The sequence below is a fragment of the Papio anubis genome, unplaced genomic scaffold (genome assembly GCF_008728515.1).
Source record: "Papio anubis isolate 15944 unplaced genomic scaffold, Panubis1.0 scaffold214, whole genome shotgun sequence".
Lineage (NCBI taxonomy): Eukaryota > Metazoa > Chordata > Mammalia > Primates > Cercopithecidae > Papio > Papio anubis.
The window spans coordinates 26,353-97,711 of record NW_022162176.1 but is presented as its reverse complement, the minus strand read 5'-3'; the positions used below and the strand labels follow the sequence as shown (position 1 = coordinate 97,711).

General features: G+C 48.6%; 2 protein-coding genes across 4 annotated transcripts; both read left to right on the top strand.

Annotated features, from left to right (window-relative positions):
- The first annotated feature begins 9,456 nt into the window (after positions 1 to 9,456).
- On the top strand, positions 9,457 to 13,715 carry GPR148 (G protein-coupled receptor 148). Its single transcript, XM_021923426.2, has one exon. It carries the CDS (start codon positions 11,104 to 11,106, stop codon positions 12,145 to 12,147), a length of 1,044 nt encoding a protein of 347 aa, XP_021779118.2. The 5' UTR covers positions 9,457 to 11,103; the 3' UTR covers positions 12,148 to 13,715.
- A 28,283-nt stretch (positions 13,716 to 41,998) lies between these two features.
- AMER3 (APC membrane recruitment protein 3) lies at positions 41,999 to 52,850 on the top strand. 3 transcript variants are annotated; one of them, XM_003909290.3, is made up of 2 exons: positions 41,999 to 42,237; positions 48,488 to 52,850. In XM_003909290.3, exon 2 carries the CDS (start codon positions 48,507 to 48,509, stop codon positions 51,090 to 51,092), a length of 2,586 nt encoding a protein of 861 aa, XP_003909339.2. In that variant the 5' UTR covers positions 41,999 to 42,237; positions 48,488 to 48,506; the 3' UTR covers positions 51,093 to 52,850. The 3 variants fall into 3 exon arrangements, with proteins under 3 accessions (XP_003909339.2, XP_003909340.2, XP_021779117.2); XM_003909291.5 differs by lacking the exon at positions 41,999 to 42,237 and adding an exon at positions 42,825 to 42,915; XM_021923425.2 differs by lacking the exon at positions 41,999 to 42,237 and adding an exon at positions 44,877 to 47,617.
- Positions 52,851 to 71,359: the final 18,509 nt, after the last annotated feature.

Genomic DNA, 71,359 nt, shown 5'->3' with positions numbered 1-71,359 from the left:
CAGCGGGGAAATAAGTGGTGAGGTGCCCAGAGAAGGGAACGCTGCAGAGCATTTTCGTAGAATGAACTAGGCCTGTGAATGGCAACAACATTGGCCCAGAAGGTAGGATGTTGAGTGGCAAACGCCAGCAGTAGAATGAAGCAACCATACCAAATACAGAATAAATGCTATGTATAGTTCAGGGACTGTGTATTTGCAGCAAAATTCAAAAACATGGGCAGGAGGAAGATATGGTAACTCCAGGGTGGATACTGCACAGGGAGGGAGAGAATAGGCCAGAGGATGGGGACAAAGGGGTCTGTAACTGTATGTGAGAAGCTTTGCTATGTTAAAAAATGTATACAGTATGTAATATATGTTTACATGTAAATATATTTATATCTAGTTATATGTAACATAAAACGTTATATAAAAATAATTGGAAGCTCGCCAGACACAGTGGCTCACACCTGTAATATCAGCACTTTGGGAGGCCGAGGCAGGTGGATCACTTGAGGTCAGGAGTTCAAGACCAGCTTGGCTAACATGGCGAAACACTGTTTCTACTAAAAATAAAAAAATTAGCCGGGCATGGTGGCACACACCTGTAATCCCAGCTACTTGGGAGGCTGAGGCAGGAGAATTGCTTGAACACGGGAGGTGGAGCTTGCAGTGAGCCGAGAGTGTACCACTGCCCTCCAGCCTGGGCGACAGAGTGAGACTCCGTCTCAAATAAGAATAATAATAATTGGAAGCAAATATGGCAAAATGTGAACATTTGCTAATCCTGGATAGTGGGTCCATGAGTGTCTGCTAATCCTAGTCTGCATCTCTCAGTGTATTTCAAATACTTCACAGTGCTAATAAAAGAACAAAGTGTTTGCTATAATTTTTTTTTTTTTTTTTGAGAGGGAGTCTCAAGGCTGTCACTTCCCAGGCTGGAGTGCAGTGGCCGGATTCTCGGCTCACTGCAGTTCACCTCGGTTTGCCACGCATTCTCCTGCCTCAGCCTCCCAAGTAGCTGGGACTACAGGCGCCCTCACACCTCACCTCGCTATTTTGTATTTTTAGTAGAGACGGGTTTCACTGTGTTAGCCAGGATGGTCTTGATCTCCTGACCTCGTGATCTGCCCGTCTCGGCCTCCCAAAGTGCTGGGATTACAGGCTTGAGCCACCGGGCCCGGCCAAAAATTTTGTTTTCTAGAGATGGAGTCTCACTCTGTCACCCAGGCTGGAGATAACCCCAACTTCCTGGGCTCAAGCAATCCTCCTGCCTCAGCTTCCCAAGCAGCTGGGACTACAGGCATGCATCACCAGGTGTGGCTAAGTTTTTAATTTTTAATTTTTATTTTTGGAGAGACAGAATCTCATTATGTTGTCCAGGCTATTCTCAGACTCATAACCTCAAACTTCTGGCCTCAAGTGATCCTCCTGCCTCGGGCTTCCAAAGTGCTGGGATTACAGGGGTGAGCCACCATGCCCAGCCTTTTCAGTATATTTGAAATAAATAGGACACAGTGCTAATAAAAGAGTGCTTACAAAGCGTTTGCTGTAAATTAATCTTTTTTTTTTTTTTTTTTAAGACGAGTCTCACTCTGTTGCCAGGCTGGAGTACAGTGGCGCTATCTCGGCTCACTGCAACCTTCAACTCCCTGGTTCAAGTGATTCTTCTGCCTCAGCGTCCCTAGTAGCTGGGATTACAGGCACACACCACCACATCCGGCTAATTTTTGTATTTTTAGTAGAGATGGGGTTTCACCATTTGGTTAGGATGGTCTCAATCTCCTGACCTTGTGATCCACCCGCCTCGGCCTCCCAAAGTGCTGGGATTACAGGCATGAACCACCGCGCCCTGCCAATTAATCTTTAAAGTTAAATGAACACAACAGGCTGGGACCTGCATGGTAGGAGTGCTCCAGGCAAAGGGGCAGTGCGTAGGTGGACTCTGGGCTGGGCATGGGCGGGGTATGCTGAGCAGAGGACAGCGGGTGGGGGAGCTGCCGCCCTGCAGGGAGGGTAGCCACAGGGCTTGACAGCAGACCAGGACAGTTGGGATGACTTTAATTATCATCCAGACTCTATGGACCTTCGGGAGGCTTCAGTGGGGGTGGACATGGTGGTCAGAAGAGAAATATGGTCATCGACTAAAAAGGCTTTTCGTTTTCTTTTTTTTTTTGAGACAGAGTCTCACTCTGTTGCCCAGGCTGGAGTGCAGTGGTGCGATCGCGGCTCACTGCAAGCACCGCCTCTCAGGTTCACGCCATTCTCCTGCCTCAGCCTCCCAAGTAGCTGGGACTACAGGTGCTGCCACCACGCCCAGCTAATTTTTTGTATTTTTAGTGGAGATGGGGTTTCACCGTGTTAGCCAGGATGGTCTCGATCTCCTGACCTCGTGATTAGCCCGCCTTGGCCTCCCAAAGTGCTGGGATTACAGGCATGAGCCACCGCGCCCGGCCTGAAGAGGCTTTTCAAAGGCTTCACATGTGTGCTAAAATCCAATAAAATAAACTCCACCACTCAAGTCAATGGATAAATAAAAAGTCGCTCTGCCATGAGGAGAAGGGTGATAGAGGAGCTAGTGTGTGGAGGAGCAGAGCCCACGCACACTAGGAGGAGTGGGAGGCGGGCCAGTTGCATGTCGGGAAGAAGGACCAAATGCCATTATCATCCTTGCCAGCGCCCCCAGGTGCATACAGTCATTATATTTATCCTTCCCAGAACTGACTGGGCACCGCTCTGAGCCAGCAGTCACCATGTGAAGTGGGATTGGGGCATGGGGCCAAAGAGACCCAGCCCGGCCAGGAGCTCAGTGTGGTAGAGGGGGTCAGGCCAGAAATTGAAATGGGGGGGGGAAATACTGGGGGGCTCTGGCAGCTGTCAGAATTAGTTTATCTTAAGCAGTACATATTACTTATTTTTTAAAATCCAGGTTTAACCAAGAGATGCAGCAACATTCCAATATCCTTTGATACGGATTGGAAATCTCATTGTAAAGATGTCAATATGCTCGAGATCTCTCAGATCTCCAGGAACGTTCCAGAAAAGCGTCATACCTCTGACACTCCTGATCAATTTAGAACCGGGCTTTGGAGGAGCACTCCTCTTCTCTACCTCTGGCCCATCACAAGGACACCTCCCTCTGCTTCCAGGACTCCTCCAGCCCATCGTCTACCTGGATGTTCACTCTATCCTTGCAGATGCTGCGTTTAGTCTTGTTGCTTGGCAGTTTAAGTTGCTTCTTTCCACCTTCCTGTCACAGCCAAGGAAGCCCATGTGAAATGCCGTGGCACGGCCCTGGCCTCTGCTCAAACTGAGTCTTTGGCCTCAGATTTCCCTCTCACCTTTTCCCCCAATTTAAACCCGCTGGTCTTAAAGATAAGCCATTTTAATCTTCGGTCTGGCATCTACCTCTCTGCACAATAGGCACTGAGGGTGCGCTGGTGGGCAGGACACACACAGCCCCTGCCTTCATGGAGCTGGTCCTGATAGCAAGCTTAGGCATAAACCACACATTAAACATTAAGAAACATTGTAGTAAATGGTGTAAGAGGAATAAAGGGCAATATATGAGTACAGGCATACCTTAGTGCACACAAGGTATGTACCGTAATAACTGATGAAGGCGGCTACACTAAACAACAAATTTTCCATGTAGATGAAACAGCTTTCTGTTGAAAGAAGATGCCGCCAGCCTGAGTAACATGGAGAAACTCCTTCCCTACTAAAATACAGAAAACAAAACCAGGCCGTGTGTGGTGTCTCACGCCTGTAATCCCTGCACTTTGGGAGGCTGAGGCGGGCGGATCACGAGGTCAGGCGATTGAGACCATCCTGGCTAACACGGTGAAACCCTGTCTCTACTAAAAATATAAAAAATTAGCTGGGCATGGTGGCGGTGCCTGTAGTCCCAGCTACTCGGGAGGCTGAGGCAGGAGAATGGTGTGAACCCGGGAGGCAAAGCTTGCAGTGAGTGGAGATCGCACCACTGCACTCCAGCCTGGGCGACAGAGTGAGACTCCGTTTAAAAAAAAAAAACCCAGCGAGGCATGATGATGCATGCCTGTAGTCCCAGCTACTAGGGAGGCTGAGGTGGGAGAATCACCTGAGCCTGGGAAGTCAAGGCTGCAGTGAGCTGTGATTACACCACTGCACTCCAGCCTGCATGACGGAAGTGAGACTCTGTCAAAAAAAAACAAAAACAAAAAACAAGAAAGAAGATGCCATCTAGGGCTTCCATAGCCAGAGAGAAGTCAATGCCTGGCTTCAAAGTTTCAAAATAACAGACTGACTCTCTTGTTAGGAGTTAGTGCAGCTGGTGACGTTAAGTTGAAGCCAGTGCTTATTTACCCTTCTGAAAATCAGAGGGCCCTTAAGAATTACACTAAATCTACTCTGCCTGTGCTCTATCAATGCAGCAACAAAGCCTGGGTGACAGCACATCGGTTTACAGAATGGTTTACTGAATATTTTAAGCCTGCTGTTGAGACCTACTGCTCAGAAAAAAAGATTCCTTTCAAAATATTACTGCTCATTGACAAGGTGCCTAAGAGCTCTGGTGGAGGTGTATATAAGGAGGTTAAGGTTTATGTGCTTTCTAACACAACATTCATTTTTCAGCCCATGGATCAAGAAGTAATTTCAACTTTTGCCTTACTATTTAAGAAATACATTTCATAAGGCTGTAGCTGCCATAAATAGTGATTCCTTTGATGGAACTGGGCAAAATAAACTGAAAACTTTCTGGAAAGAATTTACCATGTTAAATGCCAATAGGAACATTCATTATTCATGGTAGGAATTCAAAATGTCAACATTAACAGGTGTTTGGAAGAAGTTGTTTTCCACCCCCATGGATAACTTTGAGAGGTTCAAGACTTTGGTGGGGGAAGTAACTGCAGATGTGGTGGAAATAGCAAGAGAGCTAGAATTAGAAGTGGAGTCTGAAGATGTGACTGAATTGTTGGAATCTCATGATCAAACTGTAAGAGATGAGGAGTTGCTTCTTATGAATGAGGAAAGAAAGTGGTTTAATGAGAAATGAATCTACTCTTGGTGAAGATACTGTGAATATTATTGAAATATTACATCAATTTCTTCGATAAGGCAGCAGTAGAACTTGAGAGGATTGACTCCAGATTTGGAAGAATTTCTGTTTACTGTAGGTAAAATGCTATCAAACAGCACTGCATGCCATGGAGAAATCTTTCATGAAAAGAAGAGTCAATCAATGCAGCAAATCTCATTGTCGTGTTTTCAGAAATTGCCACAGCCACCCCAGCCTTCAGCAGTCACCACCCTGATCAGTCAGCAGTCGTCAACATCGAGGCAAGGCTCTCCACCAGCAAAAAGATGATCACTTGCTGAAGCCTCAGATGATTGTTAGCATTTTTTAGCAAGAAAGTGTTTGAAAATTAGGGTGTGTACATTGTTTTTTTAAGACATAGTGCTATTGCACACTTACTAGACTACATTATAGTATAGACATAACTTTTATATGGACTGAGAAACTAAAAAAATCATGTGACTTGCCTTCTTCTGATATTCACTTTATCGTGCTGGTATGGAACCAAACCTGCACTATCTCTGAGGTATGCCTGTATAAAGCAGGGAGTCAAGGTCCATTCTAAGCATCAGGAGACATTTTCCAGAACAGTCATTCAAACTGAGATCTGGCTGAGCAGAAGTGAAACGTGCAAAGAGGGTAGCAGTGTCACCAGATAACAAAGATTGTGCATTCTTTTTTTTTTCTTTTTTCTTTTTCTTTTCTTTTTTTTTTTTTTTTTTTGAGACTGAGTATCCCTCTGTTGCCCAGGCTGGAGTGCTGTGACACGATCTTGGCTCACTGCAAGCTCTGCCTCCTGGGTTCACGCCATTCTCCTGCCTCAGCCTCCCAAGTAGCTGGGACTACAGGTGCCCACCACTGGGCCCGGCTAATTTTTTGTATTTTTAGTAGAGATGGGGTTTCACCATGGTCTCGATCGCCTGACCTCATGATCGGCCGGCCTCGGCCTCCCAAAGTGTTGGGATTACAGGCATGAGCCATGGCGCCCGGCCTAGGTTGTGCATTCGTTAAGGAGTAGAAGGGATGCAAGAGAGCTGGAGTACAGAGGATTGATGTGGGAGGGACAAGGGATAGTGATATAGTTTGGATGTTTGTCCCATCCAAATCTCATGTTGAAATGTGATTCCAAATGTTGAAGGTGGGGCCTGGGGGAGGTAATTGGATCCTGGGGCAGATCCCATTATTTGGCACCATCCTTTTAGTGATAAGCGAGTTCTCACCCAGTTAATTCATGTGAGATTTGGTTGTTTAAAAGTCTAGGACCTCCCCCCACACCTTGCTTCCACTCTCGCCATGTGACACGCCTTCTCCCCCTTTGCCTTCCACCATGATTATAAGCATCCTGAGGCCCTCACCAGAAGTGGACGCTGGTACCACACTTCCTGTGGCACACAACATGATATGATGGTGGTGATGATGATGGTGATGATGATAATGATGGTGATGATCGTGCTGACAGTGATGATGGTGCTGATGATAGTGATGGTGATGATGATAATGATGGGGTGGTGTTGCTGATGACAGTGATGATGGTAATGATGGTAATGAAGTGCTAATGATAGTGATGATGATGATGATGATGATGATGACAGTGATGATGGTGCTGATGATAGTGATGATGATAACAGTGATGGATGGTGCTGATGATAGTGATGGTGATGATGATAATGATGGTGGTGGTGGTGGTGCTGATGATAGTGATGATGGTGTTGATGATGATAATGATGGTGGTGGTGGTGCTAATGATAGTGATGATGGTGCTGATGATAGTGATGATGATAATAGTGATGGGTGGTGCTGATGAAGATAGTGATGATAATGATGGTGGTAATAACAATGGTAGTGGTGATGATATGGCTGCTACCGTTTGAATGTGTTTCTTAAACTTCATGTGTTGGAAACTTAATCCCTAATGCAACAGTGTTCAGAGGTGGGGCCTCTAAGAGGTGATTAGGTAATGAGGGCTCTGCCCTCATGAATGAATTAATGGTGTTATAATGGAAGTGAAAGTGGGTTAGTTATCTTGGGAGGGAGTTCTTGATAAAAGGATGAGTTTGGCCTCCTTCCCTTCTCTTTCTCACGTGTGCTGTCTTGCCCTTCCACCTTCCATCACGGCATGACGAGCAAGAAGGCCCTGGCAAGAGGCTGGCACCTTGACCTTGAACTTCACAGCCTCAGAAACTATAAGAAATAAATCTGTTTTTTATAAATTACCCAGTCTCAGGTATTCTGTTATAGTAGCGTTAAACAGATTATGACAATGGTGATGGTGGTAATGTGATGATGGTGATGATGACGACGATGAGATAAGGATGAGGGTGATGGTGATAGTGATGAAGACGTGAAGATAATAAAGATGTGTTGACTGATATTGATGGAGATTATGATAATGATGAAGAGTCCAGTACCAATGCCAGCCAGGAAGGTAGAGGTAGAAAGATCATCCAGGAAACAGATGGAGTGAGGACGGAAATAACACAGGATTTGGAGTGAGACATGCCTATTCTCCACCACTTGTTTGTTAGGTGGCCTTAGGAAAATTAATTGGCCTCATATTGAAGTCAATTTCCTGATCCTCGGCAGGGTTCTGGAGGGTGAAAGGAAATGTAAAATGGTACCCAGAATTTGCCAAGTCAGTTCTTTGTGCATTACCTCTGCTACACATGTATGTACCCAGGTGCAATGATGAGGGCCCGGGGGTGGAGATGTTCTCTGCTCCTGCAGCTAGGTCAGGTGACATGGCCAGTTGCTGAGGGACACTGTATTGCTGCCAGGAAACCAAGAACCCCTGTTTAGATAATCCTTTTCAACCTGGTAGTCCTGGCTGCCAGCTGCCTGTAGGAGCTGCTGTGTGATAGGGGGCCCAGCTGGGAGTCTCAGTCACCTCTGCCAGTGCCCAGTGCCTACACTCTGACTGCCCGAGCCTCGACCTGGCACCACGGTGAGTAACTCCTGTCCTGCTGCCACCACTAGGGGACATAGCAACAGGGTCTGCATGTCTCAGGAAAGATGGCTTTTTTTTTTTTGAGATGGAGTTTCGCTCTTGCTGTCCAGACTGGAGTGCAATGGCTTGATCTCAGCTCACTGTAACCTCCACCTCCTGGATTCAAGAGATTCTCCTGCCTCAGGCTTCTGAGTAGCTGGGATTACAGGCATGTGCTACCATGCCCAGCTAATTTTTATATTTTTAGTAGAGACAGGGTTTCTCCATGTTGATCAGGCTGGTTTCAAACTCCTGACCTCAGGTGATCTGCCCGTCTCGGCCTCCGAAAGTGCAAAGTGCTGGGATTACGGGTGTGAGCCACCACACCCCGCCAAAAGATGGCTTCTTCATAACACAGAGGTGACCTTAGGCAAGGCACTTAACCTCCCTGGGCTTCAGTTTCCCACAGAGCAGCATGTCATTTCTGTGAGATGTGCTCAGTGCCTGCACAGAAGGTGTCCCACGGTGAGGCCGTGGGTGGTCACTATTACCTCACCTCAGCGGTAGGGCCCAGGAGCATGTCCGTTCTGTGGTTTAAACATGTTTGCATTAGGCACACCTACAGTCTCAGTTTACCTCCAGCTTCCTAGAGGGCAGGGACACTCCAGCATCCCCAGGCTCTTGAAGTGCTACGGATGGCTGAGATTCGACTTCCAAAGTTATGTTCAGATTCATTAGCCTGTGCTGCACACCCACCCTGCGTCTGCACCCAAGGCCAGCAGGCCGGTCCTGACTCATAATGACTACAGGAACGGGGGCAGAGGAGTTAAAGGCTGCAGGGTCCTAACCAGGGAGGCCAGCCCTGGGTGACCCCACATCTGGGGTCGATTACAGTGCAGAAACTAAGGGTGCTTCTGAGAAACCCCATCTTCCCTTCCGGAGGAACGGCGGTGCCATAGGGCGGACCCGCCTCCCTGTCCCCGCCCCTGGCCTGCACTCCCTAGGGGCTCGGTCTGCATTTTCCCAGGAGGGCAGCCCGCATAGGGGACCTCGGCAGGTGACAGCAAACTGATGTTCCCTTCGGGGCAGCACCTGCGCGGTGCTCTGAGATTGTTTTACGGGCTATTTAAGTCCTAAGATGATTCTCAGCAGGAGGCAGGCTCTGTAGCATCCTAGCGGCTCTTTCACCATGGGAGGTACGCGCTTTCCATTTCCATGACGTTGCTGCTTGTCACCTCGGCCACATTTTTACTGAGGGGTTGTCATTTAACGAGTTTCCCTCTCCTAGGGAATCTGCATTCTAAGACGCCAAAGGCCGGCGAGGGTCGTTCTGCTGGGCTGGACAGCACCGAGAGGCTTGGTCTTGGCCCTCAGCCCTGCAGCATACAGGACACTGGCGCAGAGAGTGTGGCCTGCGAAGGGCTTTGCGGCCTCTCCCGGCCTGGGGCCGATTAGACTGGTCAGGGCATCTGTAAAGTGCAAGGGACCCCTGGGGAGTGCAGGCCAGGGCAGCTGGGGCAGGGAGGCGGGGTCCGCCCTATGGCATAGCGGTTTCTCTGGAAGGGGAGACGGGCTTTCTCAGAACCACCCTTGGTTTCTGTACCGTGATCGGCCATAAGGGCGCAGGCGCTGCTGTTCCTGGCAGCTGCTGTGACAGACCCTATAGGAGGACGCGGTTCCGGGCTGCGGCGGGCGTGGTCCGGGACGGGTCTGGGCGTGGCCTTGGGCTGCGGAGGGCGTGGTCCCAGGGCTGCGATGGGCGTGGTCAGGGACGGGTCTGGGCGTGGTCTTCGGCTGTGACGGGCGCGGCCTTGGGCTGCGGAGGGCGTGGTCCCAGGGCTGCGATGGGCGTGGTCTGGGGCGGTTCTGGGCGTGGTCCCCGGGCTGCGGTGGACGTGGTCTCACCCCCACCGTCTGAAATTTCTGCCTCTTCCTGACCCTAAAAATATCCTGCCTGTTCCCACGCGGCTCCTGCCTTCTGGAGCAGTCTGCCAGGCCGGCGGTGGGTGTTGGGCAGGGGTCTCAGGCTGCCAGCAGTCAAGTGCAGCCCGTTCTGCAGTGATGACAGGGGATCTGTGGGCAGAGGGGACCGAGCCTCGGAGGATGCTGTAGGTGGGAGCGTTAACATTGACTCAGCACTTACCTCAGGCTACGCCCAGTGCTGAGTCCTTTACCTCTGGGCTTCCGCCACGTTTCCATGAGGTCAGTGTGGTTGGCATTCGTGTTTCACAGATAAGGAAACCGGAACAAAGCTTTTCAAGGCCACGCAGCCAGCACCTCGAGAGAGGGGGAGAGCTTGTTCATCTGAACGGGATCCCCAACCACCACCAGCCACCCTGGCCACTGGCCCTGACTGAGCTCACCCCACGCCCGACCAGCCAGGTGCCTGGGGAACCTGCCTTCCACTCCTCCCCACTAGCTCCTGTGAGGTCTCTGCCTGCCAGGCCTCCTTCTCCCCAGAGGAAGGGACATTTCCACCACACAGCGACCCCACAAGTCAGCTGAGGCTTTGGGGGCACGGAGCACTCACATGGAGCCCTGAGTGGAAGGCGTGTAGAAGACACTCACAGGCATGCACAGGGTCACCCTGAGCTGGAGACCACACCCAGGGCTCTGTGAGGAAATGTGAGTGTGCCTGGGCCCCTCCAGCCTGGTCCAATTTGCTGAGCCTCTAGCTGGACAGAGGTCAGACCAGGTCCATAGCCCGGAGATCCTAGTTCCAGACAACTGCTCCTTCCTTTCCTGGAGGGCAGGACTGATACTGAATATAATCCAGTGTGGTGAGAGTCCATTGCACACTCCCTGTGAACCAAGCGGACAGGTTTGGGGGCCACTGAGATAGAGGACACTTCTGGAGGGGTCAGTGACTGCAAAATGGTGGCAGTGGGATGATCTGTTATGTCTACCCACACACATGCAGCTGCACAGTAGCAGAGATGGGAATGCAAGAAGCCAGGTGTGAGTTTGAATTCACTTTTTTTTTTTTAATCTTTATTAAGCAGTCATTCCTAAGGCCTGCCAGAGCCCGGCATCTCTACAGAGGAGTGGCACCATCAGGACCCCTTTGGGGCAGATCAACACTCAGGGCAGATGCAGAATCAACAACCTGTGATAAAGCCAGCCATTCCTGCCAGGAAGCATGAGGGATGAGCTGGCGCCTTGCCCCGCAGGCACTACAGCTTGGCCGGCCGTGATCCAGCTCATTAGCAAGACACCCTGCATGCCCCAAGCAGCCAGCAACACCTCCTTGGGCCTGGGGGACCTCAGGATGCCCAGGTCCATGCTGTACTGGCTTTTCCTTCCCTCGAGCCTGCTGGCTGCAGCCACACTGGCTGTGAGCCCCCTGCTGCTGGTGACCATCCTGCGGAACCAACGGCTGCGACAGGAGCCCCACTACCTGCTCCTGGCCAACATCCTGCTCTCAGACCTGGCCTACGTTCTCCTCCACATGCTTATCTCCTCCAGCAGCCTGGGTGGCTGGGAGCTGGGCCGCATGGCCTGTGGCATTCTCACTGATGCTGTCTTTGCCGCCTGCACCAGCACCATCCTGTCCTTCACAGCTGCTGTGCTGCACACCTACCTGGCAGTCATCCATCCACTGCGCTACCTCTCCTTCATGCCCCATGGGGCTGCCTGGAAGGCAGTGGCCCTCATCTGGCTGGTGGCCTTCTGCTTCCCCACATTCCTTCTTTGGCTCAGCAAGTGGCAGGATGCCCAGCTGGAGGAGGAAGGAGCTTCATGCATCCTACCACTGAGCATGGGCACCCAGCAGGGATGCGGCCTCCTGGCCATTGTTACCTACACCTCCATTCTGTGCGTTCTGTTCCTCTGCATGGCTCTCATTGCCTACTGCTTCTGGAGGATCTATGCAGAGGCCAAGACTTCAGGCATCTGGGGGCAGGGCTACTCCCGGGCCAGGGGCACCCTGCTGATCCACTCAGTGCTGATCACATTGTATGTGAGCACAGGGGTGGTGTTCTCCCTGGACATGGTGCTAACCAGGTACCACCACATTGACTCTGGGACTCACAAATGGCTCCTGGCAGCTAACAGTGAGGTACTCATGATGCTTCCCCGTGCCATGCTCCCATACCTATACATGCTCCGCTACCGGCAGCTGTTGGGCACGGTCCGGGGCCACCTCCCATCCAGGAGGCACCAGGCCGTCTTTACCGTTTCCTAGAGTTCTTGAGTCCACAGTCTGGCAAGTTGAGGTTAAAAATCATATGTTGAATGCAGCAGCGTCCAGTTATGGCTAACTTCTTAGAACAGCACATTATAATAGTGGAATTGGGCCTTTCAGAGGACCTCAACTGATGTTTTTCACCATTTTGATAGTTTTTAAACAGAGAAAGCTCTTTTATGACACTGAAATCCTACTTGGAAATGGAAGCAAGTAAAGGCAATCACGCAGGGTCTAAGTGAAGCCTTGATCTGCATCCCTCCAGTGGCTTGCTGCACACCCTCCATGGCCACTGTGGATGCATCCTTGCTGACCAACACACAGAGGCCAAAATGTTGCTGACAGTGGGAACCAGGGAGGTGAGCAAGCAGAGCTGCTGAATCCTGGGACCATGAGCTCTATTTGGGCAGCCACTCAGGATGTCAGAGGGAGGAAAGGAAGCCAAGGATCCACAGCAGTGGAGAGTGTCATGGAGATACCACTATAAAGCTGGAGTGTGCAAGGGTTACACTCTCACAGTAAAGGTAAATGATAACCTAACCTTACAGAAGGGGGCAGCAAGGGAATTTGCCTGCCTTGACATTGGTGCTGTGTAGAAGAAGAAAATTCCTTGAGAATTCTTAAGCAGAAGCCACTCTTCAGTTTTAGAGCTAGGCTTCAAATCATGTTAGTGGTCAGAACACCTCAGTCTGTGGTTAGTGTGGTTCTCCCGGATGATCTGAGCTTCAGCTTAGGCTGCAGAGAATTTCCAGAGTCAAAGAACCTCAAATAATGGAGTTTCACATGGTCAAATCTCACAGAACCACACAGGGAGATAAGGCACCATGAATGAGAACAAGACGAAACAAGAAGACAGCAGCGTCATACCACAGCTCCTTGAATTACCAACACTGGGTTACTATAAAAATGTTCAAGATGTTTTAAGACATTAATAAGGACATGAAAATATGAGCAGGGATAATACTTTTTTTTTAAATAACCAAGGAAATTTGGAAAAGATTTAAATAGAACTTCTTGAAATAAAAATATTAGAATTATGAGTTAAATTTAATATGGATTAAAGAGTATGTTAGACACAACTGGAGAGGGACTCTGCAAATTGTAAGACAGCTCCAGATAAATTACCTAAAATGCAGCCCAGAGAGACAAAGAGACGACCGTGTAAAAGAGAGATTGAGACATTGAGGTTGGGATGGAAAAGACTAATACACATTTAATTTGGGAATATAATACAGAAAATGTAGCAGGGGAAATACTTGAAGAGATAACAGCTGAGGATTTTTTCAGATTTGTTGAACGATATCAAACCTCAGATCTAAGAAATCTAACCAATTACAAATAAGATAAACGACCAATAACCCACCACGAAGCACACCATGCGAAACTGCAAACAGCTAAATACAAAGACAAGATATTTAAAGCAGGCAGAGATAAAAGACAAAGGAACAGCAATTAAACTCACCTTGACTTCTCAAACAATGGAAGAGACCAGCCTGACCAACATGGTGAAACCCCGTCTCTCCTAAAAATACAAAAAAAAAATTAGCTGGGCATTGTGGCAGGCGCCTGTAGTCCCAGCTATTCGGGAGGCTGAGGCAGGAGAATGGCGTGAACCCGGGAGGCGTAGGTTGCAGTGAGCCGAGATCGCACCACTGCCCTCCAACTAGGGCGACAGAGTGAGATTCCATCTCAAAAACAAACAAAAATACAAAAAAAAAAAAAAAAAATTAACCAAGCGTGGTGGTACGTGCCTGTCAGCTACTCAGGAGGCTGAGACGGGAGGATCGCTTGAACCAGGGAGGCGGAGGTTGCAGTGAGCCGAGATCGCACCACTGCGCTCCAGCTTTGGCGACAGAGACCCCATCTCAAAAAACAAACAAACAAACAAACAAAAAACACGGAAGCCTGAGCGACTGGAATAATGTTGCCAATGTGCTGAGAAAAGAACTGTCTTCCTAGAATTTTATATACAGAAAAATGACCTTTCCAGACCTTGACAGAATACAGAAGCTAAAAGGCAGCATTCCTAGCAATACACATCAAGAAAATTTCAAGGGATGTATTTGTTGCAGAAGAAAAATTATTCCAGGTGGAAGGTTTGAGATGTATGGAGAAATAGAAAAATCACTGGAGACTATGCACATAAACAGGAATAGCCATTATCTAGTTGCCTACATAAAAGCAGTAAAAATGTCTAATTTCGGCCGGGCGTGGTGGCTCCATGCCTGTGATCCCAGTGCTTTGGGAGGCTGAGGCGGGTGGATCACCTGAGGTAGGGAGCTCAAGACCAGCCTGACCAACATGGAGAAACCCCGTTTCTACTAAAAATACAAAATTTTATATTGGCATGGTGGCACATGCCTGTCATCCCAACTACTCGGGAGGCTGAGGCAGGAGACTCACTTGAACCCAGAAGGTGGAGGCTGCGGTGAGCCAAGGTTGTGCCATTGCACTCCAGCCTGGGCAACAAAAGCTTAACTCAGTCTCAAAAAAAAAAAAAAAAAAAAGTCTAATTTGAGGGTTTAGGAAAAACGGAAAAAAAGGATTCTATAACAGTGGTATATGTGTTAGAAAGGTGTAGTTGTACTTCAAGCATTCTGAAGTCTAGCAGTCTTCAGGAGGAAGGTAGAAATATGAATCTAAGACTTTGTTAGGCATGCCAGTTAAAATGTCTGAGGTAACCACTAACGGACTAGACAAAACGAGGATCACTCTCTAAATAATCTAAGGAACAAATGAAATGAGTAAGAGAAAATATACCTCATCCAAAAGAAGGCAAGAAAAAATATATAGAAGTCAGGACAAATAGAAAACATAAAATAATATGATAGAATCCGAACAACTCATTTAGATTTACTAAAACAATAAATTTAAATGACTAAAATTTGATGGTGGGGAAACAGTATTGTCCATTTACTTTTAAATCAGATATATATTATTTATAAAAGATTATGCTAAACAAACAACAGAGCATGGGTGGAAGTAAAGCAATCAATTCGAAGTATAGAAAAAGATACAAAGCCTTTCCTGGATCCTCCAATCAAAACTTTACTCAGGCCAGGTGCAGAAGCTCAAGCCTGTAATCCCAGCACTTCGGGAGGCAGAGGCGAGAGGATTACCTGAGATTGGGAATTCAAAACCAGCCTGGCCAACATGGTGAGATCCCGTCTCTACTAAAAATAAAAAAATTAGCCGGGCATGGTAGAGGGCACCTGTAATCCCAGCTACTCAGGAGGCTGAGGTGGGAAAATCGCTTGAACCCAGAAGGTGGAGGTTGCAGTGAGCTGAGATCGTGCCGTTGCACTCCAGCCCAGGTGACAGAGTGAGACTCCATCTCAAAAAAAAAAAAAAAAAGATAGAAAGCAAATACTCGGCCGGGCGCGGTGGCTCAAGCCTGTAGTCCCAGCACTTTGGGAGGCCGAGGCGGGTGGATCACGAGGTCAGGAGATCAAGACCAGCCTGGCTAACACGGTGAAACCTCGTCTCTACTAAAAAATACAAAAAACTAGCCAAGCAAGGTGGCGGCGCCTGTAGTCCCAACTACTCCGGAGGCTGAGGCAGGAGAATGGTGTAAACCCGGAAGGTGGAGCTTGCAGTGAGCTGAGATCTGGCCACTGCACTCCAGCCTGAGCAACAGAGTGAGACTCTGTCTCAAAAAAAAAAAAAAAAAAAAGAAAGCAAATACTGACTAAATGAAAGCCAATAGAAGAGACAAAGCTGACTTTACAGCAAAATAGCCTTTCTAGAGTAAAGAGGGTGACTATATGGTAAGTTCCAATTTATCAAAGGAGATAAAAGTAACATATAATAAGAGAATGAAAATTTATAAAGCAAACATTGACAAAATGACAAAATTTTGAAGGGAAATTAGCAAACCAACCTTCAAAGCGAAGTTTAAGAGTGCTCTCTCTCTAACTGGTAGAGCAACCAGACAAAATAAATAAGGATATTGAATATTGAACAACACAATTGACAAGCTTGACCTAGCGAATAAATTTAAAATATGGCACTTGACAATTGGAAAATACATAATATATACAAGCATGCCTGGAATTATTAAGAAAATTGACCACATGCTACCCCCATAAGCAAATCTCAGTAATTTCAGAGACTTGATTCCTATGTAGATTGTATCATTTGGGTCCAGTGTAATTAAGTTAGAAATAAGTAGCAAAAAGATAATTGAATAAAATATGCTTGGAAATGTAAAAATCACATTCTAAGCAATTCATAGATCAAAGACTAATTAATTAAAAGCAGAAATCAGAAAATTATTTAGAACTGAGTGATAATAAAAATAGTACACTTCGAAATGTATGAGATGCAGCCAGCAACATTCAGAGGCAAATGTACTCTTACGTGTGTTCTACCCAAAATGAAAAAGGCTCAAGATTAATGAGCTAGCATCCAAATTAAGAAACTGGAAAAAGAACAGCAGATATGTGTGAGTTAGCTCTGACTGTGCCCCACAGGGGCTTTGCAGATATGACTGAGTGAAGGATCCTGAAAGGAGGGTTATCCTGGACTATCAGGTGAAAGGATGAAACCCCAAGGGCCCTTGCAAGGGAAAGAAGGAGGCAGGAGGGTGGGAGAGATATGTGATAATGATGGCAGCCAGGCTAGAGACCAGGAGAGATGGGAAGATGCCGCGCTGCTGGCTTTGAAGATGGAGAAGGAGCCACCACCCTAAGAATGTGAGCAGCCTCGAGAAAAGGCAAGGAGGTGGATTCTCCCTTTGAGCCTCTGGAAGGACACAGTCCTGCCTGCACTGATTTGAACTCAGTAAGACCCGTTTTTAACCTCTGATCTTTAGAACTGCAAGATAATACATCTGCATTGTTTCATACCATAGATTTTTGGTATTTTGTTACAGCGGCAACAAGAAACTCTTCCAGTGGCCTTGGCTTGGATGCTCTTCTCTGCTTCGCAGTGTTGCCACTGCCAGCAGGTTAACCCGAACTCATTCACAGGCTTTCTTTTTGAACGAGTCTTGCTGTGTCGACGTCGGTGGAGTGCAGTGGCCGGATCTCAGCTCACGCAAGCTCAGCCTCCAGGTTTTGCAGCCATTCTCCTGCCTCAGCCTCCCGGAGTAGCCGGGACTACAGGCATACCACCACCTCGCCAGCGGATTTTTGTATTTTTAGTAGAGGCGGGGTTTCACCGTGTTAGCCAGGATAGTCTCGGGAACTCCCTGACCTCGTGATCCGCCCGTCTCACGGCCTCCCAAATTGCTGGGATTACAGGCTTGAGCCACCGCGCCCGGCCTCATTCACAGGCTTTCAAGAGAGGTTCACAGGTTTCCACGAGAGCAGACGTGCCAGAAGCTGAGAAGCAGCAAGCCATGACTTTGCTGCACTCTGCTTGACAAAGCGCCACGCAGCACAGCACAGCAGCAGGCTCATGGAAGAAACAGTAGACTCTACCTCCCCATAAAAGGAGCTCCAAGCCCACACGGCAAGGGACAAGGATACAGGGAAGGGAAATACCAGGGCCATTGGCGTAATCTTCAACCACAAATACAGCAAAGTTGAGGATGTCCTTACTTCAGCAATTACATTCCCACATATATTCCCTAGATAAACACTCGTTCATGTACTCCATGTTCACAGAAGCACTATTAGCTAAAAATGAGAAACAACCCAAACAACCGTCAATTAAAGAATGGGTCAATGCCTATGGAAGAGTCATGCAATGGAATACTATACAGCACTGAAAAATAAATAGTTGTACACATCAGTATGGATGAATCTCATAAGTATATGGGTTTCAGATGAATCCCATAAGTATATGGTTTTTGGAAAAAGGCAAGTCCCAGAAGAATACATACTAATATGACTGTATTTGGAGATAAGGCCTGTAGGGAGTTAAGTAAGTTAAAAGAGGTCATGAGGGTGAGGTCCTAACCTGATAGGATTGGTGACCTTAAAAGAAGAGAGATATCTCTCCCTTCCTACAGTGAAAAGATAGCCACCTGCAAGCTGGGAAGAGAGGCCTTGCTGGGAACTAGTGCCGCCTGCACCTTGATCTCAGACTTCTGGAGCCTCCAGCACTTCGAGAAAGTATGCTTCTGTTGTTTAAGCCACCCAATGTGTGGTATTTTGTTACAGCAGCCTGAGCAGGCTAATACAGTGGGAAAGTATAAAAAAAAGATAATAACGAACACAAAATTCAGTAAAATGCCTATTGATATGTGGTGGGGAGGACGATGCAGAGTTCTAAACTGTGGTTCACATACTTCTTCAGCAGGGTGATGGGCATACAGCGTCTGTTCCTTTGTCATATTTAAAATTGCATAAAGAGGCCAGGCGCAGTGGCTCACGCCTGTAATCCCAGGATGTTGGGAGGCTGAGGTGGGCGGATCACAAGGTCAGGAGATCGAGGCCATTCTGGCTAACACGGTGAAATCCCGTCTGTACTAAAAATACAAAAAATTAGCCCAGTGTGGTGGCGGGCGCCTGTAGTCCCAGCTACTTGGGAGGCTGAGGCAGGAGAATCACTTGAACTCAGGAGGCGGAGGTTGCAGTGAGCCGAGATCACACCACTGCACTCCAGCCTGGGTGACAGAGCGAGACTCTGTCTCAAAAAATAAATTAATTAATTAAATAAAATTGCACAGTTTATATACACCATTTAATGTATGATGCATACCAAATAAAATAATTAAACCACGTAGCCTACAGCCTCCCCCCAGCCCTCCCACTTCCCCTCTCCCCTGTGCACAGAAGAAAATAAGACCCAGGAAGGACAGAATGTGCCCAAGGTCACAGGCTGCTCATGAAGAGGCCAGCCTGCCAGCTCCTGGCCATGTGCCTCACCGGCTTACACCAGCAACAAGCCGCTGTGGCGTGGTGGATTGTGATCACCCCAGGCTCCCCCTGCTCAGGAAACCGCTCGGGTGGATTTGTGAATTTCCCCTCAAAATTTTGTCAATGTTGGCTTTATACATTTTCATTCTCTTATGATATATGTTCATTTTATCTCCTTTGATAAATTGGAACTTACCATGTAGTCACCCCCTTCAGTAAGACTGTTTGGCTTTAAAGTCAGCTTTGTCTCTTCTGTTGCTTTCATTTAGTGAGTATTTGCTTTCTTTCTTTTTGAGACAGAGTCTTGCTCTTTCACCCAGGCTGGAGTGCAGTGGTGTGATCTCCGCTCACTGCAACCTCCACCTGCCAGGTTCAAGCAATTCTCCCACCTCAGCCTCCTGAGTAGCTGGGATTACGGGCTCCCTATACCGTGCCTGCCTAATTTTTGCATTTTTAGTAGAGACGAGATTTCGTCATATTGGCTGGGCTGGTCTTGAACTCCCAACCTCAGGTGATCCATCTGCCTCAGCCTTCCAAAGTGCTGAGGAGCCAGCTGGGGATAATGTGAGCGAGCATTTCTGTTATTGGTGTTATTGGTCCAGAGTGGCATGTACTGTAAGCAGTCCATCAACGGAATTCTTCTGTCCCATCTGAGGGCTCTGTGGCCTGTGGCTGCCATCTGTGGCCGCTAGGACAGCAGAGGTCCCAGCTCTCCTGATAAGCGGCCAGTGAGATGCGCCACCCCAGACCCAGAAACATGAGCCAGTGATGCCAGAGCCGGGGCAGCCATCGTGGTCGCTGCAACACCATCCCTCGGGCAGCAGAGCCCCTCTGAACCCGCCCGTGTGGTCAGGCAGGCAGGCTGCGGCCTCACTGGCCAGCAGCAAGGGTGGCACCGTGGTGACTCTGAGACCTACCCAGGATCTCTCAGTACAGCTTTCCTTCAGTTAAACCAGCCAAGGTTGGATTGTTGCTTGTGACTAAGAACTTGGATTTATACAGAATTTGATACAGGAAGAGGCAGAGTCATTACACGTTTAAATAATAAGGCTTAGGCCAGGCGCGGTGGCTCACACCTGTAATCCCAGCACTTTGGGAGGCTGAGGCGGGCGGATCACGAGGTCAGGAGATCGAGACCATCCTGGCTAACCCGGTGAAACCCCGTCTCTACTAAAAAAAAATACAAAAAATTAGCCGGGCGTGGTGGCGGGTGCCTGTAGTCCCAGCTACTCGGGAGGCTGAGGCAGGAGAATGGCGTGAACCTGGGAGGCAGAGCTTGCAGTGAGCCGAGATCACGCCACTGCACTCCAGCCTGGGCGACAGAGACTCCGTCTCAAAAAAAAAAAAGAAGTGAACTCATGGGAAGCCCTGTCCTGGTGGTTCTACATGAGAAACAATTCTCCCTAGCAACTTATTTTTTTTTTTTTTTTTTTTTGAGACGGGGTCTCGCTCCGTCACCCAGGCTGGAGTGCAGTGGCCGGATCTCAGCTCACTGCAAGCTCCGCCTCCTGGGTTCACGCCATTCTCCTGCCTCAGCCTCCCGAGTAGCTGGGACTACAGGCGCCCGCCACCTCACCCGGCTAGTTTTTTGTATTTTTTTAGTAGAGACGGGGTTTCACCGGGTTCGCCAGGATGGTCTCGATCTCCTGACCTTGTGATCCGCCCGTCTCGGCCTCCCAAAGTGCTGGGATTACAGGCGTGAGCCACCGCGCCCGGCCAGCAACTTATGAATGTAACATGATCCCAATCCATACTTGAAGCAATATTGCCTTTACAAAAAAATGAATGAACAAGGATAGCCAGGAATGTCCTGGAAAAGTAAGGAGCGGACACTGGGCCTGCCAGCTACAACCATGGGGTGCTAGCAGGGGATGGAACGGGGCGCTCAGAAATCGCTCCAAGACACAGGGCATGCAGGTATCAAGCCTTCTTCAGCAGAAGCCCACCATCTGTACTCCTCCTTGTGGCACTGGGGCTGGGCTCTGCACACCCCGCTTGACCACCTGACAATAGGCTCTGCCAATAAGGCTCGCAAGAGGCCAGCTGGAGGGGAGGTGAGACACTGGGCCTTCCTGTTTCGCCCCGTTTCTGTCTGCATCCCCCAACAGCAGCCCTTCCCCTCAGCAGGAACCGCTGGTTCCCTCTCACTGTGGCAGCACCCACTGGAGGGCACCCCTTTCTCTGGCTCTGGCATCCACAGCCTCTTCCCTGTGTCCCACAGTGCTTGGGGAGGAGCCGCTTCCTAAGGTATTATCTCTTCCTTTCTCAGGGTCCCCTCCCGCCCCTTTAAACATGTTCAAACAAGTCCCTATGTCCAGTTCTTTCTATTAAAGGAACAGTGTGGTTTTGTTTTTCTGACTGGTTCCTGACTGATAGAATTAAAGAGATGATAGATATATAGCTTGACAGACACCATTCCATAGCAGTGGGAATGATGGATTATCCGATCAATCATGTTGGAACGCCCAGGAGACCATCCAGACAAAGACAATTTCCAGGCTAATCAAATAGTTAAACATCAAAATACAATCATAAAGAGCTAGAAGTTGTTACACTTTTTTTTTTTTTTTTTTTTTTTTTTGAGATGGAGTCTTACTCTGTAGCCAGACTGGAGTGCAGTGGTGTGATCTTGGCTCACTGCAACCTCCGCCTCCCGAGTTCAAGTGATTCTCCTGCCTCAGCCTACTGAGTGGCTGGGACTACAGGCGCATGCCACCACGCCCAGCTAATTTTTGTATTTTTAGTAGAGACAGGGTTTCACCATGTTGGCCGGGATGGTCTTGATCTCCTGACCTCATGATCCACTCACCTCGGCCTCCCAAAGTGCTGGGATTACAGGCGTGGGCTGCCGCACCCAGCCAGTTGTTACACTCTTACAGGATAGAAAGTTTCTCAGTAGAATACAGGATACTGAAGTGTTATAAGGATATATTAACTGATTTCCCCATAGAATACTAGAAATTTCTGCAGAAGGGAAAAATGCCATAAGTGAAATAAAAAGACAAATCAAAAATTGTGACAAAATATTTGCTACTGATATGCAAAAGGGCCAGTTTTCAAAAAAATATAAAGTCAATAAGTTTAAGATGAATAAGCCAATTAAAATTGTCAAAGAACACACACACAGTTCACATAAAGGGAAATGGCCATGGCTCATAAACATATGAAAAGATGATGGGCCTCACTCATTCAAGAGACATGGAAAATAAGGCCACATGGACATGCCATTTCTCACCTCCTGGTTTGATAAAGACTCAGTAAATTTAATAATACTTTCCGTTGACAAGTGTGATAAGCCCAGCTTGTGAGAATGTAAATTGTTTAAACCCTTAAGGGAGGGCAATTTGCAATAACTAACAATATTCTAAACATGTACAATAATGATCCTATGTGATAGATAGCATATCACCTTCTCATTTTGCAGATTAGGAAACTGAGGCACACAGAGGTTTAGCATCTTCCCCAGCGCCACAGATCTAATAAACAGTAGAACTGGAATTCAAGCTCGCGCAGTCTGGCACTGAATACAATATGCAGGAACACTCCACTACACGAGTCATCCACTCATGTGACCCAGGGGTTCCACTTCCAGGTCTTTATCCTACATCTCTCATTGCACATGTACAAACTAAATATGTTCACAGATATTCACTGTAGCAGAATACTTGGAAATAACCTATTTCCCCCCAAAAGAGATATGTTCAAATAATTACACTGCATCGGTAAAATGGAATACAATACAGCCGTTACATAACTGAAACTTATACCAAAAAAAAATCACCAAGACAAACTGTTGAGTGTGAAAAACAAGGAGCAGAGCGCTTCCAGTTCTGGCAGCAATGGCGCCGCCTCTCCAGGCCTCCCCATCACACCATACGATTGATAAAAGCTGGACAAATCCCGTGGAACGGTAGTATGCATTACAGAGAGCAACCAAAGCAGCCGAGGTAAGGGGCTGAAATCCTTGAGTGACAGGAAAGTCATGAGTTGCGTTCCACATCTCGTTTGACTCTTCCCCCAGAAGTTATTCCACGGCCCACAGGAAACAAAGCCCAAGCACAGCAGAACATCGTAACTGGGCTGAGGGTACAAGGGCCAGCAGCACAGACAGAGGGGAGCTAGGGAGAGGGAACCCCAAAGCCGGCATGCGCATTCTCTTCAAGGTGTGCAGCGGCAGGGCTGAACGCCAAGAAACTAGGCAAAAAGCAGCCACTGGGAGGAAAAGAGCTGGTGGGAAGTTGTTGCCGACATGGTGCAGGGGAAACAGAAGCTGGAGTCAAGTCCTGCCGTGGGGGAGAATTGCGAACATCCCAGGCTCTCAGTCGCATGCCCGAGGAGGGAGGCCATGCAAGAGGTCAGGTAAATTACAGCGGCCTGTCCCAGTGGACAGTAGAACATATTCAGACTGAAGCGCAATGAGAAGGATGGGAAATGCAGAAAGGGCATGGGAGAGATATGGGATATGGAAAAAAAAACACACACACACACAAACAAAACGGAATATATCTATATCTGGAATCCCAGAAGTAAGAGATTGGGAGAGAAGCAATATCTAAAGGAACACTAAGCGGCTGGGCGCGGTGGCTCACGCCTGTAATCCCAGCACTTTGGGAGGTCGAGGCGGGTGGATCACGAGTTCAGGAGATCGAGACCATCCTGGCTAACACGGTGAAACCCCGTCTCTACTGAAAATACAAAAAACTAGCTGGGCATGCTGGCAGCGCCTGTAGTCCCAGCGACTCAGGAGGCTGAGGCAGGAGAATGGCGTGAACCTGGGAGGCGGAGCTTGCAGTGAGCCCAGATCATGCCACTGCACTCCAGCCCGGGCGACAGAGTGAGACTCCGTCTCAAAAAAACAAAACAAAAAAAACACTAAGCAAGAATTTTAAAAATCAATAAAACATGTCAAACCACAGATTAAAGAAGCCCTGTGAACACCAAAGTGGATAAATACAAGCAAAACCACACATTATACTAAAACTGCTAAAAATAAAGGATAGACAAAATATAAAAGTAACCACAGAAAAAAAGACATGTTACTTTAAAAGGAGCAAAATGAAGACTGGCATATTTGAGAAATAATGGAAGCCAGAAAAAAATGAAATAATATCTCAAAGCTCTGAAAGAAGAAAGACTGCAAACTTCAAACTTTATACCTGGGGAAAATATGCTCCAAAATTAAAAGTGGAATAAAGCAGATTTTGTGTTTTAAAAAAATAATACAATTGTAACACAAACCTGAACAAGTAATGAACAAAAATGTCATCTTGAAGAAAGGGCCCTTCAGGATGCATGGAGCACAGAAAGGAACAAAGGAAATTGGAAAAGAAAAGTAAGCGGTAAATGCACTGACTGCTTACAACAACAATAGTAAAAGTATCTTTAGGGCTTAAAATACACATGGAAAAAAGATAATAGTCATTGCATTAAATGAAAATGAATGAAACACTTCAATTAAAAACATATTTCCAGACTGGATAAAAAAATATAAAGTCCAACTACATGTTAACAAAATACACATGAAATGAAGAAACACAGAAGGACTGAGCAGCTGGACCCAGTCGAGGGTGGGGAAAGTCTCAGATCCCTCAGGGGTGAAGTTCTGGGCCACCCCTACCTGCAAAGCTGAAAGGATCTAGAATGGGTGACAGGGCAGGGAGATGATTAATATTGTCTACAATCTTGGGACCAGCTAAAACCCTAGGGATTGTAGCTCTTGTTTGGTTTTGCTGCTTTCTTCAAGTTATTTATTATTATTATTTTTTGAGATGGAGTCTCACTCATTCTGTTGCCCAGACTGGAGTGCAGTGGCGTGATCTCGACTCACTGCAACCTCCACCTCCCAGGTTCAAACAATTCTCCTGCCTCAGCCTCCGGAGTAGCTGGGATTACAGGCACCTGCCACCATGATGGGCTGATTTTTGTATTTTTAGTAGAGACAGGGTTTCACCATGTTGGCAAAGCTGGTCTTGAACTCCTGACCTCAGGTGATCCACCTGCCTCGGCCTCCCAAAGTGCTGGGATTACAGGCGTGAGCCACCACGCCAGGCCTATTTATTTATTTATTTATTAGCGACAGGGTCTGGCTCTGTGGCCCAGGCTGGAGTGCAGTGGCACGATCATGGCTCACTGCAGCCTTGACCTCCTGGGCTCAAGCATTCCTCCCATCTCAGGCTCCTGAGTAGCTGGGACCACAGGCATGCACCATGTCCCATGAATGTATTTTTTATTATTTTTAGCAGAGATGGGGTCTCCCTATGTTGCCCAGTCTGGTCCCGAACTTCGGAGCACAGGAGATCCAACCACCTCGGCCTCTCAAAGTGCTGGGATTACAGGTGTGAGCCACCATGCCCAGCCTGGTTTTGCTTTTTTTTTTACTCCCCTTGTCGATTCTCTTCAGAGACCATTGCTTTCCACTCTGTGACAGGGGCTCTGTGGCTTGCTGGATTTGTCTCTTCACCGTCAGGGAAGAAATGACATTGTGTTCCCAGATCAATGCAGTGTAGCTGCCGTCGGTGACTGGACAGAATGAGAGGGCATGAGCGGGCCAGGCAGTTTCAGGGAGGCCTGCAGGAGACACAGTCTAGCTGCCGCCACAGCTCCCCAGGGCCCTTGGACTCCTGCTGGTCCCCACTGGGCTACAAGCAGCTTAGTGAGAGACATGGGGGCGGGAGGATCCGCTGGCTCGGTGCCTCTGCAGCCTGGAGAGATGGAGACATTAATGTTCTGTGGGAGGATGGACCTTTAGTCAGCAGATCAGTTCTTCTCCTGTGAGATGCAGCAGTTCACAGGTCTTTCAGAAAATGAAAGGCAAAATGGGAGCTTCAACCCAGTATGCATGTCCTACCACGCAGCTGCCAGCTCTTCGGGGCACAATTCCAGGTGCTTTCCTTGCTTCTCTGACTCATTCTCCTTTTCTTTTCTCCTGCTTCCCTGGAACTGCGTTCTTCAAAAGATAGAGCATACACATTTTATCTGGGACTCTGCTCTCTGAGAAATCCCATGTAAGCACAGGTCAAAGAGGAAAATCCAGACCGCTGTTCTTAGAGTCCAAATATCCCAGTGTTTTACCTCTTGAATAGAGAAAACATCTGAAGAGGAAGTCAAATCAATCTCTGAAAAGGTAGTTTCATGTAAGGGTACAACTCTTCGCTCCAATGGGTTATCTGTGTAAGATGCCACTCCAGGAGAGAGGCCATGTTCTACACACTGTGGACATGAAAAAATAACGTTTGGCCGGGCACAGTGGCTGACGCCTGTAATCACAGCACTTTGGGAGGCCGAGGTGGGCAGATCACAAGGTCAGGAGATCAAGACCATCCTGGCCAACACTGTGAAACCCCGTCTCTACTAAAAATGCAAAAAACTAGCCGGGCATGGTGGCAGCGCCTGTAGTCCCAGCTACTCGGGAGGCTGAGGCAGGAGAATGGCGTGAACCCGGGAGGTGGAGCTTACAGTGAGCTGAGATCCCACCACTGCACTCCAGCCTGGGAGGCAGAGCGAGACTCCGTCTCAAAAAAAAAAAAATTGACGTTTAACGTTCTTCAGGTTATATTTTAGTGAATGTTAACATATGATCCAAAATTCTATGGGATTTCTAAAATTCTAATATGCCTGAGTCTATGCTGTCAATCATTATTATGGTTATTGTTATTGTAGGCCACAGAAATAACCACATTTCCTTGTCAACTGTGTCTTCAACTATGAGTATTTAAAGTCATTTCCACAGTTAATTGCTTAATTCTGATGCAGTTTCTGAAACTTCAGGAGCACGCAAAAATCCTTGAGTATATGGTGTCTTTTAGGAGTTTCATAAAAGGATGGAAAGAACCCTGAAAAGCACTCTTGAACAAAGTCCGGGGGCAATCCAGGGAGCCCAGGCCCAGACCCGGCAGGCAAGAGGCAAGGCTGAAGCAAGCAACTCTGCAGGAAGCACGACCTGCGCATGCCACCACCTACTGAGGCCTCAGCACAGGCGGGGCTTCCCCTCCACCTGGGCGTAAGTGGCAGGGGCCCAGGATCCCTCCCAGGTAAAAGGTGTGCCCTTGGAAGACGCAGAGGCAGGAGAAACAATCCCTTCCTTGGCTGGCTCCAGGGGCCAGAGACCTCAGAGAGCTCTTTGTGCTTCCCTGATAACCCCCCAGGGCGGTCTTGTCGCCGGAACCCTACGGGGCAGCAGATGGTTGTGCGCTTGATCAAACACAGGCAGAGATAAGAGAGTGTCTGGCATTGCCCCAGAGGTGCCATCGCTGGCAGGAGTCAGAGGACACTTGAGACAGTGATGTGCTCTCGCCGAATCTGTTGAGCTGAGCTGAGTGGTCTGTTTTTCCTCCCAAGGCCAGCAGGCCAGCAGGGAGACCGAGAGGAGAACAGCGCTTAGCGTGGGGCGGCCTGCCGGGGAGCAGCAGGCCCACCGCCCTTCCCGAGAGGCTTGGCTGGGGCAGGGGTGAGGCCAGGGTCCAGCCCTCTCTCCAGTCTGCCAGGAGCTGAGGCTTCACCCCGAAGGGCATGCACCTCAGGATCCATCTCCAGAGAAGCTGAGTGGGCCCAGACTCCGAGTGTGGGGGGTGTCAGCAAGCAACTGGGGGCTGCATGCACCGCCAGCGGAGCACCCGCAGGGCTCCTCACCCGCCGTCGGTGGGGGAAGCCTCCAAAGTGAAATGCACAGATCAAAGCAAACGCAAGAGAGGACGGAACACAGAGGAAAAAGGCAATGCCGGGGCAAAAGGAAACTGGAATCTACAGAAGGGAAATGATAGGAAATAGGGAATCCAGGACTCCAAGAAGAGGGGTTCTGAGAAAAGGAGCAACCGGGGCCCCAGAACACTTCTAACACCTGCCAGGAGCTCTTAGAAATAAATTATGCACAAGAAATGAAAAGCTCAAATAGAATAGGAACATGAATTTGAGAAAATCTGTTAGGAAGTAGAGAAAATAATAAAATCAAAGGATCAACCCAGGAAGTCCAACTTATAAATACTAGGAGTTCCAGAAGGAAAGACGAGGAAAGGAATTATTACAAAAATATTCAGTAAAATTTCCCAAAGTTTAGTTTTCAGATTTAAAGAGCCCACTGAGTTTTCAGCATAATAAATGGAAAAAAAAAAAATCCCACCAAGTTATATATTACCAGCACATTTCAGAACAGCAGGAATAATGCTAAAAGTTCCCAGAGAGAAACGGGGCAAATAGGTGACAGAGATTTTTTTTTTTTTAATGGAAGAAAGAGGATCAATTCCTTTATAATTCTGAGGGAAAGTTGTTCCCAGCCTAGAATTTAGCACTCAGTCAAATCTAAGAGTAGAATAGAATTATCTCAGACATATAAAGTCTCAAAAAATTTACCTAAGGAAGCTACTAGAATACAGATTACAGCAAAACCAGTGAATTAGCCAAGAAGTAGGAAAATGACCCAGTCCAGGAAAGGAGCCAGAATCCACCAGGTGGTGAAAAGAAATCCTTGGGCTGGGGCCGTGCCACTGGTCCCACAGGAGTAGAAGAGGGAGTTCCAGGGTGGAGATATTCACAAAGAAGAAGTGAAAGAAATTGATAGATGAGGAATGCATTTGACCATGTGAGAACTATAGTTTATTTACATAGTTGTTGAAGAGTTTGAGCCGCCACAGATACATGGAAAATTAAACAAACAAAAAGAAGCAATGATTAACTCCAGGAAAATAAAAAGTACAAGGAAAGCAGCCTGATCCCAGTACACTACTGAGTTCATCAGTGAATAATACTGACATTATCATAATAAGAATGCAGCACTGATTTTTAAAAAATGAAAGTTGTAAAAGATACCTCATTGCTAATACCCAAAGGCATGTGGAGCTGTTTGGGGGCAGGGATGGATTTACCCAGAGTCCATCCCTGTGCTTCGTCCTCCTTATGAACTCATGCAGTGTGGGTAAATCTCTCACACGGTGGGCAGCTCAGTCTGCTCTATGAAAAAAAAAAAAAAGTCTGTAAATCTGATTACAAATCTGACCGGTGACCCAGGCCTAAGTGTTCCGAATCTGAGTTCTGGGGGCTCAACCAAGGTTGCCTGCACATCCTTCCACACAGCCTGCCCAATTCTCCAGCAGCTGTGCAGTGGAAACACATGGGTTTGGGGTACAATGGTGGAAGATTTGGGCTCTCTATCTGCTCTGCTGAGAACAAGCTGCATCACTTTGTGCAAATCTCTCAGCATCAGGCCTTGGATTCCTCATCTCTCAAGTGAAGGCAGTGATGCTAGGTGGTGTGTCTCATGAGGCTGTCCTGGCCATCCACTCTCTCACTTATGAGCACTTACTACCTGCCAGATCTGCACACATATAACCTCGTTTGGTTCTCACAATAACCCTGAAAATTAGGTATTATTGTTTCCCCGTCATGCAAATGAGAAAATTGAAGCAACTGGAATCAGTTTTCCCTGTGATTCCTCCTCCAGACTTCAGCCAGAAAGGTCTAACTGTGCACGGGTCATTTCCTGCTCAAAACCCTTTGTAAAGCTTCTACTTCTAAAATGTTGGGGTGTTTCCCATTTCTCCTCTAAAAAGGCACCCAAAAGCAACCAAGAAGAAGAGGAACAGAGACAGAGATGCTACTGTTGATAAATCGAAGAGGCATCTAAAATTCAGAGCCGCAAAACAGAAGGGAAGACTGCCAGGTGCAGGCACACCAACCAAGGCATGGCGGGGACTTGGGGGAACCTCGCCCCTCAGAGCTCAGAGACAGCCAGCAGAACATGTGTTGTTGCTTTTTTTTTTTTTTTGAGACTGAGTCTCGCTCTGTCGCCCAGTCTGGAGTACAGTGGTGCAATCTTGGCTCACTGCAAGCTCTACCTTCTCAGTTGACGCCATTCTCCTGCCTCAGCCTCATGAGTAGCTGGGACTACAGGCGTCTGCCACTACACCCGGCTAATTTTTTTGTATTTTCAGTAGAGACAGGGTTTCACCGTATTAACCAGGATGGTCTCCATCTTCTGACCTTGTGATCCGTCTGCCTCGGCCTCCCAAAGTGCTGGGATTACAGGCATGAGCCACCGCGCCCGGCCCAGGCTGCTCTTAAATCCTGGGCTCAGGTGATACTCCTGCCTCAGCCTCCCAAAGTGCTGGGATTACAGGCATGAGCCACCGGCCCGTTCCCAGAACATGTTTTTTAAGGTTAAGGTACATCTTAAATGACGAACCGATGAAGGTCAACAGAATCTGAGAGCACAAGATGGAGCTGGGGCTTCCCAGGACTGGTGTGGTTGGGACAAGGGTGATGGGCTGTGCCAAGGTCATGAAGGGAAGCCACATTTGTCAGGAAAAGCCTGTGGTTTGCAGGGGCGCAGGAGGGAGGCCTGTACTGAGCTGCCTGAGCTGCCTTTGGGTGCAGATCTGAAAGCTGAGGATTGATAAAGCTAAACACAGTGGCCTCACGCCACATGTGAGGACAGCCGCAGACCACTCTCCATGGAGCCCCCTGCCAATAGCTGCTTCTGGAGCAGCTCAAGCAGAAGGAAGCTAGCAAAGCTGCTATGTAAAGCCATCACTACAAAAGGGGATGTGGGAAAGAGGAGGACAAACACTACCACAAAAAATGACAAGTATGTAAAGTAATTCTATTGGTTCGTTCTCGCACTGCTACAAAGAAATACCAGAGACTGGGTAATTTATAAAGAAAAGAGGCTTAATTTGCCCATGGTACTGCAGGCTGTACAGGAAGCATAATGCTGGCATCTGCTTGGCGTCTGGGGAGGTCTCAGGAAACTTATAATCATGGCAGGAGGTGAAGAGGGAGCAGGCATGTCACATGGCCGGCATGGGAGCAAGAGAGAGCTGGAGGAGGTGCCACACACTTTTCAACAACCAGATCTCAAAAGAACTCACTATCATGAGAACAGCACAAAGAAGATAGAATCCACCTCCATGATCCACTCACCTCCAACCAGGCCCCACCTCCAACATTGGGGATTACAATTCAACATGAGATTTGGGTGGGGACACATATCCAAACCATATCAGTAATGCATATGTTAATTAGCTTGACTTAGCCATTCTACAACACATACATATTTCAAAACAACACATACAAGATAAATATATACATTTTATTTGTTGATAAATAAGTAAATTCATTAAAATGTTATGTTTAAAAAGTTTTGCCAAACATAAACAGGTAGTGTAGTTCACCTGGAAACTACACCACTCCACAGAGAATTGATTTGATTTGATTTCCGATTCAAAGGCATGAATTCAAAGGTGAGTTTGTAGGGTAGCTGCTGGACCAGATGACTTTACAATTGTCCCTTCTAACTCTCCAAAGGACTCCATGGCCCAGGAGCACTACCAACAAAATGTCAACCTTTGGTCCGCCTTCTTCATATCCTCCAGGGAAGTTCTGACCAATTTCTCTTATAAGCTTCCCACATTGTCCAAGAAAATTACCACAGGCCTCCAGGATGAGTCTAAAGGAATCTTGACCATGCACAGTGTATTAGTTCACTTTCACACTGCTATAAAGAAATACCTGAGACTGGGCAATTTGTAAAGGAAAGAGTTTTAATTGACTCACAGTGCCACATGACTGGGGAAGCCTCAGGAAACTTACAATCATGGAAGAAGGTGAAGGGAAAGCAAGGCACGTCTTACATGGCAGCAGGAGAGAAAGAAGAGTGGACTGGTGAGCTGACAAACACTTTTTAAAACCATCAGATGTCATGAGAACTCGCCTACTATGACACAGCAGGAGAGAGAGAAGAGTGGACTGGTGAGCTGACACACACTTTTTAAAACCATCAGATGTTGTGAGAACTCGCCCACTATGACGAGAACACCAAGGGGAAAACTGCCCCCATGACCCAGTCACCTCCTACCAGATCCCTGCCTCAACATGTGGAGATTACAATTCGAGAAGAGATTCGGGTGGGGACACAGCCAAACCATATCACACCGGCAGGAAGTTTTGTGAAACAAGCCCTGGATGCCCAGGGAGCCTAGCCAAGCTCAGAAGGCAGCAGTTGGGAGGAAGGGAATGGGTTCTTGTGGGTTTGGTTTGTCTCTTAAACTATACTCTAGGTCCTCCCTACTCAAAGGAGGAGGAAGAAGAGAAAACAAGATGACTATGATGACAACAAACAAGTAGTAGACGAGATCTTGGGCCAGAAGAATGCTGCCCTGGATGAAATGCAAACTGAGATTAAACAGTTCAATTTTGACTTCAAGCGAGCGAGAGAGAGAGAGAGAGAGAAAGAACAAACGAACTACCAAGTGTTCAGTGAAGCAATAATTTCTGCAAAACAATAGCAAAAGCAGAAAAACATGAGTGCATGGAAATTACAGCGAAATAACAAAAGGAGAAGGAGCATGAATCAGCAGAGCCTAAAGAAAGTAGAAGAATTAAACAATTGTGGAAACAAAATTAAATAGGAAGCTGCACAGAGAGAGTGGACTCTGCCATTCCTGGTGAGGAAGGAAGAGGACAGCAGGGGATGAGAGGGATGCTAGTGAACGGGAACTTGCAGGGCAATGGCACCCAGTCATCATGACAAATCATATTTTAATGCAATCTTGTCTGACCTGCGGCCCAGAACAGCTTTGAATGCAGTCCAACACAAATTCGTAAACTTTCTTAAAACATTATGAGATTTTTTCTGATTTTTTCTTTAGCTTATCAGCTATCATTACAACTGTACTAGTTCGTTTTCAAACTGCTATAAGGAAATGCCGAGACTAGGTAAATTATAAAGAAAGGAGGCTTAATTGGCTCACAGTTCTGCAGGCTGTACAGGCAGCATGATGTACAGTTCCTACATGAACAGGAGGCGGGCTATATAGCATGATGTACTGATGTTCAGTATGTTTTATGTGTGGTCCAAGACAATTCTTCTTCCAGTGTGGCCCAGGGAAGCCAAAAGATTGGATACCTTTGCTTTAATGCAATATTCTTAAAATCAAAATTAATGCATAATGAACAAAATATCAAAATTTTAAATAAAGACAGAATCAATTTTTTCCTTTTGCCTCAGGCTCCAATATGATTCCACAGAGCACTGGAGGAGAACACTGAAAGAAAAATGAGCAAGAAAAAGTGAAAATAAACACAGGTTTTAGAATAATTAAAGAGAACATTATGGAAATTGAATGGATAGTTATTGTACTTGAAAGAAACCCTTAGGCAGCCAGGCCAAAAACAAAATGGCAATAAAAACCTCCGAGGTATGTTGAGGTATGTATTAGCATGTGTAGCAATACCTAACTCACACGTTTTGTTTGTTTGTTTGTTTTTGAGATGGAGTTTTGCTTTTTGCCCAGGCTGGAGTGCAGTGGCACGATCTCGGCTCACTGCAACCTCTGCCCCCCAGGTTCAAGCGAGTCTCCTGCCTCAGCCTCCCAAGTAGCTGGGATTACAGGCACCCACCACCATGCCTGGCTAATTTTTGTATTTTTAGTAGAGACAGGGTTTCACCATGTTGACTAGGCTGGTCTCGAACTCCTGATCTCAGGCGATCCACCCGCCTCGGCCTCCCAAAGTGCTAGGATTACAGGCATGAGCTACCACACCCGGCCCCTCACATGTTTTTAATTTGTGTTTCCCTAGTGACCCAAGATAGATACCTCTACACATGCATAAAAAGATTGAGGTTGTGGTTGTTTTGTTTTCTGGCCTGACTGAAGGCAGTCTGCTCATCCTTAATCTTAAAGATCTGCTGGACCATAGAATGGTCCCTTGGATTCCTATGGTTCAGCTGAGCCTAAACTAAAATTTTAAAATAACCCTGACAAAAGGAAGTGATCACAGCCGGACACAGCACTGGATGTGGTATCCAGAGCTCATTTCTGTTCAGCCTGACGTGCAGTGCTGCTCCTGAGAGCTGACTGTGAGCGAGGAAAGAGGTTCTGGGAAAAGCGAGTGTGCATCCCCCTGCCTCTGAGAAACGGTAGCAAACACTTTAAGCCACCCTTCTTTTGAAAATAGTTTACATAGCAAGATTTAATATTGAAAATGCATCGTAAATAAGTCATTGATCAAGACCCAAAATTAAGAGAAACATGGATTCCTGGAAAGTCAGTATCAGTTTTGCCCTAAGGGCATCTGCAAAACCTCAAGGTCTAATCACTGAGAGGGGCTTAGAGAGGGGACACAGGGTCCCAGGGTGAGGAGTCTGGGAGGAGGCATTGGCATAGAGCTGGAAGACTGTCTCGGATCATTCTTGCTGCTAGAGCAACACGCCACAGCCTGGGCAAGGTATATGTAATATTTATTTCTCACAGTTCTGGAGGCTCAGAAGTCTAAAATTAGGGCACCAGCAGGTATGATGTCTAGTGAGGACCCAGTCTCTCTGTGTCCTCCAGAGAGGACAAATGCTATGTCCTGACACAGACAAAAGGACAGAATGACAAAGGGGGTCACATGCTGTGGGAGGCCTCCTTGATAAAGGCCGTCTTCCCACCCACAGTGAAGGAGCCTCATGACCTAATCATCTCCCCAGGGCCCCACCTCTCCACACGACTGCGCTGGAGATTACATTTCTTTCTTTTTTTTGAGATGGAGTCTCGCTGAGTCTCCCAGGCTGGAGTGCAGTGGCATGATCTCGGCTCACTGCAAGCTCCGCCTCCCAGGTTCACACCATTCTCCTGCCTCAGCCTACCGAGTAGCTGGGACCACAGGCACCCACCACCTCGCCGGCTTTTTTTTTTTTTTTTTTTTTTTTTTTTTTTTTTTTTTTGTATATTTTGTAGAGACGGGATTTCACCATGTCAGCCAGGATGGTCTCGATCTCCTGACCTTGTGATCTGCCCGCCTCGGCCTCCCAAAGTGCTGGGATTACAGGCGTGAGCCACCCCGCCCGGCCTGGAGATTACATTTCAAGAGGAATTTGAGAGGGAACACAAACATTCAAACCTTAGCAGAACCTAAGTGTGAAACAGGAAGTAAACCCTCAGAATTGAAGGAGTCCGCAAAAGAACCTTCCTGTGTTGAACCGTGGCTGGAGGAGAAGCTCAGCTGAGACTTTGTGAGCGTCAGTCAGTCGCTGTGTGGATTTGCACCTCAAAGCAGAAACAACCCTCGCTTGTAAAATTTGATTTTTTTTTTTTTTTTTTTTTTTTGAGACGGAGTTTTGCTCTTGTTGCCCAGGCTGGAGTGAAATGGCGCGATCTCAGCTCACCGCAACCTCTGCCTCCCAGGCTCAAGCGATTCTCCTGCCCTAGCCTCCTGAGTAGCTGGGATTACAGGCATGCACCACCAGGCCCAGCTATTTTTTGTAATTTTAGTAGAGATGGGGTTTCACCATGTTGACCAGGCTGGTCTCAAACTCCTGAACTCAGGTGATCCTCCTGTCTCGGCCTCCCAAAGTGCTGGGATTATAGGCGTGAGCCCCTGCGCCAAGCAGATAAATTTTAAATTTAAAAAGTGATGCCAGATGGGTAGAGCTCCTAGAAAACTAGAGGAAATGAATTCCAATGAAGGAAGTCAGTCAATCCCAACTAACGCTTCAAGAAATTCCCACAGATAAAGTTCAAGGTAATTGGTCAGCTCACTGTGAAAAAAAATGTCAAAACTCACAAAGAAATAATACAACAGAGAACCAAGAGAAAAAGCAGAATCAGACCCAGACTTCGGATCAGACACAGAATGTGAAATAAGTTTAAAGGGCTTAAAGAAATAAAAGAGAGACTTAGAAATATGAACAATTAATGAGACACTATAAAAATTAACAGGGGAACGGATAGATGAACAACACTTTTAAAAATGCATTATATAGTAATTGAAATTAAAAACTCAATGGACAGCAAAAAAGCTGCCACAAAAAAAACTGAGGAAATATAAGATATATCTAAAGAAATTATGCATAACCCAACCAAATAATAAATCAAAAAGATTTAAAAATATGTTTTGAAGAGGGAGAGTCATGGAAAGGAGATTGAGAAGATTTAATATAACTAGATTCCAAGAAGGAATAATAGGGAAATGAAGAAAAAGCAAAATTTGAAGAGATAAAGCCTGAGAATATTCTACAATTATTTGAAGGTGGTAAGCCTCACATCCAGGAAGCAGTTGGCCCTAAAAAGGGATACATAAAAAGAAATCTGCAATAGACATGTTACCAGGGAAGTTGGAAGCAACAGAAAGAAAAGATTGACTATTTACAAAAGATCAACAAATAACCGATGACACGTATGTATCGTTCAGAAGATGAGCAAATCACCCGGTGACCTTTCACGTTGTTAGTTATCTCTGCTAAGACCTTTTTCTGGGCATTGGAGCATCCTCAGTTCATTCCCAGGATAGGCCAGGAGTGCGTGACACCTACAGCCCTTGGCCCATGATGAATGTTAAATATATGGCCCACCTTCCTTTCTCCAGGTGTGGATAACTCAGGAATGCTCTAGATAGCTTCTTGGAGCCTCACAGGGAGACGGAGGGCCAGCCCCTGACAGGAGCAAATGGCCTGATAGTGTCCCCATCTGCTGCCTCAGCCCCACTCACTGCCAGCGCTTCCTGACATCACATCCCAAACTAGTAAGCACCCACGTCATCAGGGCCAGCTTCTGGGGGAACCCAAACAGGACAGGCTCCAGCACAGCAGCCTTCTGCACCCCTCACCCTCTCAGCAGGCCATTTTTCCTAAGGAAGCCCTCCTTCCACCTCATTCTTTTTTTTTTCTTTTTTTTATTTTGACAAAGTATTGCTCTTGTTGCCCAGGCTGGAGTGCAGTGGCACGATCTCGGCTCATTGCAACCTCTGCCCTTCGGAGTCAAGCAGTTCTGCCTCAGCCTCCCCAGTAGCTGGGGCTACAGGCACGTGCCACCACACCCAGCTAATTTTTTGTATTTTTAGTAGAGACAGGGTTTCAGCATGTTGGCCAGGCTGGTCTCCAATTCCTGGCCTCAAGCGATCCACCCGCCTTGGCCTCCCAAAGTGCTGGGATTACAGGCATGAGCCACCGCATCCGGCCCACCTCATTCTTTTTTTTTTTTTTCTTTTTTTTGGAGACAGAGTCTCGCTCTGTATCCCAGGCTGGAGTGCAGTGGTGCGATCTTGGCTCACCACAAGCTCCGCCTCCCGGGTTCACGCCATTCTCCTGCCTCAGTCTCCCGAGTAGCTGGGGCTACAGGCGCCCACCACCACGCCTGGCTAATTTTTTTGTATTTTTAGTACAGATGGGGTTTCACCTTCTTAGCCAGGATGGTCTCGATCTCCTGACCTGGTGATCCACCTGCCTCAGCCTCCCAAAGTGCTGGAATTACAGGCATGAGCCACTGTGCCCAGCCCGGCCCACCTCATTCTTTAGAGTCATGGCCTGGCCGTGACACCAGCCCCCAAAGGCATGGTGGCCAGATCTGTACACATCCAGCCCATTCCCTGCATAGCAACCCCAGGAAGAGGGGTCCCCACTAGTGACTTCTTCTGAGGAAAACAGTCATACAGGGTGAGAGTTTAACCAAGGACATGAGGGATCTGCTCAGCCAGCAAGGCTCAGGGCAGTTGGGGCAGGCGTCTGCCTCTTCTTTCAGTGGACTGCAGGGGCCCAGTGAGATGATGTGCATGGACACGCTGCAGACTTTCCAGGAGCATATGCTTCTTCACACACGAGCCAATGCTGGCTGCACATCCACTATGCACACAACACTGTTGGGAAGAAAGAAGAGCAGTCACTCGACCCAAAGCAGAAGCAGATGACAATGATTGTGACAATTATTACAGCAATGATGCGGGTAGGTAAAAGCAAGTTGTAACTAAAATCATAGGTAAAAACTATGTGGAAGACATCAGGAAGGGCTAGAAGGAAGTTAATGCATGTGAAGGCACTTGCGCTTTTGGGAAGAGGGAGGGTATATTATTACCTCCTAGCCATCAGGAATTTTTCAGCTCCATTATAATCTTATGGGACTAATTCTGTCGTTGACCAAAACACCATTATATAGCACATGATTCTGTGTGTGTGTGTGTGTGTATTGTATGTGTGTTTTTAGTTTTTTTTTTTTATTAATCATGTTGGTTTATAAAAACTTAGAAAAAAATCACAAGGCTGCTCATAATTCCACCACCCGAATACAATCTTTTAAATATTTTAGTATATATTTTCAAGTCGTTTTGTTAAATATATTTATTTTACAGAATTAAAACCAGATTATATGTATTTTTTCTATGCTGCCATTTATTTAGAAACATTTCATGAGTATCATTTCATTTCCCAGGTTATAAAATATGGTGTCCAACACATTTTCAATGACTGCATAATTCCCCACTATATGGATGGAACCAAAATTTATTTAACCATTACCAGTTTGGGGGCCAGAAAACTATACTCTGTTTTAGACTGCATTATAAGCAATGCCATTATAAGCATCCTCAAGGTTTTTGTACGTCTAATGGTTTCCCAGCTTCTTAGCCACTTTATTTTTCTCCATAACTAACCAACCATCTTGTTTATAACCAACTTACTATACCTTTATTTTATTGCCTATCTCCCTCGATCAAAATCTAAGCCCCTTGAAGGCAGAGCTTTTCATCTGATTTATTGCCAATGCCAAGTACAGTGCCTCGGATGTCATAGTCACCAAATAAATACTTGTTGGATGTGGATGGATGCATGAATGGATGGATGGATAAACAGAGGGATGACATGAGAGAAACACAGAATATGATAAAATCCTGGAAAAATGGGCCAACAGAGTCAAATGCTTTAATGGAGGGATTAGGGAGAGGCAGGAGTTTGTGTGAGTTCTCTTGGTTCCAGAAAACTGTTTGTGCTTGTGGATGCCAAGTGTGGGTAGGGTTGGGAATCTACGCTACCTTCGTCAGCCAGGGGCTCTTTCAGGCCCCTCCCCCTCCCCCTTTTGAAGTAGACCACCCCCAGGTTCAACCAGTTTCAGACTCTACCATTTTGCTAACCCAAGCCTTTTTTTTTTTTCTTTTTTCTTTTTTAAGACTGAGGTTTGCTCTTGTTGACCAGGCTGGAGTGCAATGGCGCGATCTCGGCTCGCTGCAACCTCCACCTCCCAGGTTCAAGCAATTCTCCTGTCTCAGCCTCCTGAGTAGCTGGAATTACAGGCGCATGCCACCACACCAGGGTACGTTTTGTATTTTTAGTAGAGACGGGGTTTCATCACATTGGTCAGGCTGGACTCTAACTCCTGACCTCAGGTGATCCACCCGCCTCTGCCTCCCAAAGTGCTGGGATTACAGGTGTGAGTCACCTCGCCTGGCCCCCAAGCACTTTCATAGGTTAAATGAGATTGTGCCAAATAAGCTGTATTTCATTATTTTTCTCCCAGTGTTTAAGGGCATAGTTGTTAATAAGGGTGATAAAAACAAGAAATATAACTAAGCCAGAGAGCCTCGACATAAAATTTTAAAATAAAAGGGTTTGGGCCGGGCGTGGTGGCTCAAGCCTGTAATCCCAGCACTTTGGGAGGCCGAGACGGGCGGATCACAAGGTCAGGAGATCGAGACCATCCTGGCTAACATGGTGAAACCCCTTCTCTACTAAAAAATACAAAAAACTAGCTGGGCGAGGTGGCGGGCACCTGTAGTCCCAGCTACTCGGGAGGCCGAGGCAGGAGAATGGCGTAAACCCAGGAGGCGGCACTTGCAGTGAGCCGAGATTGCGCCACTGTACTCCAGCCTGGGCGACAGAGCGAGACTCCTTCTCAAAAAAAAAATAATAATAATAAATAAATAAATAAAAGGGTTTGAATGCTTACAAAAATAGGGACAAAGCTACAGTAATCAAAACAGTATGGTACGAAGACAGACAGACAGACAGACAGATAAAATAGGATAGAGAGCCCAGAAACAAACCCTCAGATATTTAGTCAAATGATTTTCAATAGGGATGCCAAATCCATTCAATGGAGAAAGGACAGTCTTCTCAACAAATTATGATGGGAAATCTCAACAAATTATGATGGGAAATCTCAACAAATTATGATGGGAAAACTGAATAGTCACATCAAAAAATGAAATTGGACTCCTACCTTATGCCATAAACAAAAATTAACTAAAAATTGATCGAAGAGCTAAAAGTATAAAGCTTTTAGAAGAAAACCTAGAAAATCTTTGTGACATTGGATTTTGCAATGATTTCTTTGATATGGCACCAAAAGTTCAAGAAATAATACAAAAAATAGATAACCTGGACTTTATCAAAATTAATGAAAGCCACTCATCAAGAGTGACAAGGCAATCCACAGAATGAAAGAAAATATTTGCAAATCATCTATTGGGTAGGGGATTAACATCCAGGATATATAAACAACTCCTAGAACTCAACAATAAAGACAATCTAATTAAAAATGGAGAAAGGACTTGAATAGATACTTCTCCAAAGAATATATACAAATGGCCAATAAGCATATGAAAAGATGCTCAGTATCATTAATCATTAGGAAAATACAAATCAAAACCAGAATAATATACTACTTCACAGGCATCCTAATGGATGACTACTATTTATAAACGAACCAAAACACTCAGAAAATAACATGTTGGCAAGGATATGGAAAAATGCTCTGCATTGCTGGTGGGATGTAAAATTGTACACAATGGAGAACAGTATGATAGTTCCTCAAACAATTAAACATAGAAACCATATGACTCCAACACGGCACTTCCATGGTTTATATTCCAAAGAACCAAAAGCAGGAACCTAAACAGTTATTTGTACATTGCTGTTTATAATAGCATTATTTACAATAGCCAAAAGTGGAGCAACCCAAAGGGTCCCTTGACAGATGAACGGATAAACAAAATGTGGTCTCCACACACAATGGAATAATATCCACTCTTAAAAAGGAAGGCTATTCTGACTCATGCTACAACATGGATGCACCCTGAAAACATTATGCTAAGTGAAATAAGCCACAGAAAGACAGACACTGTATGATTCCACTTCTGTGAGGTACCTAGAGTGGTCACAATCAGAGAAAACTAGAATAGTGGTTCCCAGCAGCTAGCGGGAGAGGAGAATGAGGAGTTTTAGTGCTTAATGGGCACAGAATTTCTGTTGGGGTCAGGAACATGTTTTGGCAATAGACTGTGCTATGCTTGCACAACAATGTGAATGTAAATGTCACTGAACTGTACACTTAAAAAGGGGTAAATGGTAAACTTCATATTATGTATATTTTACCACAATAAAGAAAAAGAAACCAGCCGGGCGTGGTGGCTCACGCCTGTAATCCCAGCACTTTGGGAGGCCGAGGTGGGTGGATCATGAGGTCAGGAGTTCAAGAGCAGCCTGGCCAAGATGGTGAAACCCTGTCTCTACTGAAAAAAAACAAAATACAAAAATTAGCCGGGCGTGGTGATGCACGCCTGTAGTCCCAGCTACTTGGGAGGCTGAGGCAGGAGAATCACTTGAACCCGGGAGGCAGAGGTTGTGGTGAGCCAAGATCTCGCCATTGCACTCCAGCCTGGATGACAACAGCGAAACTCCATCTAAAAAAAAAAAAACATGATTTTATAAGAAACATAAAAAGATCCTTAAATGCAAAAGGGGAAAGCGTAATAAGGGGGCTAATGCTTACTAATTTTAACAAGAGGAGGACAGTGGGGTCTGGGGGAGTCCTACCCCTGACTTTGGGTGTAGGTGGCAACGAGGCACAAACCGCCTTGTGTCCTACCTAAGAGAAAGAGGGAACTCCCACAGCCAGGATCTGCCAAAAAAAGGTCAGGACTACCAACAACATGGGCGAGGGGGCCTCTGGGGTCACGCTGTTAGTCGCTGCGTAGAAAGAGGGCTCGAATCTAAAAAATGCAAGAAGGTAGGTCACCCAAGGGTGGGGAAGGTCCTGGCTGGAGGATGAAGGGGCCTCTTGGCTCTGGGGCAAGACGATGTCAAGGGGAATGACAAACCAAACCAATCCAAAGCCAGGGGACTCTGTGTCCTGGGTTCTCGGACAAGGTGACTGGGAGGGAGCCCACCAAGCTCAGGGAAAGGCCTGGCCTCCGTCATCCACCTGACCTCTGCCCTCCTTTCAACCTCAGCCTCAGCGTGGACCCGGGAGTCCTGCGTCCTCTCGTCCTGCTCCGCCTGGGCACACCACGGCCGCGAACCTCCTGCTGGCATCAGCCCCTCCCCAGCACCGGCTGTGCGCTCCCGCCCCGCCCCCCGCACACACCCCCGCCCCACACTCCCGGCACTGCAGCCTGAGCCTTCCTGGAGTTACTTAATCCACCCCAGCCCCAGGCACTGAACCACGCGTGCAGACCCCTCGTCCTCAGTTCTGCGGAGAGAGGGTCCCCACAGCATTTCTGCTCCTCCCCCAAGACTGCGGCAGGGCCCAGCACCAGCAGACCCCACACAGTGAGTACCTGTAGGGCAAGTGCCTCTTTCGTTCTCATTAATAATAGTCAGCTCCCTTCTCCACGGGAAGACCCTGCCTTGCAGCCCCAGCCTGGCCTGCCCCTTCTTGCAGGCCCGCTCCGAATCCTGGGTAGGACTCGTGACGAGGCTCCGGGTGGCCGAGCCCTTCCGCGAGCGGTGCGGTCTGCTGCGCTGGCGCTCTGGGTTGAGGGGGAGGGGCTCCTACACCTGTGCGCGCCCGGGAGCGGGGACAGCGGCGGGGGCGCCCTGCGCACGGGGGCGAGGGGAGACGACTGCGCCTGAGGGAGGCACAGCCGCAGCCGGGTGGGAGGCAGAGACACCGAGAAACAGAGACCGGGCGATACGCACAGACAAAGCCGGCCCGAGCGCGGCGCAGGAGGCTACAGCCTGGCGGAGCAGCCCTCGCCACCCCTGCGCGCCAGCGCCGACGCCCTCCCCGGCCCGCCCCTCCCGCCGGCCTCCGGAGGCTTAACCCTCGCCTGCCCGACCCCGCGGGGCCCCTGGAGCGGCGGTGGGTGGGTGCGGGCGCCGGGCCTCCCCCTCCAGGCCTCAGCGCGCGGCGCCGGGAGCTGACCGTGGTGCTGAGCGCAGCTCGCGCTCAGACGCGGTGCCCGACCCTGTGGCGGCCGCGCCCTGCTGCACCGCCGGCCCCCTGCGGTAAGTCGCCAAGGCCCCGAGAGGCTGCGTCGGTCCTGCCCCGCGGATGTGGACACTGGGGGGAGGGCGAGGATTGGGGAATTTGGTGCGTTCTCTGGCGCGATGGACGGGCTGAGTGCAGGAAGCAGGGTCGACACCCTCCACCCATTGGTGCCCGGCGCAGTCAGGGGCCTGGGGGCGGTGACCCTTTTAGGTCTGGGCTAGGGAAACGGAGAAACCGTCCGCCCGCGGATGCAGGAGCTGGGGAGAGCCAATACGGCTGTGAGGCCCATCTCTTTGCCCCTGGGCAGTCCAGAGGCGCCCTCCGAGGAGGTGGGCCAGGACCTTCCCTCCCCAGAGGGCCCTTTGTCTCCCCAACGTGGGGGTTGGGTGGCTTGGTGGTGCTCTCACAGCAGATTCTATTTCTGCTTTATTCTCCATTCCCACCCCCCACCCCCCCTCACCAGAGCACGGTCGCTTTCCCTCCCCACAGTGGCCTTCACTCCAGCCCTCCCATGACAAGGCAGACTACTACTGAGAACGCTATTGCCCCATAGCTCTGCCTCCAGCCCAGTTTCCAGAGGTTCCTGGGCCTGCGCTTTTTTATCACCATACACTCCTTTGTATCTCACTGCTGCGACTTTCCTACATACTGGGGAAGGCATAGAAAATACCAAAACTATTAGCCAAACGTTTTATGTCTCAAGGCATTTCTGTGGCATGTGTATTCCTCCAGGGTTTTTATTTTGCTCCATGAAAGCAAACACCCAGACACTTCCATGTTAAGAAAGGAAAGACAGGCACAGAATTACCTTCTCAAAGTAAAAAGGAAAAGCTGGGCAGCTAAGCCTGAGTTCGTCATGTAGAAAAGCAACCAGTATAATAACTTCGTTTGCCCAATTTGCAATAAATTCATGTCTGTGTGTGTCGTGTAAAGCACTGTGATGGGAGGTGCACGGACACAGGAGTTTCTGCCACCACCTTCTCTCCCCTAAACCCTGCTTGGGCTCCTAACTCGCCTCTGTATCTCCACTGTCCATTTTCACCTGCATCTTTGAAAGTGAGAATTGGCCCCTGTCACTTGCCCTGGAAGGCTGGCTCACTGTGGCTTGCAGATAAAAGCATGGCTCTCACTGAGACCTCAGGTCAGGTGTGGTGTGCGCAGCCCATCTCCAGGCCTCATCCCTCTGGCTTGCTGCTCTGGCCACTTGAGCCGCTCTGGCCACTGGAGCTGCTTTCAGATCCTTAAATACTCTCCTTCTCTTGCGCCTCGGGGTCTTTCTGAAGCGTGTTCTGTCTGCCTGGAATATGCGTCCAATGTCTTTTGCCTGGCTGTCCTCTTCTGTCTTTTAGGGTTTGGTTTAAATATCACATCCCTGTAACAGAATTACTTAAGTAAATACATTGTGTGGTCTCTGTTCCCATGGAACTTGCAAGTTCCTCTTAGAGATGAAAGACTCAGCCCAGGGCCCTGGTGTCACTGAAACCTGTCTTAGAAAACAATGCACATAGGCCGGGAGTGGTGGCTTACACCTGTAATCCCAGCACTTTGGGAGGCCAAGGCAGGAGGATCATGAAGTCAGGAGATCAAGACCATCCTGGTCAACATGATGAAACCCCATCTCTACTAAAATTTAAAAAAAATTAGATGGGCGTGGTGGTATGCTCCTGTAGTCCCAGCTATTCAGGAGGCTGAAGCAGGGGAATCACTTGAACTCAGAAGGCGGAGGTTGCAGTGAGCTGAGATCATGCCACTGTACTCCAACCTGGAGACAGAGCAAGACTCCATCTCAAAAATAAAAAAAAAAGAGAAATAAATAATAAAAGAGAAAATGATGCACATAATAAAAAAATTAGCTGGGTGTGGTGGCACACGCCTGTAGTCCCTACTACTCGGGAGGCTGAGGCAGGAGAATCACTTGAACCCGGGAGGCGGAGGTTGTAGTGAGCCGAGATCCGCCACTGCACTCCAGACTGGGCGACAGAGCAAGACTCTGTCTCAAAGAAAAATAAATAAATAAATAAATAAAAAGACAAAGAAACTAAAAGAAAATGATTCACATAAACTGTATCACAGAATTAAAATCTCAGAGTCTGCATCCTGTTTAGGGAACTTAGGTGTAAACATTTGACTCAGATGTCTCAAATATAAAACAGTGCATTTAATTAAGTAATAGCTCACCGCCTGCTATAGCTGGAGTCCCGGAACTTAAAAGAATTTTCAAGCTCGTTGTGGAGTGAGACCAAGCACCAGAATGAATAGGTGGTGGTTGCTGAGCCCCGCAGACAAGAAGGCACCCAGAGGGTAGGGACAGGTCTGAGCCCTCCTTGGGGGAGGGATATGGCACTTGTGGGGTGGACCTGTCATGTTTCTTGCTGGGGTTCCACTGACGCATCTTTAGCCACAGGGTTACAAAACAGTGTGCATTTTTGCAACTGAGAACCTGGGCACATTTGGCCTCTGCCCTCAGGCAGTGACAAGGCCAGCATCTGGCTGTCCACATAAATCCCACTCTGCCCCAGAGAACTGTCACAGGAGTTGACTTCTCAGCCTGCCTCCAGCCAAGCAGTGGGCCCTCCAACCACCCAGGGAGTTCCTACCCCCATCATAGGTCACACATTTCCAAAGAGACAGGTTCCGATAAAATATTTTAATATGGATTTGGACTGGACCGAACACAGACTAGAGTTCATGGGATGCTCCAGTATTGCTGCGCCTCTGGCTCATCATTCTGTGTCCTGTGTTATTGTCCTGTCTCTATGTAAAGTGCTCAATCAACTCAGAAGATGGGCTTGGCATTGTTAGTGTCACTGAGTCCGGCCATCTATAGCAATGACAGCTATTTTAAAGGATCATTTTTCAAGTTCAGAGTGGAGTGAAATTTCCAACTGTTCATGATTTTAAATCAGTTGACTGTTATGAGAACTGAGAAACTGGTAGTTTTATTTATAGACATCTACATCAGATAAAACATTTGTGTTCTTGCAGTTGCAAAATTCTCTACACAGTGAAATCATCCTTGCTGTGCCTGGCTGAAGTTATTTCCAATAGAATGTCAATCAAGATTTTTTCCAAAACATAGAAAAGACTAAGGCAAATAGAGATCTCATCATGAATATTTCCAAAATTTCCTGCCATAGGAATTATTATCACCTTCAATTATAATTTTTCTAAATTTGTGTGAGCTACCCTTCTTGCTTTTAATTTTCACTTTCATTGTGTTTTACAATACTTTTCATGAAAACACATTTATTATTCTACTTTTAGATTTCCCACAAAAGCGTCTGAGCTGTTGGTTTATAGACTGTCAGGTTCAGAATCAGATAGACCTGGGTTCAGATCCCAACTCCGTCACTTAACACCTGTGTGACGTGGGTCAGTTCATTGACTTCTCTGAATCTGAATTTATCCTTTATAAAACGGGGGTTACAATCGTTTGCCCCTCATACAGTGATGGGCCAAGCTGTCCATCTGGTTAGGTGGGTGTAACCAAGACTCCAGCCAGGGTCATCTGAGCCACAGCTTGGAGAGTAAGCCCTGTGCTGTGTGCGGCAAAGCCCGGCAGAGCTGGGGAGGCCTTATCATGGCTGCAAAGGATTGTGCCGAGTGGAAAGTCTGCAGGTGCAGGGTGGGTAAGGCTTAGGCATGCACCATCTGGCATGAGGCCGAAAAGCCAGTGTGGCTGCTCAGGGCACTCTCCCTCTGCCCAGGGTGCCACCAGCAACAGCTGAGCTGCAGCCACAGCCCAGCCCAGGTTCTGTGGCTCTCCTGGCATGGTGCCTGCTTCTTTCATCCTCCAACCAAAAGTCTGAAGTGCTCCTCCAAGGGGAGGAAGCACTTCCCTCAGGTGGGAGCGGGTGGAGGCTGGTCGGCTTGACCCTGCCAGCCCCGGTAGTGCCAGCTTTTCCACCCCCTCCCATCTTCTTGGCCTCAACGTGCCCACTGGGCTATGAGGCAGCCCCTCGCCCCTCTGGGTCCTCATGAAGAAGCATTTCAGGGTCTCTGGCAGGTAGCTGCAAGGCTTACTTGGGGTGGGGTGTGAAAGACACACAGGCTGACGGAGCCCCAGGTCATGTTCATGCCTGCTGCAGGCTTCCTCACAGCCAGGAGCTGGGGGATCAGTGCAGGGCTGCCTCTGGGTAGTCCTTATGGAGAGGCGAAGGAGCCAGCCACAGTTTCTCCCTGGCCAGGACTGACTGTCAGGCCACTCATTACCAAGACAGGTGGAGACCCTGGCAGACAGGGGTGTTTTGGGTGAAAGGGGCAGGCTGAGTCCAGGGCCATGAGGACATGGTGAGGGGAACAGAGGGGAGGGGCTCAGTCTGCCCTCCCTTCCTGGGTACTGAAGGTCTCCATAACACACCCCAAGGCAGCATGTTTAAAACTAAACCCTAGCTCTTCTTTCACCTTGGCTCAGCTCCCTCCTCCTCCCCTCATTTCCCTCCTCCAGCTGTCCAGCACTGTCCCTGCCTGTTTCTCTCTCCCTACTGTCGCTGAACCCTGGCGTTCTTCCCTTTGGAAGACCCTACTACGTTACCCCTGCAGCCTCCATCTGCCTTGCTCCCCATCCTCAGCCCTTTGGCAAGTACTCTCTACTCATAACTCTTTTTTTCTGTCCTCCACTCAGAGGTCAGATGCGTGGCCCTAGACCGCCAACTTCATTAAAGTCCCTGCTTCCACCTGCCCATCGGAAGATGGCTGTAGCTCCCCACTGATTTCAGGGTAAGGCCGGATGCCCTAGCTGGGCCGGGACAGTCAGTTGGCAAGCACTGCTGCCACCTGTCCACCTGCATGCCCAGGGCGGATCCCAGGACCCTTTCCCATTGAACACAGACCGGGCATCAGAACCCTTCTCTGGATGGCACTGCAGGTGTCAGTATGCCTCAGTGATGTGTGCACAAAAGGTGGTGGCTGCCTACCTTTGCAGCCCTGCCTGCCCACCCTGTGTCCCATGCTCACCTCCCACCACGATGCTCTGGTTCCTCTCTGTCCATGCTCTGCATGCACCGTGAGGTGCTGGGCTGTGTCTTGCCTGATGGCCTCTGTAGATGGAGTCTTGTCCACCCCGCCCCCCACAGGCACACAATCCTGGAGTTTGCATTGTGCACGCCCCCACAGCCCCAGCTGAGGGCCAGCTGCCTTCAGCCCAGGAAGCAGGCAGGCGTGGGTGTCCCTTTAGCTGCCTGATGAAGGAGGCAACTGCTCTAATTGGATCCTCCACCCATCTACTCAGAAGGGCCATGACACACACTCCTAAGGACAGGCTGCAAGTACACTAAGGAGCTGTGTGTAGAATACTGGGCACTCTGCACAGAACACGGGAGTCTGAATGGGCCAAATGAGCTAAAAGGAGGATTGGGAGAGTCAAACACTCATGGGTGCAGCAATCACCAGGCCCCAGGCAGCTCTCATTTGGCTCCTACTGTGTGCCATTGTCTACAAAGGCAAGAGCAGTGAGTGGGCGTGGCGGGGCTGCTGCCCTCTTGCTCCCCCACCTGCAAGGAGGCCCCTGCAGAGAGTGAGCTGTGTGAGAGGGCTAGGCAGGGTCTTCCGGAGTCTGTGATACTGAGTGCCTCCTGCTTTCCTCCACAGCCGCCGGGGCGCTGGCAGCATGGAGCTGAAGAGAGGAAAGACCTTCATCAAGTCCAGCCTGCAGGTTTCCCATGAGAAACCCCCAGATCCAGCGGCCGTGGCGCCAGCCAGGGAGGGGGCAGGCCCCTGGTCAGTCCTGCCAGGAGGGCAGCAGAGGCCCCACAGTGAGAAGGACCCCCAAGCCAGCCCCAGTGCCCAAGAATACGACAGATGCCCCAACAGAGGGGCACAGCCAGACCCCAAAGGGGGACCCGCAGCCCTCTGCGGAGCCACCTTCAAACCGGTGAGAAAGAGCAAGACTCACGACAGCGTGTCTGGAGCAGGCAGGGCCACGGCTGCCACAGGGCAGTTGGTGGGCAGTGCAAGCTTCCCGGGCTCCCCGGGCAGCCGGCGCATGATCGACTACCGCCACTTTGTGCCCCAGATGCCCTTCGTGCCGGCTGTGGCCAAGAGCATCCCCAGGAAGAGGATTTCCCTGAAAAGGCCCAAGAAGTGCTTTCGGAACCTATTCCACATTCGCAGAAACAAGACTGAGGAACTGGCCTCGCTGGCGGCTGAGGGGAAACGTCTGCCCTCCCCAGGGGACCCATCAGACCCTGGGGGCCGGCAAAGCAAAGCCTTCCTCCCGCCGGGTGAGGGGCCAGGGCTGGACAGCCTGTGCCAGGACCTGTCGGACAGCGAGCTCCTAGCCGATGCATCCTTTGGTCTATGCAGGGCCCTGTGTGAGGACGTGGCCTCACTGCAGAGCTTTGACTCGCTCACGGGTTGTGGGGAGGTCTTTGCAGATGATAGCTCGGTGCCATCCCTGGAGCTGAATGAGGGCCTGGAGAGCCCAACCCAGGCAGCTCAGGGCCTGGAGAGCAAGGTTCCCAGGGGCCCCCTCCAAGGCAGTGTGGAGCAGCTGGCCTCGCCCGCCCAGAACGAAGCCTCTGACTTCACCAGGTTCTGGGACAGTGTGAATCGCTCAGTGCGGCAGCAGCAGCGTGCCCTGCTAGGCCCATGGCTTTCGGGCCCCCAGGGCACAGACAGGGACCAATCCCGGCTAGACACAGCTGGGCTCGCTGAACTGCCCCTCTGCCCCTGCAGGGACCCTCGCAGCGGCTCCAAAGCCAGCTCCATCGACACAGGCACCCCCAAGAGTGAGCAGCCCGAATCCGTGTCCACGAGTGACGAGGGCTACTATGATTCCTTCTCGCCAGGACTTGAGGAGGACAAGAAGGAAGCTGAGAGCCCAGGCACTCCCGCCGCCACCTTCCCACGGGACAGCTACAGTGGGGACGCCCTCTACGAGCTCTTCCATGACCCCAGTGAGGGTCCTGTTGGCCCCAGCCCAGATGATGACCTGTGCGTGTCTGAGAGTCTGTCAGGGCCGGCCCTGGGGACGCCACTGTCCATGTGCAGCTTCCGAGTGGGGGCCGAGGAGAACTTGGCCCCAGCACCAGGCCCCGACCTGCTCAGCCAGGGCTTCCTACAGAGCTCTTGGAAGGGCAAGGAGTGCCTGCTGAAGCTGTGTGACACTGAGCTCGCCATCACCATGGGCATCGTCAGCTGGCTGCGTCGAGGCCCCACGCCCCGTGCCCCACCCACCCCTGGGCAGCCTGCAGCTCCATCTGGTCCCCAGGGAGCCCCCAGGGCACCCACAGAGAAGTTGGGGGGCAGGGAGGGCCTGGCCTCAGATGCAAGCGGGGTAACAGTTTGCTCAGCACCCAGCAGGCAGGAGCTGTGGGCACACACGGGCACCACAGACCTGCTTGCCGGAGAGAGCAAGGCCCTCGGGGTGGCCACACAGGGGACTGGCACACTGTCCAGGGATGCCTCTCAAGAGGAAGGGACACGAGGTCACTCTGAAGACTTATTCTCCTCTGTGGAGTCTGCAGCCACTTCAACAACAGATACTTCCAGTGAAAACAAGGCCCCAATCCCTTCTGCCTGGCCCTGCTCCCAGAAGGAGCCTGGGCCACCAGGCGTCCTGGGGTGTTTCCGAGGCCCCTGGAGGCCAGGTCACGGGGCTGGCACTCTAGATGCAGAGCCCATGCTGGCAGGCTGTGTGGCCCGTGCGGCAGCCCTGAAGATCAGCTCAAACGACCAGCCCCCGGCCGCATGGCCTCCAAGGCAAGACGTGGGCAGTGGGCTCTTTGGGCAGCGCCGGGCCAGGGGCCCCGACATTCTGGAGCAGAAACAGTCCAGCGGCTCCCCCAGCATGACCACTGTCCATGGCCTACCCTACTCGGCCAGCACACCGGACCAGAGGTGTCGAGATCATGTCCAGGACCTGAGCTGGCTCAGGGTGGAGCCCCCCGGGCTGGGTGTCCAGGCCTGGGCCTCTGTGGAGGACCCAGCCCTGCAGCTCAGCACGGCGGCTGTGGAGCAGGTGGCATACAGCAGAAAGCTGGACTCTGAGCCCCCATCAGCCCCTGCTGCCCAGTGGAGTCCCCAGGGCCACCATCCAGAAAGCCTGGGCCTCACTTTGAACGGCCAGCGGGAAGGGGGGGTCTCTGCAAGTGCCCCAGAATGCCGCTGCAGCCTCCTGGCCCGTGAGGGCCTCCTCTGTGGCCAGCCAGAAGTGGGGGCCTCCAGGCCAGCCGTGGCGGAGCCCCATCTGTAGGACAGGCTCACACACACCAGGAGCTGCATGTGTCTTCGTGACTGCTTTCAGGAGAGCCTAGGACTCAAGTCTCTATCTTTTGTCCCTGATGTGGGGACTGTGTTGGGGGGAGGGGGTGGCAGGACTCAGGCATGCGGAGGGTAGCATGTTCATGGGAAGGCATCCTTGCCTGAACCCACCAGCTCAGGCAGCCCGCCGCCCCACCACCAAAGACAGCGTGAAGCTGCGGCCACCTCGCCGCTCCTCATGCAGGGGGCTGGAGAGAGGGGCGGGGCTTGAAACCGATGGGAAAAAAGAGCTGCACCTTGTACATGGGAAGCAGAGAGCCAATGAGTCTGCCCGGGGATTGTGTGGGAATCCTGAAAGACACAGTCCCAAATGCCATAGTCCCAAGCGTTGAGAATCCAAAATATTAAAATTACTCTAAAATCCAAAAATCACAATCCCAAAATATCTAAATCCTGGAAATATAATTCTGGGAATTTGTTTTTAAAATTTTTTAAAAGATATTTACATTTTAAAAGGATTTGAGAAACAGAAAAACAACAGAACACATCATTAGCCACTTTACACAATAAAATAGGCAATAATACATATTTTTGCAAGTATAAACACTCAGGTAAATACTAATGACAGTTACACAGGTGTGAGTTATTAGCAGACAAACTATATTCATAAACAAGTCAAAATGGGAAATGTATACATGCACGTCACTATGCTTGGTAATTGCGTGCACCCGGCTTGACATCTGCAGTCACGTCATGACCAGCAACCCGTCTTTTGATGAAGTCAGTCTACGATGCGTCACCACCACACACGCAGTTGCCCAAAGAGCGGAGATGGCAAGAACTTTCCTCTCTCACAAACACAGATGTACAAAAATTACATCTCTTCATTTATGGAGGAAGTTTCGATGTTTTTACACACACGCACAACGCTTACACACACAGTCAACCTGGGAGGCCGGCAGGGTGGCTCAGGACGAAAGTCTCAGGACCCAGGAGGGCCACGGGTGTAAGTTCCAGAGTCCAAAGGCCAGCGAGCCTGGAGCTCTGATGTCAAGGCAGTGGAAGAAAAGGCTGTCCCGGCTCTGAGAGAGACCAGTTCGCCTTCTGTATTTGTTCCCTCTGGGCCTCAGCAGATCGAATGCTGCCCACCCACATTGAGCGTGGATCTTCCCCACCTAGGCCCCTCAGACTCACATACTCATCTCTGAAAACACCTCACAGCCATGCCCAAAATAACGACCTCCCAGGTCTCTAGGTATCCCTTAACCCAGTCGAGTCCACACCCAAAAGAAGTCCGCAGGTCCACCCCTTGTCAACCTGGCATCCATCTGCATCCCCTTCAACCATTCTCAGTCTCCAAATAAAGCCCTAAGCAAGGTCGTAGCTCCACCCAACATGATGCCACTATCCCGGGATTGTGATTTTCAAGACTTTAGATGTCAGGGATTTGAAACTTTAGAGATTTGTGTCTTTCACTATTTCAATGTTGGGGACCAGTGTTTGGAATTGTATCTTTCAGAATAATGATCCACACTTGTGTGAGGACTGCGAGGCTCAGGATGGGAGACAGATGGGGGAGCCGACCTTAGGAGGGCCCACTGAACCAGCCTCAGTCTGGCCCCAGTCTGGCCTACTTGCTGCCCCAGGACGGGTGGCTACAACCTGCTGAGGGCCTGAAGGGCGCTCCTCAGGAACACTGTATTACCCTGTTTTGTGTTGCTATAAAGGATAACTGTGACCAGGTCATTTATAAAGAAGTTTATTTGGCTTATGATTCTGCAGGCTGTACAGGTATGGCACCAGCATCTGCTGCTTTTTTTTGTTTTTTCTTTCTGTTTTTTGAGACAGGGTCTCACTTTGTCGCCCAGGTGGGAATGGGAGTGCAGTGGCACGGCCTTGGCTCACTGCAGCCTCTACCTCCTGGGCTCAAGCAATCCTCCCATCTCAGCCTCCCAAGTAGCTGGGACTATAGGCGTGCGCCACCATGCCTGGCTAATTTTTCTATTTTTTTTGTAGAGATGGGTTTTCACCATGTTGGCCAGGCTGGTCTCAAATTCCTCAGCTAAAACGATCCATGCGTCTCAGCTTCCCAAAGTGCTGGATTACAGGTGTGAGCCAGCCAGCATCATGCATCCCTGTGCAGCCCCGCCAGGGCTGGCTGGACCCTCCCACCCTTGTTGATGGGCAGTGCTGGATTGTCATGAGTCATCCCCTACAAACAATGATTTCCCTCCGCTTGCGCTCTCTAACTAGAGCCATAGATGGCCAAATGCTCTTTGGGAAGAAGCCAATGGATTCTCCTCAGCTCTGCCTGCAAGTAAAAAGGCTTTTGACTCCACCCCCTCCACGCTGTCAGATTGCCATGCCCCTTCAGGAAAACTTCGAATGGGGATGTGGACCTCACTCCCCAAAATGTCACAACATACATGCAGCACCCCAACATTCAGAACCATGAAGGGCGAAGGTGGCTGATGTCTGTAGGAGGGACAGGTGCCCGTCCTGGCCCAGTGTCAGGCCAGCAGGTGCAGGGACAGATGGGCCATCCACATTCTCCAGGATTAGCTTCTACCTCAACTAGCACATCTCAGCAAGATGCCAGGATGGGGCTCCACAGGCAGCCGTGAAATGGGTTTCTGGAGGAAAGACCAGCACAAGAAAAGGGGTCAGTCAGGTCGCAGGCAAACTGCTAGGGAAATCCCATCTCATGCAGGGCTCTCACCAAGAGGAGCGTGCGTTGTGCTGCCCTGGCTCAAGAAGAAGGCAGTACGGGATCTGCAGCTGAGGGTGGCCCTCCCACCAGGGGACGCTGATCCGTGCCTCTCCTGACTGCCTGACACTTGGTCTCCGGTGGCCCTCTCTCACAGGGCTCCCTGAGGCCTGCAGCGAACGGGGCACAGGCTGCACGTCACAGGTTCCAAAGTGTGCAGCAACTTCTGACCAGGCCCATCCAGACCTGGAGCCCTTGTGGAGCCACATCTGAGCCCTCCTCCTGAGACTCATACACAGGACCACAGCAGCATCACCGAGCCAGGCCGGGGGCCCAGATCTGCCTACCTAATCCTTGCATCAACCTCAGTGCAGTTGTCAGCCCCGTTTTTCAGACCTGGACACGGAGGCACAGGGTGCTGGTGTGACTTGCCCACAGTTAGTGTGTGAGGCGATGGGTTTTGTCCCCTCCCAGCTCCAAAGACCCTGCTCTTCCTCAGGCTCCAGAACCTCTCACTGAGCTCCTGCAGGGAAGTCCCCACTCAGAGCCCTCAGCCCTTCCTGCTTTCAGGCTGCAGATGTCAGAGCACCCTTGGGTGCCAGCCACAAGTGCTCCTCTGGCAGGCTGAGCCCCCAGCGGGAGGCTGCCCTGACTCAACCCCAGCCCGGGGCTTTGTGCTGCCCCTGAGGGAGTAGCCGCTCAGTAAATCCTTGTTGAAAGAATGAAGTGTCAAAAGGTTGTGTGTGCATTTCTGATTTCTTGTTGACCATGAGCCTTGTGTGTGGAGGGTGACTCTGACCTGAGTGCCAGCCACCTCCCCCCTGGCAGAGACAGAGCACTCCCTTGTGCAATGCTGTGATGCAGGGACTCGTGGTGATGGAGAGCCCAGCCAGGCCCAACAGGCTGGGAAGGGCAGGAATCCAGGGGGTTAGGGAGTGGTCAGGAGGGCCTGGGATCCAGAGAAGGGCAAAGCGTGCCCAAACCCCGGGCCATGTGGAGGCGCGGTCTACATTGACCCGGCGGCAGGGCCATGCCTCCTGGGAGGACCTGCTGGCCTCGGTTCTCCACTTGGGGGCACTACAGACAACCCCAGAACCCCAGATTCGAATTCAGCATCTGGGGCTGGGGTCCCAGGAGCGGCCTGCTAGGCACCCTGCTGGATGATGGAGGGGGCGGTGTGAGCTCCCTCAGGGTGATCTCTCTCTCTGCACCCCGCCCTCAGCCTGTCTTTCCCGGCAGGCCTCAGGGTGACCCACTGTGGATAAAGAAGGGAACTTCAGGCCGGGCGCGGTGGCTCACGCCTGTAATCCCAGCACTTTGGGAGGCCGAGGCAGGCGGATCATGAGGTCCGGAGATTGAGACCATCCTGGCTAACACGGTGAAACTCTGTCTCTACTAAAAAAATACAAAAAATTAGCTGGGCGTGGTGGCGGGCCCCTGTAGTCTCAGCTACTCAGGAGGCTGAGGCAGGAGAATGACGTGAACACGGGAAGCGGAGCTTGCAGTGAGCCAAGATTGCGCCACTGCACTCCAGCCTGGGTGACAGAGGGAGACTCGGTCTCAAAAAAAAAAAAAAAAAGGGAACCTCAAGCCCAGCTCCCGGGACACGTGCCTAGCCCAATGCTGGGGCGGAAGAGGCTGGCTGGGCATGTTCAGACCTCCTTGGTCATTTCCAGCCCTCTCGTCCACACATGGCTGTAGAGGTGACCGCAGGTTTCCCCACGTGAAATAAAATCCTGAAGTCGGTCCAGTTGTCCTAAGCTCACAGCTGTTCACCTAGGGTCCCAGAGCCCCACAGGCTGTGGAAAAGGGGTTTGCCCAGGGGACTGTGCACTGGAGCTTCCAACCACCGTATTGTGCTGGGAAGCTGGGAACACTGGGTAGGGCCAGGAGGGAGAGAGGGAGGAGGACAGGGAGGACAGGTGGGAGGCGCTGGAAAGGAGAAGTGGTGAAGGCTAGCGCAGGTCAGGAGAGACTGCAGACTACATCCCAGGATGCTTCATGTCTTTCCTGGTTTCCTATTTTATTTTCTGGAATCGGAATAAATACACGGGATACAAAACTCAGAAGGCTCAGCAGGGAAACAGTGGAAGTGGAATCGCCATCCTTCCTCCCTCAGCCCTCTGTTGTTACAAAATTAACCCACTCTGACAAAAGACAAAATTGCAACAAATTTCATTACAGATCTAACTGGCTTTTATTTGTGATTCGTGAATGTGGTAGCCTCCATTCTACAAAACAGAATGACAGCTGCTCCAGGCAATGGCAGAACACTGGGCTTTGTAAGGTGGGGGCAAAGAAACACTAACAGGAGAGAAGCTGATCAGTTAACAGCAGGCTCCTTCAGGTGACTGCAGTGTAAGGGCTGAAGCAGAGGGGCTTGCTTATCACACAGACGCCGGAAGACAGGAACCTCTCATTTCCAGGAAAAACTGGTCTGTTTTGGAATCTCTCTGCTTACTTAAAGTTTCAGTTTGGTGATGTGGCATTTAGCACGAGTGACTGCATTGGGGTTTGGTCTGGTCTGTTGGGACGTGGGGCAGGAGCTCAGTCCAGAGCCAGGGCCACCTGGGATTGTGGTTTCACAACCCTGACCACACCCAATCCAAACAGCCCCAGTGCACAGCCCCCTTCCCTCCTCTCCTCCAGCCCTGGTGGGAGACATCAGACTCTTTCTATTCCCTTGACATACATACTGTTAACAGAGAAACCATATTCTGTCGAATATCTTAAAGAGGCTTATCCTGAGTCAATATGAGTGACCACGGGCCCAGGAAAACACAAACCCAAGAAGTCTGGGGTCAGTGGGCCCGAAGCAGTCGGATTGCAATTTGGTTTTATGCATTTTAGGGAGGCAGTGGTTACAGGCAAAAACATAAATCACACTTGCCTGAAAAATCTACTTAAAATAATAAAACATGAAAAAAAGGGGGGAAAAAAAAGATATAAATCAATCAGGGAAGTATACATTGGTCCAGCCCAAAAAGGTGGGATGTCTTGAAGTGGGAGGGAGGGCTTACGGGTTACGGGTGGCTTTAGAGATTCTTTAATTTGCAATTGGTGAAAGGAGTCAGGCTCTGTGTAAACTTTGAATCATCAGTAAGGAAAGTTTTCAGTTCAGGTAAGAATGCTATCTATGTAGCAAGATTGCTGGCCTGCAGGCTGACTTAACCCTGGCCTTGCACGGCCTTAGGTCTTGCTTATAATTTGGCATCTTATTGCCCCAAAGAGTCTGTTTTGGCTGGTGTGGTGGTTCACACCTGTAATTCTAGCATTTTGTGAGGCCGAGGCAGGAAGATTGCTTGAGTCCAGGAGTTTGAGACCAGCCTGGACAATATGGCGAAACTCCATCTCTACAAAAAATGCAAAAATTAGCCAAGCATGGTGGCTCTCACCTGCGGTCCCAGCTACTTGGGAGGCTGAGGTGGGAGGATCACTTGAGCCCAGGAGGCTGAGGCTGCAATGAGCCATGATCGTGCCACTGCACTTCAGCCTAGGGGACAGAGTGAGACCTTGTCTCAAAAAAAAAAAAAAAAAGCCTCTTCTGTCAGTTTTATGGTTTCTATTTCAACATTAATGCTGGTCGACTGTACCTAAACTCCAAAAGGGAGGGGGTATGAAGAGGTGTGTCTGACCTCCCTTCTCATCAAGGCTGATAATTTAGATTTTATGGGTTTTCTGGGGTCCCCTTGGCCAAGTGGGATTCTGTTCAGTCAGTGGGGGGCTTAGGATTTTATTTTTAGTTTACAACACACACGTAAACTTTAATGAATTTTTACTGCCCAGGACATCCTCCCCAGCTTAGCAGGCACCGCAGCGGGCAGCTCCCCCAACCTTCTGCACAGCTGTTCTCCTGGAGGGAGCAGTTAATTTAAACACTCCCCCGTTGATGGACATTTAAGTTACTTCCCATTTGCTGTTGAAACAGTGCTGCACTCACTCCTTCCTTCCTAGAAGTGTTCACCATTAAAGTCCTCTTCCAGATTGTCAAAATGAAACTGACTTATCAAAGAAAAGACGCATATTTTTAATGAAGAGCGCCTCTTGCCTCCACCTCCACCCACTGCCCACTGTCTTGGGGCCCTGGCATGGATGTCTGGACCCCAGGCCTATATGAACATCACACACCCTGCCTTTGGGAGGGGAGATGTTGTTTTTTATTATTACATGTAAAGACCTTGGAAGTGGCCATTCTCACCCTTCAACAAGGAAAAGCTGGACACACCAGCTTTTTTTCCTTGACCCATCTGAAAAATGAAGTCATAGGGCAAAGAACCTTCCAGAAACCTGGAGAGACAGACCATCCAGAGAAATTCAACAACCAAGGCCTATGGTTGGGAGCAAAAGTCTCCAGATACCCAAAGCCGGTAGAAACACTGAAATTACAACGTTGACACGTGGTTGCAGGCTGAAGAAGCGGGGGGATGGGCAGTAAAAAGGGTCCAGTGTCAGAGGCTTTTCCTCCAGGAACCACTTCACATTTTCAGAGTGAGGATCAGACAAAGACCCTTCCTTCCACCCCTACCCCTGCAAGGGGAGGTGGGGAAAGAGGGTTTTTTTTTTTTTTTTTTTGAGACGGAGTCTCGCTCTGTCGCCCAGGCTGGAGTGCAGTTTTGCCGTGATCTTGGGTCACTGCAAGCTCCGCCTCCCAGGTTCATGCCATTCTCCTGCCTCAGCCTCCCGAGTAGCTGGGACTGCAGGCGCCCGCCACCACGCCCAGCTAATTTTTTGTATTTTTAGTAGAGACGGGGTTTCACCGTGTTAGCCAGGATGGTCTCGATCTCCTGACCTCGTGATCCGCCTGCCTTGGCCTCCTGAAGTGCTGGGATTACAGGCGTGCGCCACTGCGCCCGGCAGAAGAGCCTCCAAACTTCTCCTTAACAAAGCCTTCCCTGAGGGCTATTCTGAAACCTTTTCAAGCTAAAGGAAGGGGTTCTGCCCCCTCCTGTCCTCTCCAGCCTTCAGGTCTCAACCAAGGGAAAATAAGCAAAGCGACAGTCAACAAGGGAGACGGCTTCAAGAAAGCAGGCGGGAAACACTGGCCAGGGAAGGGACCAGGGCTCTGAAGGATCAGCCCCACCCTGAGACCGAGGCACCGAAACTAAAAGAATGAGGCCTGATTGGAGGTTGGAAGACAAGGGAACCCCCTCTCCCCACTTGCCAGCACATGGTGCCACCACACTAACAAGGCTCCAGGAATAACAGTGGGTTACAGCTAGCAGAGCGAACAGACAAACTCTCTCTGATGACCGGAATCAAAGGAAGCCACAGAGAAGAAAGAAGAGAAAAAAGCCCCCTAGAGTGATTTGAAGCAGCTGGTGGCCTAAAGCCATGACAAATATTACAACAGCCCAACTCTCGGCCAAATTAATAAACCCTGATATTGAAAACCTATTGACCTCAGTACCTGTGGCCCAATATGTACAACATGTCTGGCTTTAGACAAAAAAATTACAAAGCCTGTTAAAAGCAAGAAAAACCAAAGCCTAAAGAGACAGAGAAACCATCAGCAGCTGATTCACATATGACACAAATGTTGGAATTATTAGATGGAATATCAAATAGCTATCATTAATATGGTACAAGCTTTAATGGAAAAAGTAGACAACTTAACAAGAACAGGTAGGTAATGTAAGCTGACAGAATTCCAAGAAAAATAAGAAAGAAATGTTAGAAATCAAAAGCACTGGGCCGGGCGCGGTGGCTCAAACCTGTAATCCCAGCACTTTGGGAGGCCGAGACAGGCGGATCACGAGGTCAGGAGATCAAGACCATCCTGGCTAACACGGTGAAACCCCGTGTCTACTAAAAATACAAAAACTAGCCGGGCGTGGTGGTGGGTGCCTGTAGTCACAGCTACACGAGAGGCTGAGGCAGGACAATGGCGTGAACCTGGGAGGTGGAGCTTGCAGTGAGCCGAGATTGCACCACTGCACTCCAGCCTGGGCGACAGAACGAGACTCCGTCTCAAAAAAAAAACACAAAAACACAAAAAAACAAGAAGGGAAGTCTACAGTGAAATATATGGTCATGGATTAGAATCCGAGACAGTAGAATGAACTCATGTTTAGCATAATGTAGATACTGATGGGTAAATGTGGAATAGTTACAGATATATGTGTATATTTGGGTCAGTGTACATACATCTATTTCCTAGCTCAGTCTACAAAAGCCGCCCAGAAGCAGTGACGCCCTGCAGCAATAAGCACACCCAGCCTCCAGATGTCTCGTAAAAGGAATAAGGGTCTTTGATGATATGGCTGAGTGCAGAATATGCGAGATGAGCCTGGAGCACCTTGCAATGCCAGGAATCAAGAAAGTGCTTAAACACATACACGCAATAATGAGACTATGTTAAAGGGACACAGGTGCCAACTGAAAGAGCGTCCAACGGCCAAATGGATGGCTGGGGCGATTTGAGCAGCAACAGAAGATAATGTGATATGGAGTTACACTCAAAGGGTGTGTGGGCTGTACTTGGTTACTTTCTTCGAGAGTACAATGAGGAAAGGGGATAAAAAGTAATTTTACCATAGATAAACCTGGCAAAGATGACCTCAGCTAGGTAGACAGGGCCAACATTAACAGTGATTGAGTCATGTTGAGCTCTCCTTGATATGATGTGGAGAGAATGGTGCCTCACCTCTATGGTCTTCCACCCAAAACCCGTAAGCCCAGTCTCACTACAAGAAAAACATCAAACCAACCCAAATTGAGGAGCATTCTATAAAATGTCTGGCCAGTACTTCTCGAAACTGTCAAACTCATCAAAACGTGGAAAGGCTGAGAAAAGGTCACAGCCCAAAAGAGAATAAGGAGATATGACCACTAAATGGAATAATGGAATATGGTCATTTGGATAAGATCTTCAAACATAAAAAGGACATGAAGGAAAAGCTAAGGAAATCTGAACAAAGTATGGAGTTGAGTTACTAATAATGATGTATCAATACTGGTAAATTAGTCATGACAAAGGTACCACAGTAGTATAAGATGTTAATTAGCAAGGGAGATGTGTGAAGAGTGTGTGCAAACTATGTGCTATATTCATAAGCTTTTTTTGGAAACTTTTCTGTAAATCTAAAATTTCTAAAGTAAAAAAAGTGTGTGTGTGTGTATATATATATATATATATATATATATATATTTTTTTTTTTTTTTTTTTGAGACAAAGTCTCACTCTGTCGCCCAGGCTGGAGTGCAGTGGCACGATCTTGGCTCACTGCAACCTCTGCCTCCCAGGTTCAAAGTATTCTTCTGCCTCAGCTTTCCGAGTAGCTGGGACTACAGGCGTGTGCCACTACACCCAGCTAATTTTTTGTATTTTTAGTAAAGACGGGGTTTCACCGTGTTAGCCAGGATGGTCTCAATCTCCTGCCTCGTGATCCGCCCGCCTTGGCCTCCCAAAGTGTTGGGATTACAGGTGTGAGCCACTGTGCCTGGCCTATATACGTATTTTTAAGTCAGCACTGGTGCCACCCCTCCCACCCGAAAACGAAAACCAAGAACAGCTCTGCGACACCGCTCACCTCTCCTTATGGCTCCACACGTCTCACTGGGGCCCTGGGCAGGCTGGGTGTGTTCCCTGTGGCTGGCGTGGGCAGCTGCTGGAAGCGCAGGCAGGAGCTCAGCCGAATAGGTCAGCACAGCCTCCTCCTCCATCGCCATCTGTCCAGTTAGGTCAGTCAAGAAGGCCCCAGTTTTCCACAATGACAGTCGGCTCCAGGTTGGCGTTCACCCTGAGTGCTAATGGAGATTGTTTTCTTTTTTGCTTGATTACACTTCTCTGAAACAAATAGTTCACCTCTCATGGCTTCAGTGTGCTTGCTGGCCAAACTCCAGTGGCTGTGCTAGTTCGCGCCAGCTGCCATAACAGCATACTGCAGACTGGGTGGCTTCCACAACAGAAATGTATTTCTCACCGTTCTGGAGGCTGCAGGTTCACAATGGAGGTGCCAGCAGCGTCGGCTGCCCTGAGGTCTCCCTCTGTGGCTTGCGGATGGCCACCTTCTTGTGGCCTTTCCTCTGTGCACATCCAGCCTGTGGTCCTGTGTCTTTCTGAGTGCCCAAACATTGTCTTCTTTTCAGGGCCCCGGTCACACTGAATGGAGGGCTCACCCTGAGGCCTCGCTGTGAGTAACCTCTCTAAAGGCCCTACCTCCAAACAGCCCCATTCTGAGGTACTGAGGCTCAGGCTTCAACGTGTGAGTTGGGGGACATACAATTCTGATCATAACAGTGGCATTTACAGCTAGTGAGTGGCTCACTGTGGGGTTCCTGTGCGTGTTGGCTGGTGGCATTCATGTGCCACCCTTGATTGGCCAGGCAGGCAAGGGGCCACCTGAGCTGCTGCGGCCAGCACACTCCTCACATCTTCGGTGAACAGTGACCTTGGGAAGAAACAGAGCCTGGATCTTCTTTTAAAATAGTGGACAATACTATTTCACTCACAGGGAGTTACTGAACAGACGTAGAGGGCTTTTAGGTCTGAAGACTATTGTATTAGTCCATTCTTGCACTTCTATAAGGAAATACCTGAGACTGGGTAATTTATAAAGAAGAGGGCCTGGGCCGGGTGCAGTGGCTCATGCCTGTAATCCCAGCACTTTGGGAGGCCATGGCGGGTGGATCACAAGGTCAGGAGTTCAAGACAGAGCCAGACTCCATCTTAAAAAAAAAAAAAAAAGTTTATCCTTTAAATATTTCATAATGTATCTTATTTAAAAAACTCTTATACAGTATTTATCATTTATCATAAGTCAGACACTCTAAGAAATGTACAAATATCAATTCATGGGGTGAAGGACCCATTTGAGGTCAATTTTAATGTTTTTCCCATCCTGCCATTGTAAAGTTGATATACTGGCCAGATGTCTTGCTGGAAGGACAGGGAAGTCCCTGGTAATAACGATTATTATTACATATATACTCAGGTTCCATGGCCTCTAACTTGTATCCATGAAACCCTACATGATTATTACAGGAAATTTATTTGTCACTGTTTGCTGTAGAAAATTTGTCAGCTCCCTCCAAGGCAACAACTGTGTTTGCCTCCGGAAATTGAATTTGCTCAGCGCCTATATTGTAATTAATCCACTGACCATCACCTCCCGGCTCTTGTTATCATTTCCTCCTTCTAAATTTAAATTGTTTAAATACTCTTGTTTCTTAGGAAATGTCCTTTCAAGTTTTTCTCCCCAGTCACCAGATATTCACTGTAAAAGCGCAGCACCATCTCTAAGCGCAGCACCATCTCTATCTTCATTCTCCATGAGCACAGAAACACCTATGCGAACACAGCCACGGGGTGCCCCAGAAAAGATGCCGTTTGCTAGACTTCCTTCTGTCCATTTTCCACCAGCATCCCGAGCCTGGCTCTTCCCATCCTCTCCCATGATGCTATCTTCTCCCCATGGCAGCAGCACCACCCCTGTGCTAGTCCTTCTCTGCCATCCTCCCCAAGTTTATTTCTGCCTGACACTAGTGCCCCCCCACCATGCCTTTTCTTTCTCTTTTGTTTATATATTTTTTAATGTTTATTTATTTATTTATTTTGGGACAGAGTCTCCTCTGTCGCCCAGACTGGAAGTGGCGCGATCTCGGCTCACTGCAGCCTCCCCTCCTGGGTTCACGCCATTCTCTTGCCTCAGCCTCCTGAGTAGCTGGGACTACAGGCGCACGCCACCACGCCCGGCTAATTTTTGTATTTTTAGTAGAGACGGGGTTTCACCATGTTGGCCAGGATGGTCTCGATCTCCTAACCTCGTGATCTGCCCGCCTTGGCCTCCCAGACTCCTGAAGTGCTGGGATTACAGGTGCGAGCCACCATGCCCAGGCACACCACGGTGTCTTTTCTTCTGGTTCTTTGCCTTTACCTCACCACGGGAAGGAGTCCTGACCAGCCTTTCCTGTCGTCCGTGGTTGCAGCCACCTGCGCGAGGCAGACCAGTACTGACCAATGCACACCTCCCCCGGGTGGGCCCCAGGCGGTCAGTCTCCATGGGTCTCTGCTCTAACACTGCCTGAGAATGCCTGAGACGGAGAGCAATTAGAAGATACCACTTTATAACAGTCTAGTCAAGGAAGTGGAGGGAGAAAAAGAAATGACGTAAAAGGAAACAAGTGCTTATTTGCTTGCTGTTTAGAATTGGACAGTGGTCACCAAAGTGCTATGGTGCTTAGATTTTGTTGAAGAAATTTAAAAGTGTGATATTCAATTTTTGCATAAAAATATTAATTTTTAGGACACACGGGTGAGTATATCCTTTACAACCATTTAGACCACCTTGAGATAAAAGGAAGTTGGGGTTGCTGTTTTAAAATGTTCAAGGGAGTATATAGATTTTCAAAACAAATGGGCCAGGGCTGAAGATGGAGAGGGCACTGTGGATCGGGGGCAGTGGAGGGCAGAGCAGTTCGCAGGTGCTTAGTCCTCAACAGTGACCTGCACCTGGGAGGCAGTGTAGACCGGAGCTCAGGCAGCACCTTGCCTGAGTTGCTGACTTCTTAGACTAGTACAAAAGGCAGCTTTTGTGGAGCCGGGCGCGGTGGCTTACGCCTGTAATCCCAACACTTTGGGAGGCCGAGGCGGGTGGATCACGAGGTCAGGAGATCGAGACCATCCTGGCTAACATGGTGAAACCCCATCTCCATTAAAAATACAAAAACTTAGCCGGGCGAGGTGGCGGGCACCTGTAGTCCCAGCTACTCAGGAGGCTGAGGCAAGAGAATGGCATGAACCCGGGAGGCGGAGCTTGCAGTGAGCCGAGATGGCGCCACTCACTCCAGCCTGGGCGACAGAGTGAGACTCCATCTCAAAAAAAAGAAAAAGAAAAACAAAACCAAAGGCAACCTTTGTGGATCACTGACGTGGTTTGGGTCTGTGTTCCTGACCAAACCTCATGTCTAATTGTAATCTCTAGTGTTGGAGGTGGGGCCTGGTAGGAGGTAATGGGATCACAGCGGTGATTTCTCATGAATGGTTTAGTACCATCCACGTTGGTGCTATTCTCATGATACAGTTCACACGAGATCTGTGGTGGTTTAAAAGTGGGCAGCACCTTCCCCCACGCTTCTGCTCCTCCTTTGCCTTCAGCCATGATTGAAGCTCCCTAAGGCGTCCCCACGAGCAGAAGCTGCAATGCTTCCTGTACAACCTGCACAACCCTGAGCCAATTAACCTCTTTTCTTTTTTCTTTCTTTCTTTTTTTTCTTTTGGGGACAGAGTCTCGCTCTGTCGCCCAGGCTGGAGTGCAGTGGCGCAATCTCGGCTCACTGCAACCTTCACCTCCCGGTTCTAGTGATTCTCCTGCCTCAGCCTCCCAAGTAGCTGGGACTACAGGTGCCCACCACTGCACCCGGCTAATTTTTGTATTTTTGTAGAGACGGTCTCACCATGTTGGCCAGGCTGGTTTCAAACTCCTGACCTCAGATGATCCGCCCACCTTGGCCTCCCAAAGTGCTGGGATTACAAGCATGAGCCACTGCACCAGGCCCTCTTATTTATTTTTATTTTTTTAATTTTTTTTTTTTTTTAGATGGAGTCTCACTCTGTCGCCCAGGCTGGAGTGCAGTGGCCCGATCTCAGCTCACTGCAACTTCCACCTCTTGTGTTCAAGCGATTCTCCTGCCTCAGCCTCCCGAGTAGCTGGGACTATAGGCGCCTGCCACCACGCCCAGCTAATTTTTGTATTTTTAGTAGAGACGGGGTTTCACCGTGTTGGCCAGGATGGTCTCGATCTCCTGACCTCGTGATCCACCCGTCTCGGCCTCCCAAAGTGCTGGGATTACAGGCGTGAGCCACTGTGCCCGGCCCGTCTTCTTTTGAGAAGTGTCTGCTTATGTCCCTTGTCAATGTTTTCATGGGGTTGTTTTCCTCATGTTCAACATCACTATCATCAGAGAAATGCAAATCAATGTGAGATGCCATCTCATATTAGTCAGAATGGCTACTATTAAAAAGTAAAAAAATAACAAATTCTGGTTAGACTTCAGAGAAAATGAAATGCTTACACACTGTTGGTGAGAATGTAAATTAGTTCAGCCACTGTGAAAAGCAGTTTGGAGATTTTTCAAAGAATTTAAAACAGAAGTACCATTCAACCAGCAATTCCATTACTGAGTATATATCCAAAAGAAAATTAAAAATTCTACAAAAAGAAACCCCACATGCACTTGTATATTCATTATATTGCTATTCACAAAAGGGAAGGCATGGAATTAACTTGTGTGTGAATCAATAAACTGGATAGAAATATGTGCCACATATACACCATAAGATACTATGCACACATTAAAAAGAATACAGTCATGTCCTGTGCAGCACTGTGGATATGTCTAGAGGCCATTATCCTAAGGAAATTAATACAGGAACAGAAAACCAAATACCACGTGTTCTTGCCTGTAAGCGGGATCTGAACATGGGGTACTCATGAATATAAAGATGTCAGCAATAGACATTGAGAACTACTGGATGAAGGAAGGAAGGAGGAGGGCAGGGGGTGAGAAACTACAGGTGCTATGCTCACTACCTTGGTGATGGGATCAATTATATCCCAAAATATATGCTCACTTCCTTGGTGATGGGATCAACAATATCCCACATAACTCAGCATCACGCAATATATCCATGTAAAAAACCTGAAAACGTACTCCTTGAATCTAAAAAATTTAAGGTAGAGACAGAGTAAGGGGCAGAATAGAAACCTACACCCTCATCCCCCACAAAAAAACACCAAATTTTCACAATTCACTACATTCAAGAAGCAGTGGTCAAAGGGACCAAAAATTGGGTGAACAATCCCAGTACCTGGCATTAACATCATGTCACTCAAGGAGACACTGGAGAAGACAAACAAACGACAGTCTAGAAGCACAGATGCCACCTCTTTTTCAACCACCAGTAGTGGCCACATGGTGCAGAGACTGTATGTTTGGGAGAGGGAGAGCACGGGTTGTGAGGCTTTGCAATAAACTCAGTACTACCCTGTCACAGAGAAAAGCAGAACCAGACTGTACTCAGCTGACATCTGCCAAAAGAGGGAGCACTTGGACTGGCCCTAGCAGGAGGAAAATCTTCCATCTCAGTGTTGGGAGCTTGAATCTTTACAAGCCTTGCCGTCATGAGTTGATGTCCTATTGGACCTTAAGAGAACTGAAGGGGCATTCTAGGCCACAAGGACTTCAATTATTAGGCAAGTCACACACCGAGCTGGGCTTGGAGACAGTGGAATGTGGAGGGTGGGGAGAATGTGGCCTCCTGAGACAGCAGCCAGAGCAGCTAAGGGAGTGCTCACAACACCACGCCCCCACCCAGCAGCAGCCACACAACACAGAGAAAGCTGTGATTTTGGGAGAGGGAGAGCACAGTGACTGGGGGACTTAACATTAAAGTCAGTGCTGCCATGTCAGTAAAGACCTGGCAGAATTCCTCACCTGCTGACTAAAGAACCCCTGAACCCAGAATAACAACAGTGATACCCAGGCAATACACCGTGGGCACTGGGCTCTGAGAACTGCCAACTTCAGGTGTGACCCAGCACATTTCCAGCTGTGGTAGCTACAGTGAAAGACTTCTTCTGTTCGAGAAAAGCAGCGAGGAAAGTAAAGGGAACTCTGTGTTGCACCTGATATACCAGCTCAGCCACAGTGGGGTAGAGCACCAAGCAGATTCTTAGAGTCCCTGAGTCCAGGCCTGGGGGCTTGGTCAGCATTTCTGCACTCGCCCTGGGCCAAAGGTCGAGTTCCAGGCATTGCAGAATTTATCCCAAGCTAACCAAAGAGTCCTTGAGTTTTAAGTGAGAAATTGATGATGATTTGGCAGAACCCCCACCATGGGCCAGTGGTGTTGGCAGTCATGGGAGAGGCTCCTTTGCCTGCAGACAGGGGAAGAAAGAGTAGAAAATACTTTGTCTTATGCCCTAAGTGCCAGGTTAGCTACAGTAAAATAGAAGAGCAGGTAAATTGTGAAGATTCTATGCTTTAATCTCTGGCTCCCAGAAAGCATCTACGGACCTGCTCATGGCTGGGGGAACTTGCCGCCCTATAGGCAGAGACACAGACCTGGCTGGCTTTGCCATCTACTAATCACAGAGTCCTAGGGCTTTGAGTAAACTGATATGGTAGCCAAGTAGTGGTTACAGTGGGCCTTGGGTGAGACCAAGTTCTGTGCCTACATCAGGTGTGAACCAGCACAGTCTCAGTGGTGGTGGCCACAGGGGTGCTTGTGTTACCCCAACCCCAGCTCCCCATGCCTCAGCACAGAAAGAGAGACTCTGCTGGTTTGAGAGAAAGTAAGGGAAGACAACAAGAGTCTCTACTTGATAAATCAAGAGAATTTTTCTTGTTTTCTTTTTTTTTTTTTTTTTTTTTGAGACGGAGTTTCACTCTTGTTGCCCAGGCTGGAGTACAATGGTGCGATCTCGGCTCACCATAACCTCCATCTCCCAGGTTCAAGCAATTCTCCTGCCTCAGCCTCCCTAATAGCTGGGATTACTTACAGGCATGCGCCACCACGCCTGACGAATTTTGTATTTTTGGTAGAGACGGGTTTTCTCCATGTTGGTCTCGAACTCCCGGACTCAGATGATCCACCCGCCTTGGCCTCCCAAAGTGCTGGGATTACAGGCGTGGGCCACCACACTCGGCCAAGAGAATTTTTCTTGATGCTAATCCGAGGCCACCAAGGCAGTACCTCTTCGTGTTTGCATAAACTACTGTGTTATTGGGCTTGGGACCCAAGTCTCTTTGAATACCTGGAAAGTAGTTCCCAAAAATAATGGGCACACACGAGCCCAGACTGTGAAGACTACAATAAAGACTGAACTCTTCAATGCCCAGATATAGATGAACATCTACAAGCATCAAGACCATCCAGGAAAACATGACCTCACCAAACAAGCTGAATAAGGCACCAGGGACCAATCCTGGAAAAACAGAGATATGTGACCTTTCATACCTTTCAAAATAGCTGGTTGAGGTAATTCAAAGAAATGCAATATAACACAGAGAAGGAATTCAAAATTCTATCAGATAAATTTAACAATGAGAGTGAAATAAAAAGCATAAAGCTGAAATTCTGAAGTTAAAATGCTATTGTCATAGTGAAGAATGGATCAGAATTACTTAAAAGAATTGATCAAGGAGAAGATAGATTTAGTGAACTTGAAGCCAGACTACTTAAAAATACAAAGTCGGCCAGGCGCGGTGGCTCACGCCTGTAATCCCAGCACTTTGGGAGGCCGAGACGGGCGGATCATGAGGTCAGGAGATCGAGACCATCCTGGCTGATACGGTGAAACCCCGTCTCTACTAAAAATACAAAAAACTAGCCGGGCGAGGTGGCGGGTGCCTGTAGTCCCAGCTACTCAGGAGGCTGAGGCAGGAGAATAGCATGAACCCGGGAAGTGGAGCTTGCAGTGAGCTGAGATCCGGCCACTGCACTCCAGCCCGGGCGACAGAGCAAGACTCGGTCTCAAAAAAAAAAAAAAAAAAAAAAAAAAAAAAAAAAAATAAATAAATAAATAAAAGAAAAAAAAATAAAATTAAATAAAATTTAAAAATACAAAGTCAGAGGAGACAAAAAAAAGAATAAAAAATAAAGCATGCCTATGGAATCTAAAAAATAGCCTTAAAATAGCAAATCTAAGAGTTGATTGGCCTTAAAGAGGAGGTAGAAAAAGGGATAAGAGTTGAACATTTATTTAAATAAATAATATTAAATAATATTAAACAATTCCTCAACATTTAATATCAACATTCAAGTAAAAGAAAGTTACAGAACATCAAGCAGATTTAACCCAAAGAAGACCACCTCAAGGCACTTAACTGAACTCTCAAAGGTTAAGGATAAAGAAATGATTCTAAAAGCGGCGAGAGAAGAGACACAAATAACATTCGACGGAACTCCAATACATCTGACAGCAGACTTTTCAGGGGAAAATTTACAGGCTGAGAGAGCGGCATGACATACTAAAAAAGCTGAAGGAAAAAAAAAAATTTTAGAATAATGTATCTGGCAAAAACGTCCTTTAAACTTGACGGAGAAATAAGAACTTTTCCCGGCCGGGCGCGGTGGCTCAAGCCTGTAATCCCAGCACTTTGGGAGGCCGAGACGGGCAGATCACGAGGTCAGGAGATCGAGACCATACTGGCTAACACGGTGAAACCCCGTCTCTACTAAAAAATACAAAAAAAACTAGCCGGGCGAGGCGGCGGGCGCCTGTGGTCCCAGCTACTCCGGAGGCTGAGGCAGGAGAATGGCGGGAACCCGGGAGGCGGAGCTTGCAAGCTGAGATCCGGCCACTGTACTCCAGCCTGGGCGGCAGAGCGAGACTCCGTCTCAAAAAAAAAAAAAAAAAAAAAGAACTTTTCCCGACAAACAAAAACTGAGGGATTTCATTAACACCAGACCTGTCCTACAAGAAATGCTAAAGGGATTTCTTAACCTAAAAGAAGAGAAGTTAGTGAGCAATAAGAAATCATCTGAAGGCACAGAACTCACTAGCAAGAGCACATGGAAAAATACAGAATATTATACCTTGGTAATTATAGGGTGCAAAAATCTCAAATAGAAAGAGTAAACAACAAACCAATAAAAAATAATAACCACAACATATTTCCAAGACATAGACAGTAAAATAGGGAATGAAGAGAAACAACAAAAACTTTAAAAGAATGGCAATAAAGTAGTTTTTATTAGTTGTTTGGCTTGTTTCTTTGTTTATGTAATCAGTGTTAAATTGTCCACAGTCTAAAATAATGTATTAAATTATTCTCAAGCCTCATGGTGATTTGAAATAAAAAAGTATACCACAGATGTTCAAAAAGTCAAAAGCAAGAAATTAGATTATAATACAAGAGGAATCACCCTTACTAAAAGGAAGACAGGAAGAAAGGAAAGAAGGAAGAGAGGACAAAAACCAATCAGAAAACCGATAACAAAATGGCAGAAGTATGAGACTTGGACACAGGAAGGGGAACATCACACACCGTGGCCTATTGTCGGGGGGGGGGGGGGGGGGGTGGAGGGTCAAACTCATTCTTTGAGGCTAGTATTACCCTGATATCAAAATCAGACAAAGACACATTAAAAAAGCAAACTACAGGCCCATATCTGAAAATATTAGTGCAAAAATTTGCAAAAACCCTAGCAAACTTAATTAAACAATACATAAATAGGTAATTCATAATGACCAAGTGGGATTTATCCCAGGGATGAAAGGATGGTTCAACATACAAATCAATCAATGTGACATGTCACATAAACAGAATGAAGGGGCTGGGCACAGTGGCTCATGCCTGTAATCTCAGCACTTTGGGAAGCCGAGGTGGGCAGATCACCTGAGGTCAGGAGTTCGAAACCAGTCTGGCCAACATGGCGAAACCCTGTCTCTACTAAAAATACAAAAATTAACCAGGCATGGTGGTGGGTGCCTGTAATCCCAGCTACTTGGGAGGCTGAAGCAGGAGAATCACTTGAACCCGGGAGGCAGAGGTTGCAGTGAGTTGAGATCATGCCATTGCACTCCAGCCTGGGTGACAGAGGGAGACTT

What these genes read in the sequence shown, in the direction of transcription:
- AMER3 (XM_003909290.3), top strand. Translation starts at nt 48,507, where the DNA reads ATGGAGCTGAAGAGAGGAAAGACCTTCATCAAGTCCAGCCTGCAGGTT.
- GPR148 (XM_021923426.2), top strand. Translation starts at nt 11,104, where the DNA reads ATGAGGGATGAGCTGGCGCCTTGCCCCGCAGGCACTACAGCTTGGCCG.